We start from the raw sequence: 61046 nt of genomic DNA, 5'->3' as shown, positions 1-61046 counted from the left end.
GATGTGGGACTCGATCCCAGGACCCTGAGATCATGACCTGAGCCGAAGGCAGCGGCTTAACCCACTGAGCCACCCAGGCGCCCTGTACTTTTGTTTTTTATGTGCATCTTGTACTTTAACATAAAACTTTAAAAAAAAAAGTTAGAGTTACCATGACCCAGGATATACCCAAGAGAACTGAAAAACATGTCCACACAAACACTTGTATACAAATGTTCACTTTCATAGCAGCATTACTCATAATAGCCCCAAAGTGGAAATAACTCAAAATCCCATCAACTAGTAGAGACACAAAATGTGGTATATTCATGCAGAATATTATTCAATTATAAAATACAGTGAAGTACTGACACATGGTACAACATGATGAATGAATCTTGAAAACAATGTTAAACGAAAGGAGCCAGACACAAAAGAGCACACACTGTATGACTCCCTTTACACAAATTGCCAACAGGTAAATCCACGGAGATGGAAAGCAGATTGGTGACTGCCAACAGCTTTGGGGCAGGGAAGAATTGGGAGTGTCTGTTCATGGGTATGTTTCTTTAGGAGGGGTGGTAGATACGTTCTGGAATTGGATAGTGGTGATAGCTGCATGATTTTTTTTTTCTTTTAAGATTTTATTTATTTGACAGAATGAGAGAGAGAGAGAGAGAGAGAGAGAGAGAGTGTGTGTGTGTGTGTGTGTTAGTGAATGTACAAGCAGGGGGAGTGGCAGGGAGAGGGAGAAGCAGGCTCCCACAGAGTAGGAAGCCTGATGTAGGGCTCTATCCCAGGACCCTGGGATCATGACCTGAGCTGAAGGCAGACGCTTAACTGACTGAGCCACCCAGGCACCCCATAGTTGCACAATCTTGAAGATACTAAAAACCACTGGATTTTATACTTAAAAAAAAAAAAAAGATTTTATTTGAGAGAGTAAGTGAGAGAAAGAGAGCACAAGCAGGGGAGGGGCAGAGGGAGGAGAAGCATGCTCCCCACTGAGCAGGAAGCCCCATGTGGGACTCTATCCTGACCTGAGCTGAAGGCAGATGCTTAACTGACTGAGCCACCCAGGCGCCCTGGATTTGACACTGTAAAATGGTGAATTTTATGTTACAAGAGATTTAATATTATATGAAATACATTTCAATAAAAAAGATCTTAAGTATTTTCACAATGTATGTGAACTCTAGTATATTAAAGAAAAGAAGTTCAAAGGGAAAATATTACTCTGCAAGTGTTTCCTTCCCCCTGCCCATCCTTCAGATCAGCACCTCTTAGAGGTGGACCTCAGATACCAATGGAGAATGGAGGTAGATCAGTTGCAGTTAGGAATAAAAACTGTGACCAAGAGCCCTGATTGTCCCTGAGCAGAGGAATGTGGTAGCTGATGCGAAACAGATCTTGGGCTGGAGCAAGGGAAAGAAAGTTAAAAGTGGTGGTGACAAAGTGTTGGCAGCCCTGGCACCAGAGCGTTTCCATTACTTCATCCACAGGGTGGATGCCTTAGGAATGAGTAGTCTTTAACTGATTTCAGCCTCAATAGCCAGAAACCCTGAGTATTTCGTACCCCTTACTCCTTACTTCTTACTCTTTCGATGGCTCTGGTTGGATGTTACACAGTTCTTTATACTTCTAGTGTTATGAGTATTCCCCAAACCTACACAAACTATAGATTTATTTGGGTAGTAAACTAGACCTCTAGGATTCTAAAAATGCCGGGATTTACAAATCAGGAACAAAAGTAGGCTAACAGTTTTAAGGGTAAATCTGGATCAGAGGCAGCTCAGATTTAAATGAATCTCAGAGTTTAAAGGACTTTTAGGTCAGCTAAATTTTATTTGCTTTTGGTTCTCATCCTCCACAGACCCGAAGTGCAAAAAGGAGAAAATGAATTACCTACGGGCATCTTAGATGGAGAGGAAGGGGTTTCCTTGGTAGTCTGAAATGATGCTTGCCTGCTTCTGTGTGACAGAAGTTTCAGTGGGTATAGGAGAGATAGTGAGACTGAATGGAAACTAGTTGACAGCTGTCCTGAAGTCTAAAATCTCAGGATTTTTCAAATACCACCTTTGTGATTTTCTCCCCATCCTCCCACTTCTTTTGTCTACACATACCCCACTCCTCTAAGGACATACCCAATTTATACCTTGATTCTTAAATGGACCAGTAATGAAGCTGAAATAGTAGATGTTCTACTTGCTAGGAACACTGGGACCCAGGCTCCAGGAGGGATGAGAAGATCTGAAAGTCACAGCTTTAACGTAAGTATCAGGGCACAAAATGAGAGATGGAAGTTAGGAGATAAACTGAGATGAGTGGCAAGTTTAAAATATGTATCTCTATGCCTCTTATCTTATTCCTCTTTGATAATGATACAGACATACATACACAACATATTTGCTCACCCAACTCACCATTTCCTGGCAGCTGAGGGCCTTCTCCACAACCCATGTCTGTCCCAGCAGTCATACCTACCTTCTGGAAGTCAGACCCTAGAGGTGACTGCCTACTGACCCCAAGGGTGCTCATCATTTCTTTGGTCTCTGTGACTTCTATCCCTGCCTCTCTGAGGCAAAGATGTCTTTTGGAGTTCTTCTTTCTAGAAATCTGGACTTTGGCAACTGCTCCTGAAAAGAAAGGAAGAAAGGTAGGCAAGAGTGAGCAAATGTCTTCATAGTCAACCTCATATAGGTAGGCTATAGGAGAGCTGGGTAGTTTAGCAGGGACAGAACATCAGAGAGAAGATGAAAGAAATAATACCTCAATATGCTTTTTTACCTCTTTGCAATCTTTCTCTGTACCCTCTATCATGTAACTGCCTCTACTTTCACCCTGTTTACTCACTTCCCTTAAACATGCTCATTTCCATTGCTTTCTACAAAATACTTCCTCTCCTGATCCTCCACAAGTGGAATGAACAAAAGCCTGTAAAGCGATTAATCTATACATCTAGATACAAATTATCTTCTATTCTCTTGCATGCAACAAAGACTTTGTGATATATTTTTGTGTACCTGCATTACAGGTAAAGCTCTGTAAAGACAGGCAGTTTGATTTATAGAATTTCATGTCCAAATGCTTGTACACTTGGAAATGCATAACCAGCCAAACAGAAGTAGGAGCAAGAGAAAGGGAAGAGGAAAAAAAGAAAAGACTAATATTCTTCAAGAATGGAAACTGAATGAATGTTGCCCAGCCAGCCTTGAAGGGAATAGAGGAATTTAGGGAGTCTTGTGGGAAAAGCAGCAGGAAACTATTTGTAATGATAGAAAACTATTGAGAGGAATGACGACAGGGATGTACTGAGTAGGAGACACATACTTTAAAAACAAAACAAAACACTGTTTTTTAATACATAAAAGTACACAAAAGGAAAAAAATTAACCCTGGTTTATTATTCCACAGCATCAAATAACCCTTACTGACATAAAATTACATATTTTACATGTGTGTACCTATTTTATATGTGCATGAAATATTTGTATTTTATATAAAATGCATTTTATGGTCAGGATGTTGAAACAAAAAATATAGAATAAAAAAAGAAAGCGTTCCTTCTCCTTCTACCAATGGCAACTTTGTTGTTGTTGTTGTTGTTGGTTTCCTTCCAGAAATCAAACTGGCAGCTTGATTTTGGGTTCTGGTTCTGATGAGGTGACAAGAGGATGTTGGGCCAAATCAGAGATCTGGGGTTTGACTGACTGATTTCAACATGCCTATGAAATATGGCTGGAAGGAGAAAGTTAGCCATCTGAATATCAAAGTACCCAAAGCCTTTGATTGCTAACACTACGGTCAGTTTACCCCCATTCCCAACCTCAGTTTTTCTTCCAGGAGCTTCAGGGGCAATGTGTCCCCCTCCTGGCCTGACACCACTATTCCAGAATGCTGCTGAAATGAAGGCCACTGACAGCCTTGATATGCATTCATTGCCACAGACAGTGCTTTGTATACAAAGATCCAGGACAGAAGCAGGGTAGCTGTTTCTGGAGTGCTAAGTACCCAACAAATACAAAAGCAGTTTGTAGCTTTCACCCACTTATAAATTGCTCAATATTTACAATCAGTTAATAAAAAATAGCTACTATTACCACACTGATTCTTTTAACAAATTTTTATTGAGTACTCTATGTGTGTCAGGCAACTGTGCACTGGGAATACAATGGAAAAAAAGTAAGCAAAGGCAGACTTCCTGCTTAGGAGAGTTTATAAACACATAAATGTGAAATTAAAACCACATTGCTACAGTGAAAACATACACAGCCCTTTGAAAGTATATAAGGGTTATGAGCAAATCATCATGGCAGTGTCTTTTTTTTAATGATAGATTTTCATTATCAGTTCAACTGCTTGGCTTATATCAATGAACACTGTGAATGTATACATAATTTTTTTGGTTAAAAATTATGTATTATAAATAATAAAAATTATCATAAAATTCAACTCTATAAAGAAATGTGTTCACAATCACAAACTCTTTTCATTTGTCCATGTTCTCACAAAATTGTTAATAGTTTATTTAATTTTATTAATTAATTAACTAGTTAATTAATTATCTAAGCAATAAATTTCTTGCCCCAGGGTTGGTAGGTTTGTTTTGTTAATGTGAGACCCAAGGTTTAGGCTTGAACTCATGACCCCGATATCAAGAGTCATATGCTCTACCAACTGGGCCAGCCAGGCACCCTAGGAATATAATTTTAAAAACCCATCTCACTTTCTTTGTAGGCTATCTCCTCTCTGAACCTGTCTCCACCTTCTTCTTTTTTAAAAATACACTTAATGTCCCTGTTGGATGCCTGTATCTCTATGTCCAAGCTTCCCTGTCCAACACCTTACCATTCTTCTTTAGTCCCTGAACCTGGCAGCCTGATAAATGAACATATGGCCTGGCATGCTTTGATACCAAAGCATTTAGCTAACTTTTTGACTTTTACATTTTTTTTAGAGATGGAACTTTATTAGGTACAATGGGAATACTTACCTGAAAGGTTTAAGAGTCTTATATGCCCTGAAGCTAGCTGTAAATAGGAGAAAGATGGCTCATGAAGCAAGAGGTCTCCATTCACAAAGCCAGGGGGATTTCTGGGGGATTATTTACACAACTTAAGTAAAATTAGGTGTTTGCTCAAATTTAAACCTAACTGCTGATGATGTATTCTCACAGTTGAGGGAGTCTAATGAAAACTTTCTGGTGTCTGCAGAATTTTAAAGTAGTTATAGATGTTACCATAAACAACATGTAAAGATTAGGGCCCCCTCCTTGCATGTGCCTTTGTCTCCAAAGGTGAACATTTATTCAGTGCTATCATAGTACTGAATAAAAAGAAGTAGGTCCTACCTTTAGGTTCTGGCAACTGGGTTAGAGTTCTGCCTTTCCTTTCACAGGGCTTCTCTGGATGGGCTACAAAACTAGACCCCAACGATCAAAGAGGAATCACACTTCTGGCCTAGACTAAAGGCTCTCCCTTTGATAGTTCAAGGCAGATATAAAGACTGACATTGCTTCTTACAAGCAGGCATTCATTATTCTAGAAAAAGGCTGAAGTTATCAAAAGAATACAACAGTAATAGCTCAAAGTACTCTAGTCCCAGCTACTTGAATTAGTTCTGTACGTCGTAGATTTTGCCTCTCTTCTCTTCCCTACCTTATCCTTCCCATGAGTCCCCCTCCCAATCCAAAGAATAAGATTTTGATTTACCCCTCCCCACTCTAAACCCACCCATCTCTCCCCAAAGGGAGATGAATTTACTAAGTGAAGAGGCCAGAAAATCAGTAACAACTGGCATTTTAACTTGTAAGTTCTCTGAATTCCTGTAGATAGGCTGGTAGAATAGGGAGGGAGTAGTTCTCCAGAAAAACAAATATATTTCTGAAGCTCATCTGGGTTTACGTTTGTCTAAAGGGTACCTTCTGAGTCACTCTATGGTTTCTGGGCCAGAAAAGTGACTAAATAGCAGGCCTAGGAGGACTACTCAGGATGGCATGACCCTGGACATATTTGGGGCTGAGATGGAAGACAATGATCCTTTTAAAGAAGGAAAAAAAAAATCCCTATGGAACAGTTAGGTGAAGTAACTTGTCCAAAATCACAGCAAGGCAAATGACTGAGGGACAATCACAGACTGGACTCTCCCAAATATGTGCTCTTTCCACAACATGATGAACAACAGAGGCCAGGACATCTTCTAAATAGACATTACTCAAGAAAAACTAGCCTCCCCAGAGTCAACATAGGATTCTGCACCTCTGCATCCAAGTTAACAGGGAAAAAAGCATTCTGAGGGGAAAAGGTCAACTTTGCATTATTTTTGAGTGGGTAGAAGATAAGACTCTGATGCCTCTGTTGAGCCAGGTTATAAATTTCTGACAACAAGGATGTCAAAAGGAAACTGGGACAGAGATTAGGAAATCTGAGGACTAAGCTCTCTGGTCCCTAAGAATGCCCTCAGCAAGAACACGAATGTTCTTGGGGGAGTTCAGCTTCCAGAGTAGCATAGAGAGAGCCAACATAAGGGTATATGAAAGGCTTCACAATAGGGAGATGCCAAAACCAGACCATTGTTGCCTACTCACTACCCATCCAGGCACCACTGGGGCATAGATTACATAATTTCACAATCTCACATGAAGAAAACAGCCCCAACAGGTGGGGAAAAAGAAACTGGGAGGGAGGAGATAGACAACAGGATAGCAGGAGTTCACTTTTCTAGTTTTCCTGTGGAGTTCAAATGTGTGTGGTTCAAAACAAAAATCAAGAAAGAAACATGAGGTTAATGCATTTATTCCAAGTAATTAACACATTAAAAATAAAATTAAACTTGTCCAAGCCAACTCATAAATTCTTTAATCTTTTGAACAAAATGTACAACCCAAAACATCACACTATGGTGGAAATAACTTGGGAAAGGGAGAGGTAGAGGAAGGAATACATATGTATTGAGGAACAGAGAATGAGTCCAATCCCAAAACAAGTTTCAGCTCTTCTACCTCTTCAGAACAGAAATGGCTGCTAAACAATTTAACACAAAGTGTTACTGGATCACAATACAATGAACAAAAGGCCATTTCAAAAATAAAAGTGACCCAAAAAGCATATCTGCATCTGGCATTCAGCCATGAATCAGCCTTACCGATTTGTCGTCTTCTAAAAGTGAACCTGCTAGATTTTCTTCCACGTTTATTGAGGCCATTTCCAAACAGGTTTGTGGGTTAGCAGGACCATCTCAAGCAAAGGCAACAGAAGAAAGGAAGTATGGGGTGGACATGGCACAAGGAAGTAAACAGTAAACAAAAGAGCTACTCACGCTGCATTTCAAACAATGTTAAGGCAGGCGCATCCAAATGGAAGCCTAAGAGATGAACAATCCTTCCTTCATTAGTAGTTTTCCACTTTAGCAGGCTTTCTGGTGTTTCTCCCAGAGATCCATCAGCTGCCCAGGAAATTGGGTAGGAATACAACATAGCAATTGCAGAAGTCAGCTCTGTCTCCCTCCTCCCCCATATTCCAGAAATGGCAGAGTCAAAGCCAAAATACAATCAAAGCACACTGTGTGGTGAGCCAGACAGACATTTGATTTTAATGACAAAGTAGGAGAAAGTAAATTGGCAAAATAATAATAATAATAACAGAAAATACTTTTTTACAGATATGTATAGAAGTTATGATTGATTCATCTGGTATCTTAAGGAAAAAAAAAACAGAAAAGAGGTAAATTTTTTGGCTTCCATGAACATTTACTGTAAGATGCTGACTGCATCTCTTGGTGTAGATTCCAGATGAGACAGCCAACTAGTCCTGGATCATCTGGGCACCTGATATCTAGAAGCCAATTTGATTTATCCGCAAGAAGCTCTCGATGTGTATTCTTAGTCATGAACACTGGATGCTGTTTGGTCCTGGGTGGCAGCAACTGGAGCTTCTTGTGCGGGTATTTCCTGAGGGACCATATTGCCTCCAACTACTTGCTCCCTTGTAGGGGACCCTGAAGCCAGAGATTTTACCAAATTCAAAGGATGGTCACTGTCCTCATCCGCTTGAGGAACTGTTAGCTGTGTTATGGACACTTTCGGTATTTCTAGCTGTAGTGGACCCATCTCCAGGGAACTACACTCAGGAGCGTCACCTGGCTCAGAAAGAGGAGAACATAACTTCTCTTTTTGAACTCCGGGTGTCCGTGTAACAAATTCAACAAGGTCTGGAAGGCAAGGAGACGGCCCAAGGCCTGCAGGATTAATTGGTTCTGATTCCAATCTGAGTGAATCTTGTTTCTCTAATTGAGAAGTTTCTTCTACTTCCTCAGGCATCATTCCTCCTGCTAACAGGTCAAGTGCTTGGTGTGTTCCCTCTAGGTTCCCTAAGCCAAGGTCAACATTTTCTATAGGAAGTCCAGTTTTCAAAATGTTAGGAGTGATCCTTCCACTTCTGGGATTAGATGAATTTTGTTCACCCTCTGCTCCAAAGCTAAGCACCAGGGTTTTGGGAGAATCTAATGGAAACTCAGAGAAGGATGGGACTGGTTCCAAGTCACTGAGAGTGGAGGGATTACGTCCTATAGGTGACACAGAATTTTCTTCACGTAGTTTCTGAGACAGGGCAGTTGGGGATCTATGTGCTTGGTCTACCTGAGGATTGCAGAAATCAACACTTAGATTCCCCAGGTTCCCCAGGGCAGCAAGCTCTTCTACTTTTAAGTCTGTAACTTCAAAGTCTTCTAAGGCCTTGCTTCCTCTTGTCACGGTCAATTCTGGATGGACATCTCGTAGCTTCAGGGCTTCTGTTTCTGGTTTCTCTGGGCTCTCCCAGGTCTCTGACTTCTTATTTTCATCCCAAACAGCCAGTTCATAAATCCTTTTACCTTGAAAGTCTTTTGATCTTTCTCTCTTGAGTTTGAGGCTTCTGTAACTAGTTCTGGAAGCTGATTCTGCAGCTGAATTTTCTTGCCACTCTTTACTATCAGTTGTAACTCCTTGCTCCTGTGTACTATCTGTTAAACACATATCTGATCTGGCTGGGGACTGGAGAAGCAATTCTGGGGTAGACATTTTCACATGTACATCTTGTGGGTTCTGGAGTAAAGATCTAGCCTCTGATGGAAAGGAGTCTATTTTTGCCTTTGTGGAAGAAAGGGCCTGTGCACTCAAGTCGATCACTACTTTACCTTGAGTTTCACTTCTTGTCATCAATTTCTTGGACTGTTCAGGCTTTTTGTCAGTCATTTGTAACTTGGGCTGTTCTATTTCACCCACCCATGCACATCTGTTCCCACGGTTCAAATTAGAATCCTCTATGTTATTGGGCCCAACACAGATACCTGTTCCCTCTTCTACCATCACCTCAGAAAGCTTTGGTCTCTTTTCTTTTAGTTCAGTATTTCCCTCTCCCTCACTTTCCCCACAACCTTTAGATTTGTGGAGCTCTTGGCTTTCCTCATCCTGGTTACCAGATTCCATAAGGTTGGTTTCTACCAACTTCTGAGATTCCATGATCTGACAGTGTGTATCTGACAATTGAGGGCGTGGCTCTACACCTGGTGGCCCTGGCTCTCCCAGGTCAAGTTCGATTTTTCCGCCTGGAGATATATCCCTATTAGCATCACTCTGGAAGGAGCTACAAGTCCACATGGCCAAAGTGTCTGTCTTTGGGGTAACCGTTTCATAAGGCCTGCTTTGGCACAACCTCGTCAGAGGTTGTAGGAAGCCATAGCTACTGCCTCTGCTCTTTGAGTCTGTGCGTTCTACCACTGACCATTTCCCTAGAGACACCAGAGGTTTTGGAACGGGCTTTTCAGGGTTGCTGACTAAAGGAGCAGAGATCAAACTTTTATCTGGAGGCAACTCCTCTTGGGATGCACTGTTGTTCAAAGTAGAAGTGGAAGAGGTATCTGAACTTTCCACTTTAGGAAGATGGCTGTTTTCCCCATTGGCCAATAGACCACCACTCAGCTTAGTTTCAGGTGTCCCCTTTCCACCACTACTGTAGAATATATCATACAGGTCCTTAGCATTGGCTGTGGCTAAGCATGAATTTCGCTTTTCCAATTTTTTGGCTTGTTCACTGAATACACTTGAGAGGGGAGGTGGAGGACGCACTAACACAGAGAAAAAGGTCTGGTCCCTGTCACTCTCACTCACCCCAGGAGCCGTCTCATCAGAAGGGATGGCAGCTGGCTGTGCTGAGGCCATGATGGCTATTGGCAACACAGGATTCAAAATGTTAGGACCCAGGAAGCTGGGGCTGAGAGTGTGAGATACAGGTGGGTTTGATTTGACCGGTGCCAAGATGGCATTTGTTTGAGTAGGAGATGGGGAAGCTAGATGAGGTATAACTGGGGGTGGCGGAGGTGGTGGTGGAGGGGGTGGTGGAGGAGGTGGCAGCATTTGTTCAGGTATATGGGATGGCTCATTCTTTTCAGCCAGTACCATTTTTTCCTCTGGAGACCCTTTCAGAATCACCTCTTCCCCTCCAAATGCTTTGGAGATGATGTCAGGAGGCAAGAGGAGATCAGCTGAAGACTCTTTAACCACTGGCAGAGGCTTAGCAGTAGTTCCAGAAGACTTGATGGATAGAAAGGTGTTAAGAGGCGCTGGCTTGCTCACTGTGGCTGAACCTGATTTGCGGAGTACTGTAGATGGGATGGGCAGGTTGGGTCGGATCTTAGTCTGGGTTGAAGTTGTAACAGGCATCCACGGGCTAGTGTGTGCGACAACCGTTTTCCCAGAGAGCTTGATTTTGATGGGCTTTGCCTTCCCAGCCTCGGCTTTGCCATCCTCTTTGTCCTTACTGTTTTCCATAACCTCTTCCTTGTGAATACTTGTGGCCATTGAACCTTTTTCCTCCTCTTTCTCTGCCTTCTTCCAGCTGAATTTCCCAAAAGAGGAAGATGTTGGTGATTCTTTCTTTACCTCTTCCTTTAACTGGAGTTTGATGCTAGCTTTCCTTTTACTTTCAGCCTTTTCAGGGGAGTTCCCACCCTCAGAGAGTTGGTCCTCTAGTTCCTCAGAGACTTTGTCATCCTCTTTTACTTCCTTCATGACCTTTGCCTTTTTTTCTTTCTTCTCTTCCTTTGGTTTCTCACTAAGTTTACGCTTTAGTTCACTCTGTCGTCGCCGTTCTGTCTCCAGGACCACAGCTAAGCCAGCTTGGCGGTCCAGATTCCGTCGCTCCTCATACAATGGGTTTTCAACCACATATTTCTGGGAAGAGAAATGATAGAGGCTCAACAACTGGTCAAAATACAGTTAGAAATAAAATCTTGGCTCTGTTACTGTTGGAATTCAACTGGTAGAAACTCCTGAAGAAGAGTCATCTTCAAGGATACAGATGGTTCTACCAAGTCAGCATCTCTTAATAGGATTGAAGAAAACTTCCTAGTAATTACATGGAATTTAAAGTATTAATGACTTTTCCTGACTCTGAAGTCTGACAAAGTCAAAAGGATTACTGTAGAAAGTAAAGTAAAACTCCACAACTACTACAAAGACCAACCTTATATTTCTCATTGTGCTGGTGACCCTTCACATGTTGCTCTCCAGAAATTGGATCCCCCAAAAATTCCTCACAGAGCTGGCAGTAATATCCAGTGATGGGAATCAGAAACTCAGAACCTGGAAGAAGTAGAAGTCAAGAAAATAAGTCATTTTCACCCAGGATGTCATTAAAGGAAATCCCACTTCCCCTTTGTAATAAAAAAGTTAATGGAATATAGGACCTTACCCATTTTCAAGTCAGAAGTACCATTTAGATGAATCCAAATGGCACAGTCTTTCTAATTTAAAGCTTGAACTCAGGACCTTTGGCCCTTCTCCCTCTTGGAAACACTAATTAGTTAATTCAGGGGTTTTCTGTTTCAAACTCATTTCTGTTGTTGATGCCCCTCAAACTCCAACTACCACTAAGCACTGTAGGAAATTTAAAAACTATATTCCCAAACAGCTCAGCACCATTTGTATGAGGGTCTCTCATGCTGGTATGAATTACTCAGGAATCTACCTTCTGTAGATTAGCACTACTTATGAAGGTAAGAATCTGAGAAGTATAAAGACAAAGAAACTTTCTACTTTTCAACCTACCCCCAATAACAACTATTCAAAAATATTTTATAGCTCTCAATCGAAAAAGCAGTTAAACTACTATACCTTTTACTGTTCTTTTACCTGAATTTCAAATAAGTAAGATTTTGGTACATAAGTCAGTGAAAAAAAAGTTATATGTGCATTAAAAAAAATTTTTTTTTTTTAATGTAGGCTCCAGGCCAATATGGGGCTTGAACTCATGACCCCAAAATCAAGAGTTGCATGCTCTGCCAGCTGGGCCAGCCAGGCACCCCTCAGTTATATTTTAAAGTAGGTATGTGTATGTTTAACATTTGTTAGAATTTTGGCCATATAGGTAGAGATCATTTTTGTTGTATAGATCTCTTTATTTCTTCAGGCTCGGGCACACTATTTTGCACACAGAAGGAATCCTTACACCTTTGTCAACAAAATGGTTATTTCTCACCCTATGCTGCTTCCTAGCACCTTAATTCAGGGACATCTCTTATTTGGCTAAATGTAAGAAAACCACAGAGGAGGCAGGGGGGAACATACCTTTTGCAGGAACAGTTATCTTGTCAGTACGCTTTACAGCATCTTGCTTGGCCTCACTCTGGGTCTTTGAAGCCCAAGGTCTGTTGTAGGGATCCAGTGTCTATTTGCAAGAGGCAGAGGTGCTCACACAACAGCACTAAAATTCAATGACCCACTTTTCTCTTTTTTTCCCCCACACCAGGGGGACCAGAAACCCCCAGCTACCCACCCCCACCCTCTCTGCCAACTGTTTAAACGGAAATCACCTGTGGAAAAGGTAAACACATGTTAGAGCAAGTACTAGTAATGGATAAAATGAAACAAATAATCAGGTACTCAAGGAATCAAAAGAGGCAGAAGCCTCACTTACACTTGTCATGGTGTTTAGTTACAGGTAGGTCCCCTGGACTGAGCCCTGGGGATGATGTTGTCGCCTTTGATGGTATCTCTTGGCTCTTCAGATTGGGGCTCCTGCCCATACGAGAATGTTTCATTTTCCAGCTTTGTAATGCAGATGGGGGTGCAGAAGTTTGAAGGGAAGGAGGGCAAGAATGGAAATAATAGCGGGCAAGATACCTACCTGTGTGTGCTTCTTATTGTGCATATGAGTGAAGAAGTCAAACATGGTTCCACAGATGGTGTTGCAGTCTTTGCACCAGTGATTGCCAGCATCATAATACTCATAGGCAGCAATAGGCTGATCAGACTGCTTAGTAGCTGGCTGGGGGCTCTCAGCAGGCTTGGGGCTCTTAGTATGGGAATTCTCACTGTTTACCTTTGATTCCTAGAGGGAAAACACCTGCACTCAGAAGGAATTCTAGATCTGTCTTTTCTTAGAAAAAGCAGGTAGCTTACCGCAGTAATTGATACAGGGCCACATAACCATATTTCCAGTGCCTAAAGCTATATAAACTGGGGAAAACGTCATGAGAAATCTGTCTACAAGGCTCAAACAGAACTAGACTCCATAGTGCTACCTTATCATGGAGAATACATCATAATGGCAATATATTTACTTATATATCTTAAAATAGAAAAATATTCAAGATTATGAGTATAATGGCAGCCTCTGGAGGGGGAAGCTGAGAACAAGGATGGACAGGAGTCTTTTTACTATACACCCTTTGGTAGATGTTGAATGTGTTCCCTATGCAATTAAATACATTAGTTAAATTTAGAAATCATAACGACACCCAAGAAGAAAAGACAAGACAATATGGAAGAGGTAACTGACAGGTTAAGCAAATACAGAAAACACGTAATAATGAACCCACTTCTCATAGACACATCCTGGTATACAAAACTGGAGAGAAAGGCTGGTGTTGTGCATAGATAAATCAGACAGGTGTCTATGTGGGATGACTTCAAAGAATCTGGGTAAAATATTTGGAGCTGCCTAAAATACCAACCATCATTAGAATTTAACACCTTTGAGTTAACAAGAATCCTCTTTTAAAATATATCAACTCTAAAAAACCCATATCAACTCCTCATATTAAGTTATTAACAAAAATACTTTAATATGAATTCATGTGTCAGCAAGCTGGGAGCAAGGTATTTAGGAAGTGAGAATTTTGGTACTGTTGAGGAGGGAGGCACAGAAAACAAATAATTTGGAACAGAGGAAGGTAAGTATGAATGAAGAGAAAAGATCAGAGAACTGGGCACATGGGCTGGTGGGAAGAGAAGACAGGCTGGAGAAAGAGAAATAATTTAACTTCAAAGATACTCCTTCCTTACTAGGGTCTTGTTTAAAAGTCACTAAAGAAATCACACCCAGCAGAAAAGGGATGGGCACATGTATACACTGTGGGCAAGTATTAACTGGCACCACATTTCTGCAAGATAATCTAGGAATACATACTACACACCTCAAAATTCTTTATGCCCTGACCTAGCAATTCCACTCCTTGACATTTATCTGAAGTAAATTATTATGTCAAAGAGGAGATGATCTGACTGGTTAAATAAATGTTGGTATTTGTGTGACAAAAAACAAGGTCATTAAAAATGATGTTACAGAAATCTATTAACATGGTAAAATGTTCATGATATACTGAAAAAAGCAAATAACTAAATACATTTGAATAATCAATAAAGATACGTAAATAGGGATAGAATATCAAGTGTCACCTTATCCAAATAACTTTCTGTAACTACTCTATATCCCTTACCCCATTTTCTTTTTTTAGACACTTGTCATTACCTAACCTGTACTTGTTTATTATTTTTCTCCCACATTTCACAAGAGTTAGAACCTGTTTAGTTCCCTACTATACTTCCCCACCATCTAAAATAGTGCCTGTCACTTTTTTAGAGATCAATAAATATTTGCTTAATATACAATCTTCTGTTTAATAAACAAAAGATGAGTAGTTGGAATAATATATACCAAGATATTAATGACAGTAGTCTACAGATAGATGAATTATGGAATTTTGTATATGTGTGTTTATTTTTATGAAATGAATAGAAAAAGAAAGAAAACCTTAAACCACTGATGCATTTTTTTTTTAAAGATTTTATTTATTTATTTGACAGACAGAGATCAAAGGTAGGCAGAAAGGCAAGCAGAGAGAGAGGAGGAAGAAGGCTCCCCGCTGAGCAGAGAGCCCGATGTGGGGCTCGATCCCCAGACCCCGGGATCATGACCCGAGCCAAAGGCAGAGGCTTCAACCCACTGAGCCATCCAGGCGCCCCCCACTGATGCATTTTAAAGAGAGGCAAAGAAAGAAGATATACCAACCAGGTAGGAAAGAGGCTGTAGACACAACATTCCTTACTATTGAAATGAATACTGAATTGTAACATATCCATGTTGGCCTCAGAGAATGTGAAGCCTCATTCAAATCAAGGTGATTGGTCATTATGGGGCTGGTGCACAAATGGACCCCAAACAATGTATAAGTCAACTATAAAGGGCCAGAACTTTCAAGCTCCTTTCCGTCAAAGGCCCTGAACTGAGTGCCCTGGTATAAAAAAGAGTACAGTCCTACCAGATTGAAAAAGAGAACTCTCTCAGGAAAAATGGAAAAATTAGAGCTTTGTTGATAGGGAATACAGAATATCCTCTTCTCTATCTCCCCAACATTAAGTGAGCATCTACTATGTAATAGACAAAGTGGATGCCACTGGAAACACAAAGATAAATGAGTTCTATCCTTTTATTATCAGGGAGTTCTTACTTAGTGGAAGAGATGGGCATGAGAACAGACATAATCAAGTTTTTTTTTAAGATTTTATTTGACAGAGAGCACAAAGAGAGAGAGAAAGCACACACAAGCAGGGGTAGCAGCAGAGGGAGAGGGAGAAGCAGACATCCCTCTGAGCATGAAGCCCAATGTAGGGGCTCGATCCAAGGACCCTGGGATCATGACCTGTCTGAGCTGAAGGCAGACACTTAACTGACTGAGCCACCCAGGCCACCCCCATAATCAAGTTTTAAATAAGACAGAATGAAATAAATCTTATAAAGAAACCATAATATATTATGGGAGGGCTGACTATATATGAATATATTCTTTAATATATTAAAGAAGGGCCGATTAATTGGGGTAGAATTCAGGAATTTTTCATGGAGTAGGATGGTATTCAAATTGGGCCTTAGGGGTGAGCAGGGCTGGAAGAAAGATAATGATAAGAGGATTATTAATGAAAAATCAGAGAGACATAATAGCAAATTGCACATTTGGAAAAGTGCAAGCATTCTGAGGTGACAGGAGTATAAGAGGTAGTGCAATATTTCCTAAACACTACTCATTTACTATGTGCCAGGCACTGAGCTATGATTTGAGGACAATATTGGAGAATGAGATGGATATTTTCCTTTACCATTTGAACCTTAAAATCCAACTGAGGGAACCCATGTAATTATATAATTACAACTGTCAGAAATGCTAAGAAAAAAAAATGACACATTATTACGAGAGTGTCTATCAGGCAAATATAATAGACTGGGAAATCAAGGAAGAGAGGCAGGGTAATAATCTAAGCTACCCTCTGAAGGATGAACATAAGTTAGGAGAGAAGACAGATCTGCATAGTAACCAGAAAGAAAGAAGATCTATAGACATTAGAGGGGGTGATGTATTTGAGGAATGAAAAAGCCAGTAATCGGGATGCCTGGGTGGCTTAGTTGGTTGAGCGTCTCCCTTCAGCTTTGGTCATGATCTCAGGGTCCTGGTATCATGTCCTGTCCCCCAGCTGGGCTCCCTGCTCCTGCTTCTCCCTCTGCCTGCCACTCCCCCTGCTTGTGCTTGCACACCCTAACAAATAAATAAAAACTTCAAAAAAAAAAAAAAAAGGCCAGTAATGAGGGGTGCCTGGCCAGCTATGATGGTAGAGAATGCAACTTTTTTTTTTTTTTAAAGATTTTATTTATTTATTTGACAGAGAGAGATCACAAGTAGGCAGAGAGGCAGGCGGGCAGGGCGGGGTGGGGGGGGAAGCAGGCTCCCTGCTGAGCAGAGCTCCTGATGCGGGGCTTGACCCCAGCACCTTGGGATCATGACCTGAGCTGAAGGCAGACACTTAACGACTAAGCCACCCAGGTGCCCCTAGAGATTACTTAAAAAAAAAAAAAAAAAAAAAAAAAAAAGGAAGGATGAAGAAAAGGCCAATAATGAAATTATAATGAGCAAGGGGGAAAAGAAGCATGAAATGAGGCTGAAGAGGCAGGCAAGGGAGTACTGCAATCACTGGCTATATGTGGAGAAAGGATTAAGAGTGTAGTCATACAAGCAGGAATTGTAGGTGGCTTGAACTTGGAGGGCAATAAAGATGGTGAGACGGATGAAACCAAGATTTTCGTCAGAGGGAGAACTGAAAGAACCCGTCATTGATTCAGTATGGAGCAGTTAGGGAGAGGGAAGCACTGATAAAGCTTTTCAGGTTTTTGGCATGAAAACTGTTGGGACAGTGGGGCCACTGAGATGGAGAACATTGAAGGCAGGAAAGAGGGAGGATGCGCACATCATTAGTTTAGATTAGGATATGTTGATTTTATTTTTTTTAAAAAGATTGTATTTATTTGAGAGAGGGAGAGACAGGTAGAGAGGGAACACAAAATGGGGAGTAGGAGAGGGAGAAGCAGGCTCCCCTCTAAGCAGGAAGCCCAATGCAGGGCTCGATCCCAGGACGCTGAGATCATAACCTGAGCCAAAGACAGACGCTCAACCCACTGAGCCACCCAGATGCCCCAGGCTATGTTGATTTTAAAGTGTCTATGAAACAATGAAATGGAAATGGTGAATAAAATGTTGGACACTCAAATTTGGACCTCGCCAGACTCATTTGAGCTAGAATATAAAACCGGAAGTAGTCAGTATGGTATTTAGTATAGACCTGGATGAAATGACCTAGGGAGAGAGCATAATTCTGGAGAACTGGGATAAAACTAAGTCCTACAGAACTAAAATATTTAAAGATTAGGTATAAGACAATAGGCAGTAAAGGAGACTAAGTAGCAGCAGCCAGCATACTAGGAGGGAAAGAAACGTGAGAGAAGCCAAGAGAAGAAAGCATTTTTAGGAAACAGTGGTTTCCTGTATCAAATACTGATTTGAGAACTTACACATATTCACTGGCCATGAAGCATGGCGGTGTCCCTGTTGCTAACTGTGAATGCACAAAATGTTATATAGAAGCTACAAGAAGATTAGAAAACCATGCTGGTGTAGGTGTGTGGGTGTGTGGGTGTGTGGTGTGGTGGTGTGAGTAAAGGCTAGAACAAAAACATGGGAGGCCTTGAATGCTAAGGATTTGTGATTCTACTCTGGGGACAATGGGAACTACTAAAATTCTGAAGTAGAGTCCTATGATCTGATCTGTGCTTTACAAAAGCATGTTATGCTTTTAACTCATAACTCATAACTCTAAGATGAGTTAAGAACAGGCTGGAAAAGGAAACTAAGGAAATGCTTAGTTAGAAGACTTCTTTAGGAGTCCATGGAAATAAAAGATGTAATAGAAACGGAAAAGCTGAGTTGTTACCTTGCTGGTGGAAGAGGAATTTGAGGATGAGGACACTTTTTCTGGGCTCCTAGATTTTTCCGCTTTTCCAGGCTTCTCTGTAGTCTCTTTACAGTCATTTGAAGACTTTTGGGATTTATCCAAAATGTTAATTCCCAAGATCTGAGCCACTTTGTCCAGTTCAGACTGCTTCTTTTCGGCCTCTTCTGCCTCTTGTCGAAGTTCTGCAATGTCCTTCATAATGTTATCTTGAAGCCGACTCACCTCCACCAGGAGCGGGTCTTTATGGCCATCCTTCTCCCTTCGTTTCTTGCGTAGCATTTCCCCTGAGTAGTCAAATGTCAGAAGAAACAAACACAAGGAAATTAAGACAAGTCATTTTTCTGTTGTAAGTAGTAATCTCCCAAGAGTTTATGGTGACAAACTCTTTGCCATTAAAACATTCCTTCCTAAAAGCAAGAGAGACTCTCCTTCCACATGGGCTAGTTTAGGTGAAGTTTCTTTCCTCCCTTTTTTTCTTTTTAAATTTTATTTATGAGAGAGAGTGAACATGAGCAGGGGGCAGAGGGATTGAGAGAGAAGCAGACTCTCCTCTGAGGAGGGAGCCTGACTCGGGGCTCCCCCCCAGGACCCCAGGATCATGACTTAAGCCAAAGGCAGACATTTAACCAAGTGAGCTAGTCAGGCACCCCTAGGTCAAGATTCTATGGAGGTAAAGGATGAGACTACATTATCTCTTATGTAGGAGTTATTAGCTAAGGATCTACAGGCAGGCTTCAAGAACTCCATGAATCCCCAAAATGGTATATAAAAGTTTGTATGCATTTGTCCTTAGGTTGTTAACTATGAATCCAGGGATACCTGGGTGAGTTAGTTGGTTAAGTGTCTGGCTCTTGGTTTCGGTTGGTTCATGATCTCAGGGTCCTGGGATCAAGCCCTGCATTGGGCTTCCTGCTCAGTCTGCGGTCTGCTTCAATACCTCTCTCCCACTTCCCTTGCCCCTCCCTGGCATGTTCTCACTTCCTCTAAAATAAATAAATCACTCTTAAAAAAACCCCAAAAACCCAAACTATGAATCCAGTGGCAGTCTTCTTCAGAAAACCAAAGTATTATTCAGAGGCCAAAAACCATTCAGTCACATCTTTGACTTTATGTGATTAGGATCCTTCACCAGTACTTGCATTGAGTGTTGGGTTTTGCCTCAGGTTTACCTCATGTTATCTCCTATTCCAAACTGCAGGTCTTCATGAAATAATCCTCACCAGATCACTAACTAAATTTCTCATCCCAAAACAGTCTAAACCCACATAGAAGAAACTGTATCTTTTCCCTGTGTTCTGCAATGCTATCAAGCTGTAATATTTAGAAGCCTTGTTATGTTCTTTCCTCAGTGTGTATGTGAATTTCTAAAAGAACAGATGAAGAGATGGAGTCAAAGAGGCATCATGGAACATCTTTTTGTGCCAAAGGAAGTACTCAGAAATGATGGGGACATATCAAAGGACACAGAAGTCAACTCAAAGGGGCTCCCATTGGCCAAAGCTGGGGCAATTTGGGCAAGAAAATGAATGACAGTAAATTATTATAACTTGTTGAATGAAGAGTCCATGCATTCACACCAACATAAATGGATCAATGAATGGGAGAAGAGGGATGGGCAGGAAGCTCTTTATCATGGTAGAAAACCAACTCATGAAAGTGGAAGGAATGATGAAATTAGAAAATCACTATTTAACAACCATCACAATAACTGATTCAGGCAAGAATCACCAAAGAATGCTAAAATTATTAAGAGGAAATTTGAGGAGTAACTGAATATTTATTCCTATAAATATCTCTCCCATAAGTTACTTACTAATTATAGAGAATAAAATAATAACTTTCCAGTGAAGACACCTTTGAAGACACCACCTTAACCAAATGATCAAAGTTGACCTCACCAGTAATGGGACTGAAATCAACACCTGAAATGAACACAGCATCACTTCTGTGATGTTCCTGTCAAAAATGCATAACCTAAATTTAATTGTAAGGAAACACCACGCAAACCAAAATTAAAGGACATTCTACAAATACGTGACTTTTCTTCTAAAATGTCAATGTCATGAAACAAAGATTTAGGAACTGTTACGGAAAAAGGAGAGTAAAAGAACATGACAACTGAATGCTGTGCATAATCTTGCATTTTCTTTTGCTTTAGGGCATTATTAGGAGAACCAGTGAAATAGAAGTAAGATCAATAGACTAGTACAACATTATGGTTAATTTCCTAATTTAGGAAAGTGTACTATGGTTATGCAAGCGAATTCTTTGTTGTTAGGGGTATGTTCACTTCATCTTCACAATGAAGTATTTAGGAGTAAAGGAGTATCGTATGTAAAACTTATTCTTAAGGAATTCAGGAAAAATCACACACACACCCCCCACCACACAAAGATTGAAAGGGAAAAAGGGATGGAGCTTTTGGTATGGTAAAATATGGCATATTGGTATGGTAACTATGGTAAATATGCTGATAATCATAGAGACTACCTGAGAATTCTTTACACTATTATTTTAACATTTTATTGCAACTTCTCTGTAAGTCCAATTAAGTCAAAATTTTTTAAAAATTAAGGCTTCAGGTCACTGAACCTGAGAGTCCTCACAGCTCAACTGGGTTTCCTACTCAAGTACTCCAAAAAGGCAGTCACACATAAGAGTGTCTGATACCTTGTTGTTTATGAAGCCGCTCCAATTCAGTCCTGAGGTAGTACATCTTCTTCTGGCGAGCTTCCCGGTCACTCTTCAGCTTTTCCCTCTCTTCAATAACCTGCAAAGTACAACATCCTTCAGCCTCCAACATCCTCCCTTTTCTACTGCTCTCTTCCATCAGCCTTTATGCTAGATGGTATCAGAATCCAAGGATCCAAATGTCTGCACACAAAAGTTCTGACTTTATATCAAAGGTGATATTTCATTCTGACCCAAATTACAGAATAAAATTATCCTTTTCAGAGCGACATTGCCCAGAAAGGGTTATTTTTATGCACAAAGCACTATATATATTTTTTTTCCTGGGGTGGGTGGGGGGGGTCAGATGGAGAGGTGGAGACAGAAAATCTCAAGCGGGCTCCACAGCATGGATCACAACAAGGGGCTCAATCCCACCACCTGAGATCATGACCTGGCCCAAAACCAAGAGTCAGATACTCAACCGGCTGAGCCATCCAGGCGCTCCAGGAAATGCTATACTATTGACACCTAAAGTGTCACTACTAGTAACCTAAAGCTACTGACAGCAACTATTTGACAGGGGTTCTGAGCTCAAAGGGAACCATCAAGAAGGGAGCTAATAAGTGTTATAGGGGATACACTGTGTTAGGTGCATTACATATATCTTCTTTAATCCTCATGACATTATCTGTTTTACAGTAAGAAAACTGAGGTTGTGAAAGATTAAGTAACATACCCAAGGTCATACAGTAAGAAAACAGGGCATACAGTAAAATTCAGGGCACCTGAGTGGCTCAGTTGCCCAAGTGTCTACCTTTGGCTAAGGTCATGATCCTAGGGTCCTGGAATTGAGTCCCACATCGGGCTTCCTGCTCAGCGGGGAGCTTGCTTCTCCCTCTGCCCCTCCTCCCTGCTTGTGGTCTGTCTTTCTTTCTTTCTCTCAAATAAATAATTTTTAGAGAAAAATGTAAAATCCAGGTATATAAATCAAATCAAGTCAAATCAAATCCAGGTACATATAGCCAAAAGCCCACAATGTTTCAACTGTATTACTACTATTTGATGGAAAAAACAAATACAGCTTGTCTATAATGGATTAGTGTGGAAAACCCATGTATTATCAGCCCTGACTTAGTGCTAGGTTCTTGAAGGAGTAGTAAAGGGAAAGCATTCAGTCTACAAACAGTGTCTGTGCAATCTCAGGTTTTGTCTGTATTGAACCTATCCTCCTCTTTCTGGAGTTTAGAGTATCAAGAATTAATTTCTGTCTTCCCAAGAATTAGTTACATTTCCTTTAAGCCAGAAAAAAAAATGACTGGCCCTTCATTTTTTTCCCTTTTTTTTTCCTCCTCAGGTTTTCATTACTTTACTAGCAAAACAAATTTATACATATTACATTTTTATGTTCCTAAACAAAGTGAGTTATTAGTTACTAAGGGAATGCATTAATCTTTCCATTTGAATTTCTGCTATTCTGTATTCCTCAACCCTACGTAATTTTTACCTACTGTTTTCAAACACCTAGAATTGTTACATCATTACCCCAGCCACTGCTCCCTTCCTATACCTGAGAACACAATGAACTTTGTAGTATAAAGACTATTTTTTTTAAAGTGTCATAAAAAAAGTGGTGTTATTCCCGGACTCTAAAACAAATCAGAACAAGCAAAACTTATTTCTTGGGTTTAACTACCAAGCAACAACCAGGTATTAGCTTTTAACCTGCATAATCACTATAGGAAAAAGATTCAAAACTCACTAAGGTGAAAACAGGTCTACTGATTCTGCTTCACCCAATCCAATTTTGGTTTCTCGCTCCCTGATGAGGTCATATTGAAAACTTCAAGGCTCTCAAGTGCTACCCATAGGGTTCTAAGGCCAGTAATTTTGATAGAGACACTTAAAAAAGAAAAAAAAGGAAGTCAAGAAATCACAGTGGGAGCTAGGGCCAGAATTCAGTTTAGTCCTAATGAGAAAAATGGGAGGGGGGGTATATGCATTACTTAGAGTGAGGACAGCAGCCTCCAAAAACTTCAAGGACCTTACTCCCTCTAAAAGACAAAATACCAATTTACATTAAAATAGGAAGGCCCAGGCACAGGTTGCCAAAACTAATATTCACCTTCTGTTTCTGGGAAGCGCGGTTCTTCTCATCAGAGATCTTCTCCGGATTGTATCTTATGAGTGATGGGATGGACACCTGGACAGGCACTTGAGCAGTAGGAATTGAGCTTAGCACTGACTCCTCCTGTTTGGGCTCATCAGGAGTCACAGTGGGGATCACACGGAGATTGGGACGGCTACGAGTAGCTTGTTTGGTAACAGGTATTACCCTGTGTGGTTCAGGTAGAGAATGGTTGGATGGCTGAGAAGCAGGGTACATGGGCCACCTAGAGGCTGCATATGCCATGTAATGCCTATAGGCATCGAAGGAAGCAGGGGGAATGGCAGGTCCCTGGTAGTTTGGAGGTATCCGAGCTGCAGCAAACTGAGATGCCCTTGGCATATGAAACTGAGATAATGAAGCAGGATGTGGAAGTCTAATTGGGGCAGACGGGGCTGATGGTAACATGCATCTGACGGCCACAGATGACTGAAAACCACTGCCAACTACCTCTGGCCCTGCAATATGACCCACTGAATGGTCAGACTTTAGAAACGGGGGGCTGTTTTTTGTGAGCAGGTAAGGATCTACAGGGGAGACTGGATGTGGATGGGACACCTCTGGGGAGTGGGTATTGCTATGGTGTGCCTCCCTGCTCTCCAGTCTGTGAGGATCTGAGGAGTGCCGATCAGCTGAGAAATGGTGGTCAACTGAGGGACAGTGGTCTGCTGAAAAGTGCTGGTCAACTGATGAACGGCGGTCGGCTGAAGAACGTGATGGTTTCTTGCCATGAAGTCGTTCCTGGGTGCGGGCAGCCAGTTTACTAATCTCTGCTACCCCAATATCCAGCCCTATGGTCTTAAGCAAGTCATGAATCTTGGCGTATTCTGGATTGGTCTCTTCTATTGATTCTAGTTTTACAGCTGGAGCTGAAGAGGGCAGGGAGCTTGCCTTCTGTCTCAAGACTTCACTCTCAGAGCCCCCAAGGGGCTTTGGTGGAGATTCGGCCTTTAAATCCTCTTCTTCATCCCCATAGAGAAATTTCTCCTCATCCTCAATATCAGGGAAACTACGGCGCCTTTTTTCCTGTGTACTGGTAGAGTCTGCCAACATGCTCAAAATGCGGGAAAAACCACTGCCATCCTGGCTAGCCCTCTCATGGGGCAGCAAGAAGTCTGTGTGTCGCTCAGGCCCCTCAGCCTTCATATTCAATTTCTCCTTGTGGCACAGAAAACTTCCAAACTTTTCTCTGAGAGGACTGTTGTCTTTGGGTATCCCAGGGAGAGGACCCCATTGGTAGAGGTTGCCCTGAGGTTCCTTTAGGGTAGTCTCTACCATAGCCCCCTTGTTTTCAATCTCGGAGGCAAAAGCAGCAATAGCACCACTTAGTGGAAGAGATGGGTGACCAGAGTAGACAGGGTGATCCTGGCTGGAGCTGGTACTGCTGGAAAAACTCTCAAGCTGCAAAGACAAGCATAAGTGATTTAGCCTCGATGCAGAATCTCAGAAAACTAATAACTGAAATAGATACTTAAATACTTTGTTCTTCTTGAATTAATAGGGGAATGATAAGTATGAATGAAAGAGAGGTGCAGTATGCTTAGGCAGGTTCAAGATTCGGGTCTCCATCTCTCCAGATGCTTCTGCTGAAGCAAGGGGAAATAAGAAGTAAGGCAGACTAGCATGAATTCTCACTTTTGCCCATTTGTTGTAATCCTTATCAAAGAATATGAATTCATATTCATATTTCCTCAAAGAGGAAATAAATGCATATAAAAATGGAGCTGCTTTGGTTCAAGTGGGATCAGGAAACTGTGAAATCCTAACTGATCAGCCTTCCCTTGCTTCCTTATGCCCCCTTAGGTACTTCTTCAGAAACCTCTGACTCCTAAAAGAATAGCTAAAAACTAGTGCTCATGCCTGATCATCATTTCACAGATGAAAAAAAATAACAAGGCCCAGAATGGTGAGGTGACTTGCCTAAAAATCGCACAGCAAGTGGCAGCAGTGGGACCAGAATCAGAATCTCCTGATTTCTGGTCTAGTGTCCTACCACTCATAAATCTTGTCTTCTCTCTAAAGAGAAATGAGGAAAATTCAGATCATCTCCTATCTGTGCCCTTTAAACTTAATTTCGAAGATATCCACATTCCAAGATTCCTACAGGGCTATCCAATTTAGAGAAAAAACTTACAATAAATACCCAAAAATGTTTATTTAGAAAGCCTAATATATGACAATAGAAGCCCTCTACTGATGCACTGTTAGGCCTACAGTTTCCTTTGGAGAATCCTGGAAGATAGAGCTCATAAGCCTAACAAGGTTGTTCCAGGATATATTACAAAGATATCACTAGAAACATACACCCCTGAGAAAGTAACCAAGTTTTAAGATATTAGAGGGACTAGCAAGAGACCCTAGAAATGCAGCAGAGACCTGAATGGAAGGCTCCATGTCCACCTCAATCCGTTTCTTCAGAATTGACTTCTTGGGCATCACAGATACTTCCTCAGGCCGATGTAAAGAATATCCTGGCTCCGATGCTGTTAGGACACCTGATAGTCCGGGAATAGGACAGCTATTGTCACCACCATCAACTCCAACCAGCTCCTGACTCAAGCTCCTACTTCGTTCCTCCTCTTCCTCTCGTTTTCGCCTGGCAAGGTCCAGCTCTCGAAACTCAGGATCTAGAAACCTAGGGCTTGGGCTTCGTCTACGCTGTCGATAGTTGCGGGTCCCTGATGTAAAACCTGAGTGATCACCTCCCATGCTGTGTATCTTCTCTGTGTCATCATAACGGGGCCGTTTGGCCTCCCGACTCCTTTCCTCGGGTCTTACGGAGTAGGAGCCTTTGAGTTTATCTCTATTCCTTTCTGTTCCCCGCAACAGCTCATCATGACAACTGATATGGGGACTATAATCAGAACGATGCAGGAAAGTTTCTCTTGTCCGGTAGTCCTCATCAAGTTGTCCTAAGAATGGACTAAGAGGTCCCTCCTCCCGGGAAATATATCGTTCCAGACCTCGAGAGCATTGGGAACTTCGAGTGAAGACAGAATCATCAGTCAGGTCATCCCTGAGGAAAGAGACAAGCGTCACTGAATACAATGGACTTGGAAACAGCGAGACCAGGCAAGACTAAGAGCCTGACATTCAAGCAAGGGGCTACAGAATACTCAAGACAAAACACAATAATCATGAAGTCCAAGAACAAACCCATGGAACATTTCTTCTCCCTTTCTCCAGGACACAAGCAGCTTTAGCCTCTAACCAAGGGGAGATAGTACTAGTCTGTCTGGACAGAGCTCATAGGCTAATCTCTTTGAGTAGACTTCGGAGATGCAGACTATCACACTAGGGTTTGGGAGATCTGAAAATACCACTACCAGACTACAAAAACCCTGGGATTACACAACTCCACACTAGCTTAAATTCTAGCTCTTTATTACCAAAAGTGTGGTGTGAATCAGCAGCATCTGTATTACCCAGGAACTTTTTAGAAAAGTGGACTCTCAGGCTCCATCCAAGCCTACTGAACCAGAATCTGCATTTTAAGAGGATCTTCAGGTAATAGGTATGCACTTTAAAATCTGAGGAACACCAGGCCAGATCAATGATTTTCAAGCTATGTTTTACAGAGATTCTGAAGACTGCTCAGGAGCTGCCTAAAAGAAAGACATGTTAAGAAAGCACACCCGGGGGTGCCTGGGTGGCTCAGTGGGTTAAGCCGCTGCCTTCGGCTCAGGTCATGATCTCAGGGTCCTGGGATCGAGTCCCGCATCGGGCTCTCTGCTCAGCAAGGAGCCTGCTTCTCTCTCTCTCTCTCTCTGCCTGCCTCTCTGTCTACTTGTGATCTCTCTCTGTCAAAAAAAAAAAAAAAAATCTTAAAAAAAAAAAAAAAAAAAGAAAGCACACCCGGGTAGCACCTGGGTGGCTCAGTCAGTTAAGTGTGTGACTTCAGCTCAGGGTTCTGGGATGGAGCCCTACATTGGGCTCCATGCTCAGACGGGGGTCTGCTTCTCACCCTTGCCCTCTTCCCCGCCCCTTGCTTGTGCTCACTCTAATAAATGAATAAAATCTTAAAAAAAAAAGAAAGAAAGAAAAAAAGCAAAGCCTGCATGGCTCTGGGTCTTCCACCTCACTGAAACTGTACTAGCTCTAATTTTATCTGTTTATGAGATAAAATTCTATATATCATTTAGAAAAGAAGTGTTTCACTGTAGGGAAAATTTTTTTTAACTACTGAGCTACCTAACTGGCTTTGTTTTCTCACAAGTTTCAGAAGGTTCTCCAATGCTTTGTTTTGCTAGTTCGCATATTAAAAGCCATAAAATTCCTTCACAGCCTGTTTAATTCCCTCTTTTCTACTTTGCTTGGATATCCACAGGCACTCTGCTAGTCCTGGGTCTGGAAAAAGTATGTGATCATTTGGCTCACTATATGTTTTTATTTCATAAAAATAATACAGTCTTGGACCTTTGTGGCATGAAGATAAAAATATAGGCTGGAACACCTGTCCGTTCAGAGCTTTGTACTACACATAATAGTCCTAACCTTTTTGGGTACTGTAGTCACAGAGCTTCTACTGCCCCCCCAAACAATCTCTGATTTAATCACAGGTGGAAATAAAGATCCTCCAGCACTTTGAGCATACAACTTTTAAATAATCTGAATGAAAAATTTACAGGTCACTCACATTCCATTCACACTGGTGTTTTCTACAGTTTCCAGTACCTAGCCTTATTTTTTGAAAGTTTCTAAGAATTAGCTTTTCTTTCATTTTGTTTGATTTTTTAGTTGCTTTCTCTGGGACTGAGTTAGCAGAACATCAAAGAATGGCCTTTTCTTATTCACCAGTCCTTCCTTTGTTTTAGACCTGGGTAATAGCTATAAATAACCTTATGAAAGACTACTGAAGATAAACTTTATCACGTCCACTAAAAAAAAATGCCACCCATGGGAATCCAAGTTCCTATAACTCACCTGCTCCCCAAGAATCAGGACAATTTTGAGCTTTCAGTATAGCATAAAATAGGGGGAAAAAATGGGATTGAACAAAGGACGAACTCTGAAATCAAACCAGAGTAAAACATTTTGCTCTATAGGTTTGTTGGCCATGAACATACCTATTTCCAGGGAAGAATGTCCATGAGTTGCTCCATTGCTACCATCTACCATAGAAAACTCTGACTGTATTAGTTTAGGGGGGAAAGATACAGGCTCCACAGGTAATGGCAAATTCATCCATACTTCCATGTTCAGCTCCACACTAAAACTATTACATATTACCAAATGACTTACCAGCTCAAGATCTAATCCAGCCCTATATATCAAGAAGTCAGAAATAATGAGATGACTCCTCCCAGTCTTGTCTTGTAATCTCTCAGTCCAGACTTGTAATCTCCAGCAAAAGGAGGCAAACAAAAACAAAAACAAAAAAAACCCCAAAACAAAACAAAAAAAACCCCACAATGAAAAAATGCACATTAACAGCTTAAAGAATGAGCTATCATGTAAACACAGGGCAGAAATTAAATTGCTTATTAGAAGCTCATGTCCTCCTTTCCCAGGTCTCCCAAAGGATAAGAGAAAGCACTAGCTGCAGTAAAAGTAAGCCCTAAAAAGGTAACCATACCCTGTAGCTCAGAATAGTCCAGGGACCCACTCTCTCTGAAAGCTTTAGTTAAATCCAACTCTTTTCTAAAATAAGGTCTATCTATTTAAAAAATTGACTGTTGGATGTAGGTGATGAGTACATGAGGGCTCACTGTCCTATTCTACTTTCTTTTTTTAAAAGATTTAATTAGCATTATTAAGCTATTCATGAATTGGGCAGCATCTCATCTAGCAAGTAGAGGGGAGCTCCCTCTCAGTACTTTTCTATTTATGAATTGCATTACATCAGTCAAAAGAAATATAACATATATCCACATAAAAGTTTATACACCAATTGTTCATAGCTGCATTATTCACAATAGCAAAATCATGGAAACAACCCAAATTTATCTATCCATTCATCACTGATAAATGGATAAACAAAACCCACACAATGAAGTATTACTGGCAGTAAAAAGGAAAGAAGTACTATTATATGCTACTACATGAGTGAGTCTTGAAAAATATTATGCTGGGGCGCCTGGGTGGTTCAGTGGGTTAAAGCCTCTGCCTTCGGCTCAGGTCATGATCCCAGGGTTCTGGGATTGAGCCCCACATCAGGATCTCTGCTCAGCAGGGAGCCTGCTTCCTCCAATCTCTCTGCCTGCCTTTCTGCCTACTTGTGTTCTCACTCCCTGTCAAATAAATAAATAAAATCTTAAAAAAAAAAAAAAAGAAAAATATTATGCTAAGTGAAAGAGGCAAGTCACATATGAAATGTCCAGAATAGGCAAATCTATAGAGACAGAAAGTAGATTAGTCATAAACTAGGGCAGGTGGTGGGGTTAACTAATAAATAGCTAAGAGTAGAGGTAATAAAACTATTCTAAAACTGATCACAGTAGTGAATTCACAACTCTAAGAATATACTAAAAGTCACTGAACTGTACAACTTTACATGGGTGTATTTTATGGTATGTGAATTATGGCTCAATAAAGCTATTAAAAAATATATGTGATAAAAAAAGGAAAAAGATCCTCCAGAGCCCAAACAGCCCATTCTTTTCCTCTGCTGATTCCCCAAAATGCTGGAAGAAAACTGTGTGCTTCTGTCTTTTCCCTATGGCAAACTGGAGGGAAAAAATCCTGCTCCTTCAACCTATGTTAAGGCAAGAAGGGTTAAGAATTCCATGAATGGAACACACAATGTGTGTGCAGAATACTTTAACACGGGAAACTGACCTCACGTCCACAAATCTTCAAAAGCTGACTGTTTTCATACAACCTGTTCACATTCCCTTTCCAGAGTAAGTTACATTAATACATAGAGGGATGCCAAGGTGAGAACACAGACAACTCTGGCAATTTGGCTGTAATCCAAACTGGATATAAAGTTTAATATATTCAATAAGGGAAGAGAAAGAATACCAGGGTCCCAGGAAAATGTTTATTTATTTATTTTTAAAGATTTTATTTTTGGATGCCTGGGTGGCTCAGTCGGTTAAGCGTCTGCCTTTGGCTCAGGTCATGATCCCAGGGTCCTTGGATGGAGTCCCACATTGGGCTCCTTGCTCAGTAGGGAGATTGCCTCTGCCTCTGCCTGCTGCTCTCCCTGCTTGTGCTTGCTCTCTTGTTCTTTCTCTGACAAATAAATAAAATCTTAAAAAAAAAAAAAATTAAAGATTTTATTTTTGGGTAATCTCTGTATCCCACATTGGGCTTGAACTCACAACCTCAAGAACAAGAGTCAAATGCCCTACTGACTGAGCCAGCCAGGTGTGCCCAGGAAAAAAATGTAAAACACCTACATACAAAGTACAAAAATGGCCTGGACCTAGAAATGGTCAGGCTGAAGACTAGACATGCTATGAGGAGACATCCTGAGAATGCCAATGGTCCTATGACCCAATTTTAGTAGACCGTAATTATCCACACAAACCATATTGAGCAAAAGTACACAGAACAAACATCAAAATAATGGACTGGTACCTCCTTCTATTCTTCTTCCTTAAATTATCTTTATATCCAACATGGGGCTCAAACTCGTAACCATGAGATCAAGAGATGTATGCTCTACCAACTGCCCCAGCCATGTGCCCCACTGGTAGCTCCTTTGAGAACCTTAATCTCATTTTCTCTAAAATAGACTTGTCTCTCTGAAACACATGATTCTGGAAAGAAAACTAGTGTCCCAAACTCCCTAAAAGGAAAATTTTAATTTTTACAACTTAAAAAAAGACAATTAGCTCTCTGAAGCACACGTGCATAACGAAGCTATGGAAAGGGGAGGTGACAGCCTAGACCTAAGAGGAAATGCTAGTTACCTCAAAACCTTAACAAGGAAGGAAGAGAGTCACACCATGCACCACCTACTCAATCATCTCCCAAAATAGAAGCCAGAAGGGGAAGGGCTTTTGCCTCAATTAAGGGACACAGTCACATACCTTGAAGCCCTATCTTCAGAAGCTTATGTTGTATGACCTAGAACTGTCCTGCCTTGCTTTGCCACACCAAATTGCCACTACGGCTTTGAAGAAAATATTACCAAAGGGTAGCACTGGTCTTCAGACTTCCTGCCCAGTTGTCCCCCACCTGTCTGCCTATGGTCGGTGTACCACTGCATGAACAGTCTCAGTTTGTAAGACTATCACATTGATTTGTTGCTACTGCTAATCATTGTGAAAACTCCCAGTATACTGGGCAGAGACTGTAAAAGACATGGCTCTCAGCTCTCAGAAAGAGTGCTTTCCCTGTACTCCCATTCTTATTTATTTACTTTCCTGAGGTGAGACATACCTAATGTGATTACTTCCCATATAGAGTTAAGTTCCTAATACCTGGGACCTATTACACTCTGTGGAGTATGTTTGTCCTTTCTCAGCATTCCACAATTATAAAGTAGTAACTGAAATTAAACATTTTTAAAGACCTTTAACTTTCCATTAATGTTTACATATTTAGAGGCATACATTAGACATAAATTTATCTAAGCCCTTTCTGAACCTGTATTTCAACCTGATCAAGCTGAAAAACAACACCACTAAAAGATTACCTATTTTGTTCAGAACTTTCATTTGTAGAAAGGATCCTAGTTCCAGTATCTTAGAATCCTTATCATCTCAACTGTTTTTAATCTGGGAAACTCTGCTTATGTCCCTTCAGCTTTCCAGATGGACTAGGATGACATTCTGAAGTCTTCTACATAACTCTTTCAGCAACAGAGTCTACATCAATACACTATCCCCAATCAGAAAGCCTTTTCCAATGCAGTACTTTGTACTGGATATAGGACATAACTTCAGTGTTGGCACCACTCTTTCAAATACATCATGCAGAAAAAGAGCAACTTTTCTACCTTCCTCAAATGAAGCCTACCTGTCCACGTCCTCCAGATTATCCACTGGTGACCCCAGTCGATCACTAAGCCGCCGCCGTTCTGGTATGCCAACACAGAAATGGTCATTGCCGACAGTGATCCTTAAGCTCTGTTCCAAAGAAGAGTCAGAACGCAGACCAGGAGAGCGCCTCTACAAAAGTAAAAGATAATGTAATAGTCCATAGGATCAAGACATCCCTATACCCAAAAATGTACTCCTCCTTAGTTATAAAGTAGCCCAACACGGAGAGAAATGGCTATGGTAAGATCCTATCCCCAGAATAAAGCACATTTTAAAAAAAAATCTTTTTTTTTTTTTTTTTTTTAAAGATTTTTAAAATTTGACATAGAGACACAGCAAGAGAGAGAACACAAGCAGGAGGAATGGGGAAAGGGATAAGAAGCTTCCTGCTGAGCAGGGAGTTCTATGTGGGACTTGATCCCAGGACCTTGAAATCATGACCCGAGCTTAAGGCAAATGCTTAAAAACTGAGCCACCCAGGCGCCCCAACAAATCATTTTCTTAGATGAAAGGCCACACTTCCAACCCTCCCCACCAGTGCCCTTTCATTCTTTCATTTACTAGTACTGGGCATGGGACGAGAAGAGTAAATTAAGTCTCTTCTCAGAATCTCTACATACACTCACTCTTCATCACAGTGAAGCAAGCAAGCAAAAAACTTTTTTTTATTTTTTAAGTACTTCTGATAGCGGAAAGTGCTATAAAATTATTAAAACATGATAACATGAAAGAGATTAGGGAAAAGGAGCTACTTCAGAGAGAATGGTTAAAGGTGGCTTTCCTGAGGTGATACTATTTAACTTTACACTTGAATGATGAGATGTCAGCCTTGCAAACAGATGGAAGGATGTTTCAGGCAAAAAGAACAAGCTCTGTAATACGCTTAGTGTGTTCTGGGTAACAGAAAGGCAGCTAGTGTGACTGCAGCAAAGTGACAGAAGACAGGCAGAAGCCAGTTAGGAAATTTGGATTTTATTCTTAGTGCAGTAAGAAGCCACAGAAAGATTTCCAGCACAAGAGTGATATGATCTGACTACATTCTTCCTCTAAATGCTTGCATTGCTCATCCTCTCATCTCCTTCAGGTCTTTGTTAAAGTCACCTTCCCAGGCCTTCCCTGGCTACCCTATTAAAAAATATTAACTCCTTTCTCTGTTCTTGTTTGTTCTTAGTACTTAGTTCTATTTAACATGCCAAAATAATTTACTTCTCCATCTTATTTATTATCTGACTCCCTCTGGTAGAATATAAGCTCTAAGAGGGCAGGGGTTTTTTGACTGTTCATGTTGTAACCCCAGTGCCCAGAACAGTGCCTAATAAATGCTAGACGTTTAATAAATACTTCTCAAATGTATATAATGACGATTTAAAAAATGATTTTGATTGATGGGTGCAGAATAAACTGGGTGGTAACAAGAATATAAAGGTTCCTAACAGATGGAAAGTAATAGGACTTAGACTAGAGAGATGGTAGGAGGACAGTTTGGGGAATGTATCCTGGAGTGAGAGCTGACAAATTAGATGAAGTGATTGACAGCCTGCACTTGGAAAAGGGAGACAACCACTGTTTCTGGCGAGCAACGGATGAGGTCTTTTACTGAGACAGAAAAGCCCAGAGCACTGGAGAAAAGAGAGGTTATGGAAACTAGTATTCAACTTTCTTTGCTTCCTCTGTAGAAGTGCTTGATTCCTCAGACTATACCTGCTCAGCTATGAAAATCTTAGCATAGTGACAAGTCAATTCACCTATGAGCAGAGTACTTAGAGTACTCTGACTCCAATATTTTTAGAAAGCCACCCCACCCAAGAAAACAGAAACTCTGTCATTGGGTTTTTAAAAAAAGATTGGTGAACTGAAAATAAAAACAAATTCCAAAACACCAGCCCCAGGCCAGAGGTGGTTATGGGGAAAGGTTAATATTACATCTAATTTTTTTTAAGATTTTATTTTGGGGGAGCACCTGGATGGCTCAGTTGATGGAGCACGCGACTCTTGATCTCATGGTCATGAGTTCAAGACCCACGCTAGGCATGGAGCCTACTTCTAAAAAAGGCAGGCAGGAAGAAAGACAAACAGAAAGAGGGAGAGAAACACAGAAAGAAAGAAAGATTTCATGTTTTAAGTAATCTCTCCACCCAACCTGGGGCTTGAACTCACAATCCTGAGATCAAAAGTCACACAGTCTACCAACTTAAGCGGGACAGGCTCCCCTAAACTTCTTAACCTCATGTTCTGTTCCTTGAGCAGGAGAACAAAACCGTGAAAATCACGGGTGCCAGGAACCAGGTAGATATGGATTGAATCACAGCTACACCACTTCTTAGCCATGTGACATTAAGTTGCTCAAACCTCTCTGAATACCTCAGCTAGTCAATAACGTGATTTTCACTGCATCGGCTCACAAGGCTGTGACTGTTCAAAGAGAATGTGTAAAGTGAAGGGCTAGTTATAATCCTGCCACATAACTCAGTAAGTGGTGGCAGTTATTACAATGACTGTGGACGCACAGTTCATTTCGGAGAAGCACCTCCTGTTTGCTAAGTTTACACCCGAGGGGTCTATGCTGATGGGGTTTAGGCAACCCTAACTGGCCACAAAGACATTCCGGCTTCTTTTCCAAGACCTCTGCAGCAGCTCAGGTCTAAGGGGATACCAAACCACTGAACTCTGAGGAAACTGCACAAGTACCAGGCACACGGTTTGGAGGGCATTCCCCTCGCCCTGGCAAACTTTTCCGCATCTCACCTAGAGTGAGAGAAACAGCCTATTCCATAAACGGTGCACTGCCTCCCGACCAGGCGCCCGTTTGGGTCCCAAGCCCGTTATTGTGCAAAAAGGGATCCCGGGGCTGACAGGGAACCTCCAGGTTCGGGCGTCGCTGAGGGAGCCCGTGGGGGGGGCGGGGTGGAGGGCCCTCGATCCTGGGACTCTGGCCTGGAGGCCTCGGGGCGCCTGTGCTGCGGGCGTTTCTGGAGGCGGGAAGCCCGGGTGAGGGGGCTAGGGTATAGAGGGAGTCTCGGTCGAGGGGTGGGATTACCCGGCTGCCGCTGTCGCCTGGATGGTCTCCGCGGCCGTCCCGGGCGAACTCGGCGCGGGACTCCCCCCGGCTGCTGCCTCGGAAACCGGCCGAGCCCGGCGGGAAGAGTCGTCGGCCCCGCGGCGGCGATGGGGAGCCACGACGGGCCCGCGGCGGGGAGGGGGAAACGCGACGACCCCGCGGCGGGGAAGGCGAGGCCCGGCGGCCGCGGGGCGGAGACGGAGAGCCGCGGCGACCCCGCGGCGGGGACGGAGAGGCCCGGCGGCCGCGGTGCCCTGAAGGCGAGCGGGGCCGGCGAGCGGGGTTCCGCGACGAGGAGGAGCCGGAGGGCGGCGGCGAGGTGCGGCGAGCCGGGCCTGAGGAGGAGCCGGAGCTGCGGCCGGTGCGCGGGCCGCCCCCGCCGCTCTCTTTAGGCCGGTGCGAAGAGACGGAGGAGCGGGCGCCGCTGCGGTACATGGCTCCGGGAGCAGCGGCCACGGCAGCAGCTCCGACCCAGGGGCACCCCGGACGCGGGGCCCCAGCGCGCCGCTGCAGCTGCAGCCTCGGCGGCCACAGCCGCCACGCGCCGCCCCCGCAGCCGGAGCCGCCCCCTCCCCTCGGCCCCGCGCCGCCCCTGGGGCCCGGCCAAGCGCGCGGCCGCGGCTGGCGGTTGGACGCGCGAGCACGCGTCCGACACACCCCCCCGCCCTCCGGGGCTCCCCGCTCCTCCACTCAGGGAGCGGCCACAGAAGCCAGAAGTGGGGAGGAGCGCAGAAGCCGGAGCGAGGCAGGCCGAGGGGAGGGGAAGCGGAGCGCGCGACCTGCGCCCCGCACGCTCCGCCCCAAGCCGGCAAGATGGCGGCGGGGAGGCCGCCCACTTCCCCTCCCCCGGTGGCCACGTGACTTCGAGGGCCTCCGCGCCGGTAGGGCCTGGCGGAAGAGACGGGATTAGCGGGAGCTAAACAGGCTTTTCCGGGGGATGCTCGAAGCCTGGGGACGTCGCGGGACTTCGCCCTGTCCCTGTCCCCTAAACCTGCTAATTTACGTGGGGACAATAAGTGGTTATAAGTCATGGGATACGAATAACCCCCAAAACATTAGGTATGGCGCAAGTATAGCAAGAACGACCACCAACGCCCCGGCCCCCACAGGAGCCTCAGCCATCATTTTACTTTCCATTTCTCCTGAATTCTGGCGTCTGAAATCAAGGACAGGATAATGCAGAATGGGGATGGGTTGAGGAGCGAAGAGTCAAACCCAGAGCAGACATCAGAGTAAATTGTTGGCTCTCTCAACCAGAATACTTCTGGTCGTGGGGGAAGTCACTTACTGCCAAAGGCTCTGTAGCATGACAGGAGGCCTAGAGAGTTTTTGTGAGCGATTCGGAACCTCAGTCTATGACCAGAATTTCCCTGGACGCCTGGCTGTAGTAGTCCCCAGTTTTAGCCTGCAAAAGTCAAGGAAAAGTCAACACATGAAAGAAGAAAAACAGTGGTCAAAAACATGAAAAAAAAGTTGATTTTTAAAAAGTTTTAAAGTTTTTTAAAGTTGAGTTTAATCAAACTCTTCCAAACAAAACAGTGCCTTGATGATTTTCATCTCTCAACTAGAAACACAAAATTCGAAATTGGTAAGAAAATCAAGTTTCTAATTCCAAAGCAAAGGCAGAACAAATTTTTTTTAACCACAAAATTTCCATTTTCTAATTTATGTTTCTTTTCTTTTTTAAATTTCTATTTATTTGAGAGAGAGAGAGAAAGGGAGAGTGTGAGAGGGGAGGTTAGAGGGAGCAGCAGCCTCCCAGTGGAGCTGGGAGCCCCGTGCGGGACTTGATCCTGGGACTCTGGGCTCATGACCTGAGCTGAAGGCAGTTACCCAATCAACTGAGCCACCCAGGCGCCCCATAATTTCTGTTTCCATATTAAATCTGAAATATATCCAATATTATGTGTTTGCATAATGACATTTGCTTATAACATAGCTCAGTAACAACAAAGTACATTAAAAAAATATTTTATCTATTTATCTGCCAGAGAGAGAGAGAGAAAGCACAAGTCGGGGAGCAGCAGGCAGACAGAGACGCTGACTCCCTGCTGAGCAAGAAGCCAGAGGCAGGACTGGATCTTAGGACCGGAAGATCATGACCTGATCCAAAGGCAGACAACTAACTGACCCATCCAGGCACCCCCAGCATTTGCATTTTTGATCCTTGACTTTTGGGTTTCACGTCTTAAGGTCTTCATCATGTCAAGATTATCAATATATTCCATGTATGTTTTAACACTTGAATGATTTTGTTTTCCCAGGTTAGTTTATCTGGAATTTTATGTGTGAATCCTTACATAATCATTCTATTAAGTTAAAATCTAAAATCACTTTTCATGGATGGATAGTCAATTTTGTTCAAACATGAATTGGTATTACCAGTATAGTGTATACTGCAACAGTGAGGGAATGAAAGAAACTTGGCAAATGCTCATCATTCACATCTCAGTCCACTTCTGTTGTTCTTTTAGTTGTGTAATTTAACAGTAAAGAGATTTCGTTGGGGTGCCCGGGTGGTTCACTGGGTTAAGCCTCTGTCTTCTGCTCAGGTCATGATCTCAGGGTCCTGGGATCGAGCCCGGCATCAGGCTCTCTGCTCAGTGGGGATCCTGCTTCCCCCTCTCTCTGTTTGCCTGCTTCTCTGCCTACTTGTGATCTCTGTCAAATAAATAAATAAAATCTTTAAAAAAAAGAGATTTTGTTAATGGGATTTCTTTGTGGAAAAAAAAAAATACCAGTATCAATGATGGACATCGATCACCGATAAAGTGATGGCTCTTAACCAGAACGTATGAGTTTTATGTAAGGTTTCTGTACAGTTTAGAACATATTTCATAATGTGTCCTATGCAACAGAGACCTCCACTCGGCACACCAGCTAAGTAACGTTCTAAAAGGCCTGTCAGAGTGAAATGGGGAAAAATCCTGGTCAAACCATCACCTATGACCCATTTTTTCAAACAATGAACTTTCTAACTGCCTGCTTCCAAACAGCAGGCAACCCACGGAACACATTGTAAGGATGGAGGACTGCTTCTATGAGGAAAGCTCCCTGAGGTACAAGGCACATGATAGTTGCTTCAGTTGTCAAGAACTTCTTACTGGGCCTGTGCAAATGTCCACAGGTGACCTTTTGACATGGAAGAGACTGAAATCTCCGCCCTCGGATCATGTCAATACACCATCTCTGAACAGGCGACGAATGAAAAAGCATGACGATGCACTGTGCCTGTGTAGATCAACAATTCCTTGACCTTTAATCAACCTTTCTAACTTCCAATCCCATTCACCCGTGTTCTCCCTAAAATCCCATAAATGCTCAAGACTCCTTCGCACAGGAAGGGAGCTTTGATACTGGTTCTCCCATCTCCATGCTTGGCTGCCTTGCAAATAAATTCCTTTCTCTGCCATCTACCGGCAAGTCTCAGTGATTGGCTTGCTGTACATGGGGCAAAATGAACCTGGTTAGGTAACTGTTGGGTCGACAGCTCTGGGAATGCAGGAGGAACAATAAAATGGCCGACCTCTTCCCTTATGAATCTCCCGCCAGAAGGACATATGCGCGAGGGCACGTCACCTTAAGTAAACCGATACCTGTGCAAGGAACAGGAACGTCAAGACTCCCCCTGCCCTCCAACCACCAAATACCTTACCATATATAGTTGTGAACCAACGCCCCGAATACCTTACTTTATATGGCTGTGAACCTATGCCCTGTCTTAACCCAAATAACAGACCCACTCGACCCCTTCCCGGGCACGACTTCCCCAACTCTCTTCTCCTGAGTCGGAGAACCTTGCCCAAGGGCGCCTTTAATAAACCTTGCCTTGTGCCTATCTCGCCTGGTGTGGTGTATATCTCGCCTGTAAAACCTTACAGTAACAATTAAAGGGTCACAGTGTATGTAAGCTGAGCTGCCATATAAAATAGTCTAGGAGTGCCTGCGTAGCGCAGTTGGTTGAGCATCTGACTTTTGGATTTTAGGTCAGGACGGTGAGATCCAGCCCAGCCTGGGGCTCTCTGCTCAGAGCAGAATCTGCCTGAGACTCCTTCTCCCTCTCCCTCTGCCCCTCCTGCTGCTCTCTCTCTCTCTCTCTCAAATAAATAAATAAATCCGAAATAATAAAATAGTCTGGATAAGATGATTTTAGTCATCTCTGGCTTAGTGAGATCAGGAGATCTGGGAATCTGACAGACCTTAGCCGGGCACATTGACATCTGTGTTTCCTCTCATTTGGGGCACAAAGAAGGCTACTCCATTCCCTCTTTCAGAAAGGGGACAATGTGACTATTTCTATCCACTACAGACTGTGAATGGAAGCACTTCCAGGCCCAATCAGGAAAGAACAGTTAAAAGACTTCCATGCTCTCTCCTCCCTTGCTGGGACAACTGAGGAAGCCACATTTTCCAGATGGTACAGCCTATCAATTTGAGTCCCTGAGTGACTGCGTAGAGCAGAGTACCACACACTATGTTGAGTAGAACATACACCATGAGCATGAAATAAAGCTTCGTTGTGTAAACACTGAGATTTTGACGGATAATTTCCTACCATAGTAAAACCTCCCAAATGTGACTATTATGAAGGTGTTTTGGGGTGGTTTTGTTTTTTTCTTATTTGTATTTTCTGACTTTTGGGTTATTTATAGAACTTATATAAAATAAAAACCCATTAAATTATTTTGATGAAAAAATGATTTAAAGTATGGGGGCACCTGGCTGGCTCATGCTACTCTTGATCACACTCCATGAGTTCATGTTGTGGAGGCCGAGAAAAATTAAGGCCATCCCACCTCAGGTTTAGTCTTAGCATAAGTACAGCCATCTTAGCTTCGGCAGCCATCTCAGGCCCCTGTGACCAAGGGCTGGACTTTTCCCTACTTTATTTTAGTTCCAGGGACCCCCACCCTGCTTTAGTTCCAAGAAAGTACCCCACCCTGCTACACTCCAGCAACAGTTAATTAGCTTACTGCAGAAAAGTCTGAACTTCTCCTCCCCCCCCCACCCCAGCCTCTTGTAATGACCCATAAAAACCCCTGCCTTAACTAGTGTTGGGGTCCAAGTCCCTACTCTGCTGCGTCGGGTATATTTGGGCCCAAGCTTAAGCTTGTCAAATAAACCTCGCTGTGTGATTTGCATTATCGAGAGTGTCCTCTGTCTAATTGAGGGGTGGTCGACTCCGTACTCTAACAATGTCCCATGTTGGGTGTAGAGATTACTTAAAAAATAAAATTTTAAAAAATAAAAAATCTGCCAGAGGGGTATACCCTATCTTTATTAGCTTATATGTGAATTTTGGTTACCCATGCTGAAGAAAATGTTAATAGGTATTTACAGATACTTGGGGTCCATACATTTAAAAATTTTTTTTAAATTTATTTATTTTTTAGTAATCTCTATATCCAATGTGGGGCTCAAATTCACAACCCCGAGATCAAGAGCTGCATGCTGGGGGCACCTGGGTGGCTCAGCTGGTTAAATGTCTGCCTTTGGTTCTGGTCGTGATCCCAGGGTTGGGCTTCCTACTCAGTGGGAAGCCTGCTTCTCCCTCTTCCTCTGCCTGCCGATCCCCTTGCCTGTGCTCTCTCTCTGTCCTCTCTCTGTCGAATAAGTAAATAAACCCTTAACAAAAAAACCTCTCCTCTTCAATCCTTCTGTAATATGGAATAATGATTTTTATCAAGGGATTTGGCCTCCATCTGATAAAATTGGAAAACTTTCCTGGTTCCCCTTCACATCTGTCTTCTGCGTAGTTCTTTCCATGCCCTGCACGAAACCTCTTGCGGATCCCTTCACTCGTTAAGTATTTTTCAGTCACAAGAGTAGTCTTATCGCAGTAGTGAAAATACCTTGTCCATGGTAACAAGTTCAACTCTAAACTTCATTCAAGCTGAAGGTTCTCTCCTTCCCCAGCTCTTGCCTGCTACGGATGTGAAACTTACTGTGCTGAAGGGACGTGTGCCAGGCTTCTCCACGTCCCAGCCTTTACTCCTCAGTGTATATTCGTCCTCTCTCGCTGGCCAGCTGCTATTTCTGAACTGTCCTCCCCCAGCATTTGGTGCAGGAAGAGAAGGGATTAGTGGGAAAGGGCAGTCTTTCCTGGGTGATGCAGGATACTGTCATCTTCAAAAGTTGGTTCCCTATGGACATGGAGGATACACAAATGCTGACTCTTTTGCTCCTATGTCACATTTGTGGGCTTTTTTATGACTCTTCTGCTGGGACCTAGATAATGTCTCTTCTCTAGATGACTGCCTATTACTTTTCTACCCCTAGCCCCTGGTTTTGTAGAGTCATCCCACATAAAACTCATTCTGCTGGAGTCCCTTTCCTCTCCAGGCACACATCATGGGAAGGCTTGATTGATCGATCAATCAATTTTAAGTTTTTATTTAAATTCCACTTAGTTAACATACAGTGTGATATTAGTTTCAGGCGTACAATTTAGTGCTTCAGCATTTACATACAACACCTGGTGCTCATCACAGTACGTGCCCTCCTTAATCTGCATCACCTATTTCCCCCATTCCCCCCACCCCCCTTTCCCCCCTTTCCCTGCCAAAGGCAGATGCTTAACTGACTGAGCCACCCAGGCACCCCGTTTGTTTTGTTTCTTAAATTCCACATATGAGTGAGATCATATGGTTGTCCTTCTCTGACTGATTTTGCTTGGCATAATACTCTCTAACTCCATCCACGTTGTTGCAAATGGCAAGATTTCATTCTTTTTTATGGATGAGTAATATTCCATTGTATATACTTATATTCACACCACATCTTCTTTATCCATTCATCAGTCGATGGACATTTGGGCTGTTTCCATAATTTGGCTACTGTTGCTAATGTTGCTATAAACATTGGGGTGCGTGTATCCCTTTGAATTAGCGTTTTTGTATTCTTTGAGTAAATACCCAGTAGTGCAATTGTTGGGTCATAGGGTAGCTCTATTTTTAACTTTCTGAGGAAACTCTGTACTCTTTTCCACAGTGGCTATACCAGTTTTCATTCCTACTAACAGTTCAAGAGGGTTCTCCTTTCTCCACATCCTTACTAACACCTGTTGTTTCTCATGTGGTTGACTTTAGCCATCCTGACAGGATCCTTTTAAAATGATTCTAGGTTGGTTTCCTTCTAGGTGCACTTGGCCCCCAGGACAACTTTTGCATCTTTGCCCTGCTGACAAGAGCAATACAGCTCATTCTTCATGCCACACACCTTACTTGCCATCCCAGGAAAGCCAGTCAGCCTGCATCCTGCTTTCACACTTCATCAGGTTGGAGTTAGGATATCAGTCCCTATGGACTGCCAACCCCACACCAGGAAATATAAGCCAAACATTCTGAGAGGTGCCAGTGGAGGCTTCTAACTCACCTGGCTTTAGGTAAAGGGAACAACCCCACTCCCTCCAGAAGAGAAAATTCAAAACATACATAACTCTCCAACACAATTCTCATTCTCTTATACAAACTGTAGAACATTAGTAAAGCTGGCACACTTGGTAACAATCTCTTCCCATCTCTCTTTGAGGTGGGGGTGAGGGGTACCTGGCATCTGTTGTTTCTTTCTGCTTTTGAGGCCTTTGCTGAAACTCCAAAGACAACAGGAAGTATCTAATTAACATCCTGTCACAGTTGTTGTCTGTCATCAATTCAAGAAACTCTTACTAGACATTTTTTTTTCCTCAACTAGGCTCTAAGCCCAGTGTAGAGCCCAATGTGGGATTTGAACTCATGACCCCGAGATCAAGAATTGAGCCAGACCAAGAGTTGGATGCTTAACCAACTGAGCCACCCAGGTGCTCCTCTAATTTTACTTCTGATGAAAATGGTGAGATGGGTTTACACACACACACACACACACACACACACACACACACACACACACTGTAGCAGACAAATAGCAATGACAGAAAAAATTTGAAAAGGGAAGGGGCACCTGGTTGGCTCATTCAGTTAAGTGTCCAACTCTTGGTTTCCATTCAGGTCAGGATTCACGGTTGTGAGATGGAGTCCCCCATGAGGTTCTGTGTTCAGTGTGGAGTCTGCTTAAGTTTCTTTTTCTCACTCTCAAAAAAAAAAAAAAAAAAAAAAAGACTCTCTCTCTCCCTCTGCCCCTCTCCGCCACTCTCTCTCAAATAAATAAATAATTTTTCAAAACTTGAAAAAGAAAAGAGACCTAGGTTTTAAAAACAAGATAAATCTGCCCTATGAGCCCCTATGATTATGTGCCATTCCCACAGACCCCCTAGGCATTGAGATAAGTCTAGAAGTAAGGGTAGCAGTCAGAGATTTCACTCCCGTGTATGGAGATACAAGTGTCTCCCGGGAGGAGGAGGACCTGGGACAGTTTTCAGCTTGAGGCCAAGGACAGTCCCACCCTGATATGCAAGCTGAACGCAACTATTGTCCATTTTCTGTTTGGGTTTATAACTTTATCGGAAGCTATGTGCAAAGTGGGTGCGAGGACAAATGTTGACAGTCCTTAGCTGAGAACTGAGCCTAGGCTCTCACTGCTCAGTGAATGGAAGGGCAGGACCTTAGTATCACTACTTTCTATATATTAGCAGTAGCTAACTAGAAAATACGATTTTGTGTTAAACATGGTGGATTCAATCCATGCATTGTCACTGTTAGGTCCCTAAACTCCTCTAAAATGACAGTAAAGGGTTTCACTTGTCTGATTTTTAAGGCATACCCTCATACATGCCACCTGTAAGTGTGAGGGAGATAATGCCCAGTGGGGTGGAATTTTGATCAGCGAAAGACAAGAGCCAATGAGTAATTTTCTTCCACTTCTCCCATTACCTCACTTCTCCCAGGATGGTCTTGAGAAGCAATTTGTTTATTGAAGACACAGTCCCCAGATCCAGCAATCACTTTGATTTAGTGGCCGAGTTGGTGAAACCATCCTCCTGTTGGTTCTCCTTTCTTTCCTGCGTCACTCTCCTTGTCCCTCACACCTGCTCCCTGGACTCCCTAATAATACAGTGAGGTTCTGGTTTCTAGGGAACCAGGCTAACACAACTGACAAGGAAAAGATTGATATATTTGACTTCATTGCCATTAAGAATTCCTGCTTCTCGGGGCGCCTGGGTGGCTCAGTGGGTTAAGCCTCTGCCTTCGGCTCAGGTCATGATCCCAGGGTCCTGGGATCGAGCCCCACGTCGGGCTCTCTGCTCAGCAGGGGGCCTGCTTCCTCTTCTCTCTCTCTCTCTCTGCCTGCCTCTCTGCCTACTTGTGATCTCTTTCTGTCAAATAAATAAATAAAATCTTTAAAAAAAAAAGAATTCCTGCTTCTCAAAAGACTCCATTAAGAGAATGGAGTCAGAAAAGATATGCTGCACATAAAAAGGACTCATAGCCACACTATATAAACAACAATTGTAATATAAGGAAAAGACAGATACTTTGATCAAAGTATGGACAAAATACTTGAGTAACTGACCAAAAGTGGAAATCCAAATGGCGAGTGAACATGAAAAAGCTCACAAATAATCATGAGACTGCAAGGTAAATCATAATAAAATACCACTTTACACTTACTGACAGAGCTAAATTCCAGATGTTGGGGAGGATGTGGAACAAGTGACATTCACTTATGCTGCAGATGGAAGTGTAAGTTGGCACAGCCACTTTGGAAAACAGTTTGGCATTATCTACTAAAGTTGAAAATGACTATACAATCCTTTTCCTAAGTATATATCCTAAGAAATGCATATGCAGGTCTGTACTGGGAGATGTATACAAGAATGGTCACATAATGGGGCACCTGGGTGGCTCAGTGGGATAAGCCTCTGCCTTCTGCTCAGGTCATGGTCCCAGGGTCCTGGGATCGAGCCCCACATCGGGCTCTCTGCTGAGTGCGAGCCTGCTTCCCCCCCCACCCCGCCTCTCTCTCCTGCCTGCCTCTCTACCTACTTGTGATCTCTGTCTGTCAAATAAATAAATAAAATCTTAAAAAAAAAGAATGCTCACATAAGGGGCACCTGGGGGGCTCAGTCAGTTGAGTGTCCGACTCTAGATTTCGGCTCAGGTCATGATCTCAGAGTTGTGGGATTGGGTTCCATGCTCAGTGGGGAATCTGCTTGGGATTTTCTTTCTCCCTCTCTCTCTGCCCCTGCACACTGCTTGCACATTCTCTCACTCTCTCTCAAATAAATAAATAAATAAATAAATAAATAAATCTTAAAAAATGCTCACAGAAACTTTATTTGTAATAGACAAACAGTCCACATAGTCTTCAACAGTAAAATGGATACATTTTGGCATGTTTATAGTATGGCATACTGTACAGAGTTGAAAATGAACAAACTGCTTAATTCAATAACATAAATAAATCTAAAGAACATAACACTGAGCCAGAGAAAATAGTCACAAAACTACTACATACTGCATGATTCCATTTATAAAACATTTTTAAACTGGCAAAACCCAACTGTAGTGACTAGGAGTACATTCTTAGGTGGTACATTATAAAGAAAAGCAACCTGAAAACCATAAAAATCAGCATGGTGATCATCCTAAGTGTGGTAGGGAGGGTGGTGTGATTCAGGAGAATGGGGAGGGGTTTCTGGGGTATTCACATTGTTCCCTATCTTTACTTGGGTGATTGTCCACAGATAACAGCTTTTTCATAACTTAGTAAACTGCACATTTATGTTTTAAGCATGTTTATGTACAGTATGAAAATTTTTACAATATAAAAGGGTTAAATTTTTATAACATAAGGGAAGCCTATGAAATTTGAAATCCAGGTGGCATTATTTGTGTGCTAGCAAGCAATTTATGTTCCTAAGATATGGCAGCCAGCCCCCAAAATGTCCCCTATGATCTGTCTCTTGATATTCACACCCTTGTATAGTCCCTTCCTATATGGTGGCAGGGTTGGTCTGTGTGACCAATAGAAAAGACTGCTTATATGAGAAAAAAAAAAAGACTGCTTATAAAATAATTTTTCAAAGACTTTATTTATTTATTTGCCAGAGAAAGAGAGATAGAGAGAAATCGAGCACACAAGCAGGGGGAGCAGCAGGCAGAGGGAGAAGCAGGCTCTCTGCTGAGCAAGGAACCCAATCTGGGACTTGATCCCAGGACTCTGAGACGTGACCTGAGCTGAAGGCAGACATTTAACCAACTGAGCCATCCAGGCACCCCTGCTTACAAAATAATTTAAAAACTAGCACTAACAGGGGTACCTGGCTGGCTCAATCTGTAAAGCATGCAACTCTCAGTCTTGGGATTGTGAGCTCGAGACCCATGTTGGGGAGATATATATATATATATATATATATATATATATATATATATATACACATACATATATATAGAGATATATATATATATATACACACACACACACATATGTGTGTGTGTGTGTGTGTATATATATATATATATTTTTTTTTTTATATATTGCAAGTCATTTCTAAAAAGATTTTTATTTATTTACTTGAGAGACAGAGACAGAGATAGCAAGAGAGAGAGCATGCTCTTCCAACTGAGCCAGTCAGGTGCCCCTAAAGTTGACTTTTTTTTTTTTTAAGATTTTATTTATTTATTTGACAGACAGAGATCACAAGTAGGCAGAGAGGCAGGCAGAGAGAGAGAGAGGAGGAAGCAGGCTCCCTGCAGAGCAGAGAGCCTGATGCGGGGCTCGATCCCAGGACCCTGGGATCATGATCTGAGCCGAAGGCAGAGGCTTTAACCCACTGAGCCACCCAGGCGCCCCCAAAGTTGACTTTTAATAATGTTAAGGAAACTGTAGTATCAGTAGTATTCTCATGGGAAAAATCATGAAGGTGCAATTCAAATACATAAGGATTGGGAGGGGTGCCTTGGTGGCTCAGTCGGTTGAGCATCTGCCTTTGGCTCAGGTCATGATCTCAGGGTCCTGGGATCAAGCCCCTGTTTGACTCCCCACTCAGCAGAAAGTCTACTTCTCCCACTCCCTCTCCCTCTGCCCCTTCCCCCAACTCATGCTGTCTCCCTCTCAAATAAATAAATAAAATCTTAAAAAACAAACAAACAAACAAACAGGGGTGCCTGGGTGGCTCAGTGGGTTAAAGCCTCTGCCTTCGGCTCAGGTCATGATCTCAGGATCCTGGGATTAAGCCCCATATCGGGCTCTCTGCTCAGTGAGCAGCCTGCTTCCTCCTCTCTCTCTCTCTCTCTCTCTCTGTCTGCCTCTCTGCCTTCTTGTGATCTCTGTATGTCAAATAAATAAAATAAAATCTTAAAAAAAAACAAACAAGGATTGGGAAATACCAATCTGTAGTCACTGTGCTAGACTGAGTGAATAAAATGGTGAGCAAAATCTCATGGACAAAAAAATAATTAAAAAAAAAGAATACACAAATAAATTATTTTAATACTAGTTGGATTTATCAAAGTCATTGAAAGCAAGGTCAATATACAAAAATCAGTTGTATTTCTATATACCTATGAAAAGAAAAGAAAATTGGAAAAACAGGCCCATGCTAAATACTTCAGAATAAATCTAATAAATGAAGTATAAAATCTCTAAATAGAAAACTATAAAACATTAACAAAACTAATTAAGGAAGATCTAAGTAACTGGAGGGATATACCATACTCATGGACTGAAAGACTCAATATTGTAAAAATGCTAATTTTCCCCCAAACTGATCTATAGAGTCAATGTAATCCTAATGTGTTTTTTGATAGAAATCAACAACTTGATTTTAAAATGTGTATGGAAATGCAAAAGTCTAAGAATAGTAAAAGCACTCTGCAAGAAGAATGCTACCAGATATTAAGTCTTATTGGAAATCTATGGGGGCACCAGAATGGCTCAGTCAGTAGAGCATGTGGGGTTGTGAGTTTGAGCCCCACATTGGATGTGGAGAATTACTAAAAAAGAGAAAGAGAGAGAGAAAGAAAGAAAGAAAGAGAAAGATTTATTAGAAAGCGATAAAGTAAAATTGTGTGACATTGGCACAATGAGACAAACAGACCAATGAGTACAATTCAGAGTCCAGGAACAAATCTATGCTTGATTTAAGACAAAAGTGACACTGCAGTGCACAGGGGAACAGAAGATATTTTCAATGAATGGTGTGGGGTTTACTGGGCATATAACTACAGGGAAAAAAAATGAATCTTGACCTTTACCTAGTACCATACACAAAAATTAATTCCATATTGATAATCTATCTACATATAAATTTTAGATTGTGAAAGATAAAACAATTAAGTTTCTGGAAGCTAACATAAGAGACAGTCTTCATACTTTCAATAAGAAAGATTTCTTAAATAGGACACAAAAACACTAACTGTAAATGAAAGAACTGGTAAATAAGACTGTATTAATTAGAAACTTTGGGGGCACCTGGATGGCCCAGTTGGTTAAGTGGCTGACTCTTGATTTTGGCTCAGGTCATGATCTCAGGATCCTGGGATTGAAACCCATTTTGGGCTCCCCACTCAGGATTCTCTCTCTCTCTCTCTCCCCCTCTGCCCCTCCCCAACTCTCTAAAATAAATGAATACATATTATATTCAAGATTAGAAACTGATCTATCAAAAGACACCATTAAGGAGGTGAAAACATAAGTCATGGAATGAGGGATGATATTTGCAAAACATTTAACCAACAAAGTGCTTGCACTAGAATATATAACTTGTACATCAATAAGAAAAATATAGGCAATCCAATTAAAAATGGGCAAAGGACTTGAACAGTCATTTAACAAAAGCAGCTATCCAATGACTATTAAATATGTGAAAAGTTATGGGATGCCTGAGTGGCTTAGTCAGTTAAGTGCTTAACTCTTGATCTGGGTTCAGGTCATGATCTCAGGGTTATGAGATCAAGGCCATGTCTGGCTCTGTACTGGGCAAGGAACCCGCTTAAGATTCTCCCTCTGCTCCTCCCCACCTTCTCCCTCTTTAAAAAAAAAAAAAAGCAAAAAGGTGCTAAACCACCTTTGTTATCACAGAAATGGAAAAAGATACACTACACTAAACATTTGCTAGAATAATTAAAAGACAAGGGTGCCTGGGTTGAGTTTCTGACTTGATTTTGGCTTGGGTCATGATCTCAGGTTGTGAGATGGAGCCCAAAGTTGGGCTCCACATTGGGCATGGAGCCTACATGGTGTTCTCTCTCCCTCTCCCTCTGCCCCTCCTCTCTACCCTACCCCCCACCTCCCACTCTCCTCACCTCTGCTCACATGCATACACACACACACACACACACACACACACACACACACACTTTCTCTCTGAATGAGAAAGGGGGAAAAAAGAATAATTAAAAGATTAATAATACCAAGTGTAAACAAGGGCACAGACCCATGAGAACCCTCATATAGGGCTCGTGGGCATATAAATTGGTACAACCACTTTGGAAAACTGTTTGGCAGTATTCACTGAAGTTGAACATATACTATGACCCAGCCTTTCTGAGATATATGCCCATCAAAAATAAGCACATATGTTCATCAAAAAGACAGGTACATGGGGCGCCTGGGTGGCTCAGTGGGTTAAGCCGCTGCCTTCTGCTCATGTCATGATCTCAGAGTCCTGGGATCGAGCCCTGCATCGGGCTCTCTGCTCGGCAGGGAGCCTGCTTCCTCCTCTCTCTCTGCCTGCCTCTCTGCCTGCTTGTGATCTCTCTGTCAAATAAATAAATAAAATCTTTTAAAAAAAAAAAGACAGGTACAGAAAAAGTTCTGGAAATGGATGGTGGTGATAGTTGCACAGCAATGTGAGTATATTTAATGCCTCTGAATCCTACACTTAAAAATGGTTAAAAGGCTGGGTGCCTTGGTGGCTCAGTGGGTTACAATCGGCTCAGGTTACAATCTTGGGGTCCTGTGATCGAACCCCACATTGGGCTCCTACTTGGCGAGAAGGCTGCTTCTCCCTCTCCCACTGTTACTTGTGTTCCCTCTCTTGCTGTGTCTCTCTCTGTCAAATGAATAAATAAAATCTTTTAAAAAATGGTTAAAAGGCTAAATATTCTGTGTTTTCCCACAATAAAAATGACATACAAAGACATTCTTGGGGTGCCTGGGTGGCTCAGTGGGTTAAAGCCTCTGCCTTCGGCTCAGGTCATGATCTCGGGATCTGGGGATCAAGCCCTGTGTTGGGCTCCCTGCTCAATGGGGAGTATGCTTCTACCTCTCCCTCTGCCCCTCCACCCCACTCATGCTCTGTTTCTATCTAAATGAATAAAATCTTTAAAAAAATTAAATAAAATGGTTAATTTTTTGGTTATGTCAATGTTACTTCAATTTAAAAAGAAAAAAAGATGATCAAGAAAAAAGGCAAATATTCAAGGACAAAGGAAGTAAGAGGAATGATGAGAACAGACAAGAGATGCTGACAAAATTCAGGAAAACAGAAAGCAAATGGCGATGCTTAACTGACTCAGCAAAGCAGAAACAGGCATGCAGGGAGGTAGCCAAAAAGAGACCAGATGATTCATCCACAGAACTCTGATGAGCTCAGAGACCCCAGGTATCTCTGACAGTGGGACTGGAGGTGGTGTTGAAATAGTAGAATTGGGTTTTAAGTTGGTATAAGGAGTAGTTGGACCCCTTGGCCTCTTCCTCTAGCCCATGTAACCAGATGACTGCCCCATTCCTTCCCCAACAGATGGGAGGTTATTTCTAGAGCAGTCTCCACAGCAGAGCATGGTGATGAGATATCATACTAAAAAACAGGACAACAGTCTGGCAAGACTGTCCAATCCTTTTTTTAACCTGCTTCTAGAATACAGGCAGGCAACCTTATATTCCTAGTCAGGAGACTGAAAGGACTTTCCCTTGAAGAAACAGAATCACCCCCCAGAGAAAAGGTCTATAGACACCAACATTTGGGGAACTCTGCAATGATGCCCACTTGCCCACAAGCCCAAACCATGCACCTAGAGCTACTCAGCTTCCTAGTGCCTCTTTCTTAAATACAAGTAACAGCCAAGGATCACCAGCTGAGAACTACCTGTAACCTTAACATCAGACATTTTTAAAATGGTGGGGGGGGGGGTCACCTAGCTTGTTCAGTCAGAAGAGTGTGCAACTCTTGATCTTGGGGGTCATGAGTTCAAGCCTCACATTGGGTGTTGAGATTACTTAAATAAATAAATACTTAAAAAGAAAAATAAAGGAAAAAGAAATTCAGAGAAACAAAGAAAGAAAGCCAAAATAACATTAAAACCAATAGTAATAATATTCTCAGGGCACCTGGGTGGCTCAGTCCATGAAATGTCTGCCTTCAGCTCAGGTCATGACCCCAGGGTCCTGGGATTGAGCCCCTCATCAGGCTCCCCGCTCAGTGGGGAGTCTGCTTCTCCCTCTTCCTCTGCTGCTCCCCCTGCTTGTGCTCTGTTTCTCTCTCTCTCAAATAAGTAAATAAAATCTTTAAAAAATAAAAAATGAAAGTAAAAATATCTTCAAAAAGACATGAGATGGTATTTTGACCATGAAACAAGAGAAATAGGCTATAAAAATGAAATCAGAAAGGTTGTTTGGAAATTAGAACTATAATGGGCAATGGGGTGCCTGGGTGGCTCAGTTGGTTGAGCTTCTGAATCTTGGTTTTGCTCAGGTCATAATCTCAAGGTTGTGAATGAGATTGAGCCTCACACTGGGCTATGCTCAGCAGAGACTTTGTTTGAAGATTCTCTTCCTCTGCTCTTCTCCCCACTCACATTCACTCTCTTTCTCTCTCTGAAAAAGAAATAAAATAAACCATTCAAAAAAAACCATAATGGGAAAAATAAAAATTTTAATTGAAGAGTGGAACTTAAGGAAATCTCTGAGAGAGTGAACAAATGCCAAAGAGATGGACATTGAGGAAAAAGAAAACTTTAAATGATTAGATGATCAGTTCAGGAAATCTTACATCTGACCAATAGGAATTCCAGAGACGTGAGAGATAGATGGCGGGGATGGGGGGAGAAATTATCAAAGAAATAAAATGATACATAAAAATTCCTGGAACTGAAGGATAAGTCTTCAAATTGGAAGGCCCTCTGAGTTCCCAATACATACAATGAATGAAAAAGACCCAGAAGTTTCAGAACACTGAAAACAAAAAGAATATCCTACAATCTTTCAGAGACAAAGAGAGGCCATGTACAGAGGGTTAGGGATCAGAGTGGGATTAGCTTCTCAGAAGGTAAAATGCAGCAAAAATATTTTCAACTTAGACCTGATACCCAGCTAAACTATCCATGGCAGATTTGTGAAGATGGCCCCCAATGATCTACAATTCTCAATAATTATACCCTTGCATAGTCCCTTCCAACTCTGAATGCAGGTTAGTCTATGACTCACATTTACCAATAGAGTAGGGTGGAAATGACACTGGGCCAGTTCTGTTCCTGGTCTTTAAAAGGACTGGAAGTTTCCACTTCCTCCCTTTGGGAAAGCTTTCTCTTTGAGGAGCCTGAGGTGCTATGTGGAAAGTCCAGCACTCTGATGGAGAGCCAAAGGGAGTGGCTTCTCTGAGACTACAGAGAAAATATGAGAGAGAGAGAGAGAGAGAGAGAGAGAGAGAGAGAGAGAGAGAGAAGGGACAGATTATAAGGAATTGGCTCACAAAGTCGTGGCGGTGCAGAAGTCCCAAGATCTGTAGTTAGCAAGCTAGAGATCTAGGACAGGGTATGGTATATAGTTCTAGTCCAAAAGCCAGCAGGCCAATGTTTCAGTTGAGTCTGAAGGTGGGAAAAAACTGATGTCACAGCTCAAAGAGTCATACAGTTGTTCCCCCTAACTTGCAGGAGGGACAGCCTTTTTGTCCTGTTCAGGCCTTTGACTGATTAGATAAGGCCCACTCACATTAGGGAGTGCAATCTGTTTTGCTCAGTCTACTGATTCAAATGTTATCTCATCCAAAGACACCCCTATAGACATGGCCATAATAATTTTTATATTAATATCTGGGTACTTCATGACCCAGTCAATTTGACACATAAAATTAATTGTCACAGACATTTTGTCATTAGTCAAAGTTTATCTGTGAGTCATTCTCTTCCCTTAGAATGATTTCTTTCCCAAGGATGGTCCCTAGACTAGTTTATTAGGCCCTTGCCACTGGTTCATCAGGCCCATGGCTAGAGTGAATTTCCGAAGCAGACATAAGTTGGATCTCCTTTAGATTATTAGTTGTTGTGAGCTAAGTTCTGAGGAATCAAACAAAACCACAAAAGCCTATGAACTTCTCAAAGATAGGGACCATGTTTTACTCATCATTGTGAACCAAAACCCAACAGTGCTCCTGGCAGCTATTATCATTACAGTTTTAAACAATTCGGGGATATTTAAATTTTTTTCTCTTTGCAAGTAACAGCACCAACTTGAGCTAGTTTAAACTAAAAATGGAATCAATTAGGTGGTGTGATGGTTAATTTGATGTGTCAACCTGGCTCAGCCATTGTGCCCAGATATTTAGACAAATAATATTCTGGAGGCCTTTGTACAAGTGGGTTTTTTTTTTTTTCAGATGAGATTTACATTTTAAATTTGTGAATTTTGAGTAAAACAGATTAAATCCATAATGTAGGTGGGCCTCATGCAATCAGTCAAAGGACTTAGTAGAACAGAAGTGATAGCCCCAAGCAAGAAGTAATTCTGCCAGGAGACAGCCTTCAGACTTGAAGTGCAGCTCTTCCCTGGGTCTTCCCTGCTGGCTTACCCAGCAGACTTTGGACTTGCCAAGCCATCACAACTGCATGAGCCAATTCCTTAAAATAAATCTCTATATATATCCACATCCTGTTGGTTCTGCTTCTCTGGAGAATCCTGACTAATACAGAAGGTTATTAGGTTATTGTGTGTAGTATGAAATATATTTGGCCTTTTCCCCCAGTTTCTAGCACCAAGTCCCTAAAAACCTTGGAATTTCCTGATAGGAATGTCTTTGTTTATTCTTAAGGATCCCCTAATAAGTACACTTGAGTTTATGATAACAAGGTGACTTAGGGTAGGAACTCAGATAGCCTGAAAATAGGGCTGACCAAGTGATTAGAAAGTCGGAAACTTTCAGCCCCACCCATCGACCTCCAGAAAGGGGAAGGAGAAGGGTTGCAGAATAAATCCTAGATTTTTAAAATTTTTAAAGATTTTACTTATTTGGATGCCTGGGTGGGCTCAGTCAGTTAAGGGTCTACATTCGACTCAAGTGGTGATCCCAGAACCTTGGGATTGAGTCCTAAATGGGGCTCACTGCTCCCCCTAGAGTCTGCTTCTCCCTCTATCCCCACCCCCCCCGCTCATAACCAATTGATCTCTCTCTCAGATAAATAAAATCTTAAAAAAAAAAAGAGAGAGAGAGATTTTATGTATTCATTGTAGCCGGGGAGCAGGGGTGCAAGAGCACCCGGCTCCGGGGATCCCAAACTGACCAGTTTCCGCCACTCACTGCGACAAAATCCAAACACAGAGAGACAAGTGGTGATGAAACAAGAAAAGAACGTATTTCAGTGAGGCCACCACTGGGAAGACCATGGACTAGCATCTCAGAGACTGTCTTCAGAGTGCCAAAAATATTTCCAGGAAAATGTGGGACAAAGGTCAGTGGGTACCTGCATATGGGCAGGAAAGGGCAGGTCAGTCACTGTCTTGGAGTCAATCGTGCAGTGTCTCACTGGCTCGGGGCAGTCCTTATTGCATCAGGGGTTGCTTTGCCTCCAGAAGATGTCACCATGTGGGTATTTGTAGTCCTCTTGAGATACAATAAAAAATACATATGTCAAGAGGTGGCGCATCCTCAAGTCCAAATGTCACAAACAAGAGTTCTGTGTAGGGAGAACTCTTTGAGGTCTGGGCTGGTCAAAGGCTATACTCCTTCGTCCTGAGAAAAGGTTACATTGCAATGTTCTTGGTGATTCTCTGGCCACCCAAGAGACAATCCCCACCCATCCCCCCTGCCAATGCTGGATTTTTAGAAAGGAGCAGGCAAAGACAAATTTGGACAGCCCGCTTGGCATCAGCCTGGTGAGAGCCTTGCATCACAGAGTAAGGAGTGTAGAATTTTCCTCGTCAGTAGTGGGGAAGACTTTGGAGGCTTCTGCATGACAAAATAATGTGATCTTACTGTTCCTTTCTTTCAGGAAGAGGAAACTGATAGGTGTGAAGAGAGAGGAGGAGGGATAAGGCAGGCTGGGAAGCTGGGTCAATCAGGGTTTTTAGGTATAAGTAAGACATCTCAACTCTCAGGGCACCTGGGTGGCTCAGTGGGTTAAGCATCTGCCTTCCGCTCAGGTCATGATTTCAGGGTCCTGGGATCGAGCCCCACGTCGGGCTCTCTGCTCAGTGGGGAACCTGTTTCTCCCTCTCTGCCTGCCTCTCTGCCTACTTGTGATTTCTCTCTCTGTCAAATAAATAAAATAAAATCTTAAAAAAAAAAGACGTCTCAACTCTGCCTAACTTAAGTTGAAAATAAAATAAAACTCTGCCTGCTGCTCCCACTGCTTGTACTCGTGGGTGTGTGCACTCTCTTTCTCTCTCTCTGACAAATTAAAAAAAAAATTTACTTTATTTATTTATTTATTTATTTATTTGACAGATAGAGAGCACAAGTAGGCAGAGAGGCAGGCAGAGAGAGAGGAAGGGAAGCAGGCTCCCTGCCTCGCAGAGAGCCCGATGCGGGGCTCGATCCCAGGACCCCGGGATCATGACCTGAGTTGAAGGCAGAGGCTTTAGCCCACTGAGCCACCCAGGCACCCCTATTTTATTTATTTTTAATCCTTTAAAAAAATATTTATTTGAGAGCGAGAGCGAGAGAGCACGTGCGTGCACTCGAGCACAAGCTGGGGGAGGGACAGAGGACCAAGCAGATTCCCCACTGAGCAGGAAGCCCTACACAGGGCTCAATCCCAGGACCCCAAGATCATGTCCTGAGCTGAAGTCAGATGCTTAACTGACTGAGCCACCCAGGTACCCCTAGATATTCTTTAAACAAATGAAATCATTCACTGCCTCCTCCCAAAAAGACCACCCCAGGTTTCAACAGTTGCTGCAACCCGTGCCAAGTCTAGTGTCTGCTGATGCCCGCTTCCCTCCTATTTCTGCCCAGGCTCATCCTGCTATCTCTGTAGACTAACCTGTAAAGTTATCAATAATTTATGGCATTCATGTTTTTCAAAAAGTAGGAAAAGAGTGGCACTTGGCTGGCTCAGTCTGAAGAGCATGACTCTTAATCTTGGGGTCATGGGTTCGAGCCCCATGCTGGGCACAGATATGATGAAAATAAGTAAACTATTTTAAAAAGTGGGAAAGGAATTCAGGAAAGAGAGAAATCAGTTTAGATAGATGAGAGCATATTTAGGAGAAATTGAGGAAGGAAATAGGGATAGAAACTACAGTTCTCATTTCCACAACAGATGGTTTAAGGCTGTGGGTATTTACGACCTCTGCCCTCTCTAATTGGTCTGTGTTCTCTATGCCTTTAGGCAAGATTTCAGATGGTCCTGCTTATATAAGAGGCTGAAGGAGTCCTTCATTAACTTCTAGTCCTGAGCATGGCTGTGTAATGATGTACCCCTGGAGGCCCTCTGGGTCCCAACCATAAGCTTCTTGACCCTATCATGTAGTCACAAACTTATTTCACCTTGAAAATTAGGACTAATGATTCTAGTCAATGCTGGAATTTTTATTTTTCCCTATTGACCCACTGCAATGAGGAGTCCAAAATGGCCAAGTGGTGATCTGGTCCTCTCTTATTGTGCCAGTTCGGTCAAACCTTTCTTACTAGCCGAGCACAGAGTCGATGATGTGGTAGGCAGAATAATGGTCCCCAAAGATGGCCATGCCTTAATCCCAAAACTTGTGAATGTGTTAGGTTGCATGGCATGAGGAATTAAGGCTGCAGATGGCTTTAAGACTATTAACCAGTTGACCTTGAGATGGGGAGAGTGTCCTAGATTATCCAGGTGGGCCCAATGTACTCCCAAGTGTTTACCTCACAAAGGAAAGGGAGGCAGGAGATTCAATGTCACTGATGAAGCATGAAAAAGAGTTGACCAGCCATTACTGGCTTTAAAAATGGAAGGGGGTCACTTCCATAATTTGGCTATTGTAAATAATGCTGCTATAAATGTGTGCATGTAACCCCTTGAATTAGTGTTTTTGTATTTTGGGGGTAAATACCCAGTAGTGTGATTGCTGGATCATAGGGTAGTTCTATTTTTAAATTTTTGAAGAAACTCCATACTGTTTTCCACAGTGGCTGCACCAGTTTGCATCCCCACCAACAGTGCAAGAGCGTTCCTTTTTCTCTGCATCCTTGCCAACACTCGTTGTTTCTTGTCTTTTTGATTTTGGCCATTCTGACAGGTGTGAGGGGGATATCTCATTGTGGTTTTGATTTGCATTTCCGTTATGATGAGTGATGTTGAGCATCTGTTCATGTGTCTGTTGGCCATCTGTAGGTCTTCTTTGGAGAAATATCTGTTCATATCTTCTGTTCATATCTTTTTTCTTTTTTTTTTTTAATTTAAAATTTTTTTTGATTATTTATTTATTTATTTGACAGAGATCACAAGTAGGCAGAGAGGCAGGCAGAGAGAGAAGAGGAAGCAGGCTTCCTGCTAAGCAGAGAGCCCGATGCGGGCCTCGATCCCATGACCCTGGGATCATGACCTGACCCGAAAGCAGAGGCTTTAACCCACTCAGCCACCCAGGCACCCCATCTTCTGCCCATTTTTAATTGGATTATTTGTTTTGGGGGTGTTGAGTTGTAGAAGGTTTTTTTTTATGATTTTATTTATTGATTTGACAGAGAGAGAGACAGGGAGGGAAAACAAGCAGGGGAGTGGGAGAGGGAGAAGCAGGCTTCCCGCCGAGCAGGGAGCCAGGCGCAGGGCTTGATCTGAGGACCTTGGGATCATGACCTGAGGTGAAGGCAGACGCTTAACGGACTGAGCCACCCAGGCACCCCAAGGGAATCTGTCAATCTTGGACTTACATGAGACTTGAATTTAAAACAACTCATTGGGGTGCCTGGGTGGCTCAGGGGGTTAAGCCTCTGCCTTCGGCTCAGGTCATGATCTCAGGGTCTTGGGATCAAGCCCCACATTGGGCTCTCTGCTCAGCGGGGAGCCCGCTTCCCCCTCTCTCTCTGCCTGCCTCTGCCTACTTATGATCTCTGTCAAATAAATAAATAAAATCTTAAAAAAAACAAGAAAATAAAACTGAACTCACTGAGTTAAGAGCAGAGAAGGCAGAGTGCAAGGTATCTACTTTGCTGCTGTGGCTCACGGCAGAGAAATTGGTTCTGTGGTTACAAGTTCATTAATCTGAGAGTTTACTGTGGTGGCAGCCATCTTTAAAAAAAAGATTTATTTATTTTTAATCCTTTTTAAAGATTTTATTTATTTTTAAATCTTTTTTATTTATCTTTTTTTAAATTAAGATTTTATCTTACTTATTTGTCAGAGAGAGGGAGAGAGAGAGAGTGCACAAGCAGGGAGAGCTGCAGAGGGAGAAGCAGGCTCCTGGCCGAGCAGGGAGCTCCATGTGTGACTCAGTCCCAGGACCCTGGGATTATGACCTGAGCTGAAGGCAGATGCTTAACCCACTGAGCCACCCAGGCATCTCTCCAAACTTCCTTTTAATATTACTTCTAATTCCCCATCTAGCCACACCATTAGCCTCTGTCCAAGAATCAGTGCAGATTTTTACCTCAGGCCCTCTCTCCTTTTGGGAAAACTACATATATGCATTATTTCTTGAAGTCCTGCCTACCCCCAATGTCCTCCAGGGCCACCCTTGATTTGGGACCATAATAGTGTAGCAGTCCATTTCTTTCTAATGCCTACGTATCAGGTAAAGGCGGCTGCAAACTAATGTTGATGGCTTTCCACCACAGCTGTCAGAGCACAGCTCATCAGGTCACAGTGATGGTAGCAGCAATGCCCCAGAAGTAGGGGTATGGGTGCTGTGAGCTGCTGGTGTCTCCAGGATCTGCTCAAACATCACCTTGTACAGATCATTTCTATTTGATGACACCTAGCTTCATGTTCAGGTGGATGACAGAGATCGCGATGAGCAGCTTGAGGTCCACGGTAATTCCGTGTCCATGGCCCAGCAGCAAGTTGAAAGCGGATTCTCAAAGAGAGAATATTTCCTTAACAAAGGTCATGGTCAAAGACCTCTGCTGTCATTCTCCTGTCAGAACCTGCCACAGGCTACACACAGGACTTCTGCCACAGACACTATGCACATCAAGGGGATCGTAAGGACCAAGTTGCACTGCTGACTCGACCAGCTGGAGAAGCTTCCCTTCCTCGGAGCCACACTCAAAACGTGGCTTCGTTTCAGGGGACCAGGTAAGGAGATCAGAATAGTATATCTATATATGGTAAACACTGTCTCTAAACTCACCTGAATGTGGTCTCTTTGTTTCTTCATTTAGTGGCAGATAGCACAGGTAAAGCCACTTGTCCTTCATTTTGGAGGGGACAGCTATGTGCAAAATCACGAATACCTCAATGAAGTGAGAGCCCTTTGTACTTTAGTCTCCCAGTCCTTCAGTATACATCTGTTTCCTAAAGCACATAAGGCACTTGCTATTTTATTTTTATGTTATGTTATGTTTTTTATTATTTTATTCTATTTTATTTTATTATTTTATTTTGAGAGAGAAGGCATGCGTGAGCGGTGGGAGGGTTGGAGGGAGAAGCAGGCTCCCTGCTGAACAGGGAAGCCTGACAGGCCTGATCCCAGGACCCCAGGATCATGACCTGATCTGAAGGCAGATGCTTCACCGACTGAGCCACCCAGGTGCCCCTGGCACATGCCATTTTATACTCTGCGTGTCTGATGCCATCTATTCAGTGGTTCACTTCTGTCTGAACTGGCTACAAATCAGGGGTCTATGACTCCCTTCTCAGGTTTGGTAACTTGCTGGAATAGCTCATGGAACCCAGAGAAACACTTTATTTACTATTACTGGTTTATTATAAAGGATACAGATGACCAACCAGAGAGAAGAAACCATAGGATGAGATCCAGAAGGATCCTGAGCACGTCGTGCTAGGTTTCTGGCACATGGATGTGTTCACCAACCTGGAAGCTCTCTAAACCTTGGGGTTCAGGGATTTCTATGGAGATTTCATCACATGGGCATTGATTATGAACTCAGCCTCATCCCCTCTCATCTCTCCAGAGGATGGAGGTTGGGGCTAAAAGTTCCAAACTTTAAATCATGGCTTAGCCTTTCTGGTGACCAGCCCCTAGACAGGATCCCACCAAGAGTGACCTCATTAGAACCAAAGGCATTCTAATCATTCAGGATATTCCAAGGGATTTCAGAACTCTGTGTAAGATACTCCTATCATCCCACTAGTCAGGAAATTATATGGGTTTTAGGAGATCTATGTTAGGAATGAGGGCAGAGATCAAGTTCATATTTCTTATTATGTCCCATCCAGCAAGAAGTCTTGTGGGATGGGTAAGATGGTCAAAATCCCTAAGTACTAAATTGTATTTATGTAACCAAGACATGATATGATAAATGTATATGGTTATGTATTACATCTGTTTTCTGTAATGAAGCCCAGGAGAAAGACTTCACCACCACAATATCTTCTTTGGGCCCCTCCTTTCTCAGTAACACTCTCCCCAAGAAGATGAAACCACCATTCTGACTTCTAGTACCTTGACTGGTTTGTGCTA

At 42.5% G+C, this 61046-nt stretch overlaps 1 protein-coding gene across 2 annotated transcripts; it reads right to left on the bottom strand.

The window, feature by feature from the left end:
- Positions 1–1105: 1105 nt before the first annotated feature.
- Positions 1106–35889, bottom strand: LOC111147546 (zinc finger protein 318). Of its 2 annotated transcripts, XM_022503637.1 has the most exons (10): positions 35379–35834; positions 32319–32470; positions 25785–26424; positions 23367–24809; positions 21242–21341; positions 18551–18855; positions 13140–13343; positions 12581–12680; positions 11478–11596; positions 6758–11185 (listed from the first exon to the last, which is right to left on the bottom strand). In XM_022503637.1, exons 1-10 carry the CDS (start codon positions 35832–35834, stop codon positions 7859–7861), a joined length of 6846 nt encoding a protein of 2281 aa, XP_022359345.1. In that variant the 3' UTR covers positions 6758–7858. The 2 variants fall into 2 exon arrangements, with proteins under 2 accessions (XP_022359346.1, XP_022359345.1); XM_022503638.1 differs by lacking the exons at positions 6758–11185; positions 11478–11596; positions 12581–12680 and adding an exon at positions 1106–2615 and having other exon boundaries at positions 35379–35889.
- Positions 35890–61046: the final 25157 nt, after the last annotated feature.

Source organism: Enhydra lutris, unplaced genomic scaffold (genome assembly GCF_002288905.1).
Source record: "Enhydra lutris kenyoni isolate GAN:26980312 unplaced genomic scaffold, ASM228890v2 scaffoldscaffold17, whole genome shotgun sequence".
Taxonomy (NCBI): domain Eukaryota; kingdom Metazoa; phylum Chordata; class Mammalia; order Carnivora; family Mustelidae; genus Enhydra; species Enhydra lutris.
This window is presented reverse-complemented; position numbering and strand designations above follow the sequence as displayed.

What these genes read in the sequence shown, in the direction of transcription:
- LOC111147546 (XM_022503637.1), bottom strand. Translation starts at nt 35,834, where the DNA reads ATGTACCGCAGCGGCGCCCGCTCCTCCGTCTCTTCGCACCGGCCTAAA. An exon ending in ACATGGAGCCTTCCATTCAG is followed by an intron (nt 24,810 to 25,784) that starts GTCTCTGCTGCA and finishes TTGTCTTTGCAG; the next exon opens with CTTGAGAGTTTTTCCAGCAG. An exon ending in ACAATAAGAAGCACACACAG is followed by an intron (nt 12,681 to 13,139) that starts GTAGGTATCTTG and finishes TCTTGCAAATAG; the next exon opens with ACACTGGATCCCTACAACAG.